This window comes from Coenobita brevimanus, chromosome 6, assembly GCF_032717465.1.
Source record: "Coenobita brevimanus isolate Jiangsu-jjx chromosome 6, ASM3271746v2, whole genome shotgun sequence".
Classification (NCBI taxonomy): domain Eukaryota; kingdom Metazoa; phylum Arthropoda; class Malacostraca; order Decapoda; family Coenobitidae; genus Coenobita; species Coenobita brevimanus.
The window spans coordinates 46727933-46800021 of NC_136959.1; positions in this window are offsets into that span (position 1 = coordinate 46727933).

The window sequence follows — 72089 nt, forward strand, 5'->3', positions numbered from 1 at the left end:
CTGGCAGAGTTTGCAGACACTGTAAAAAAAATAATCATTAAAGGAGACTGCAAACTTTTCCAACTCGTTAAAAGATTACTGGTCAAGTTTTGCCAAATCTCATTATGTTTTGACACAGATTAGATACAGTATAACAGAAGCAACAAGAAGCGGTGCCAGGGCACAGCAAACTCCTCCCCTACAGGCATTATAGTGCTGACGTATAAACACATGATATCTAGTCAAAGATATCCCATACCAAATTTGGAGTAAATCGGGTGAAAATTAACTAATTTATGCCCATTTGAAATTTTAAGCCCGACCCTCCTACGGCTAACTCGGGGAGTGACCCCCTTGATGTAATGAGGCATGTTAGAGGATGCAGATTTGAAAGATGCACTCTTAGGTTTTGGTGTCATGTCGATATGACGAATTTTAAAGGAGTTATAGCGATAAAACGATTTTTTTTTTTTTTTTTACATTTTTGGGCCTACAGGCTGGGCCTTGGCCCAATTTGGCCCCAGATTTAATCAGGTGATCAGAAGGTCATGGCCCATCATCCCTGTAATTTTAGTCAAACTCGGAACAGTAGTTTTCGCGTTTAAGCTGTTAAAAGACAGAGACACAGACCAACAGACAGAGAAACAGAGTGAAAAGAGTACCCGTCCCCAAGCTCTTCCAGGGCGGGGACGAGTAATGAAGAGACACTTCAAAGCCTTCCAAACCGAGACAGTGTAAAAGAATTATTGACCATAACATTTTGTGAGGGATATTTTAGAAAAAGGCTACGGACGGTGGCGATAACAATAGTGTAGATTACTGCTGGTGTGTTTCTGTAGGGACCACTAAATATCGATACAGCGTGTGTGTGCGTGTGTGTCAGAGGGAGGGGTGGTAATGAGTGTGTGGGGATTGGAGAGCGGGGTGTAGTGTATGTGTGTGTATGCAGAAGGCTATAATACTGTGTGCGTGCAAATGACAGCATGTGTTTGCCTGAATGTATGTGCCTTTGTATCAATGTGTGTGTGTGTGTGTGTGTGTGTGTGTGTGTGTGTGTGTGTGTGTGTGTGTGTGTGTGTGTGTGTGTGTGTGTGTGTGTGTGTGTGTGTGTGTGAATATATCAACATTTGTGAGCCCATCTGGCATTCAGAGGGAGCCGTCAAGTCTTAATATAGGTTTGTGCAGATAAAGTGGACGTACACGATTACATATGTACACGTAACGAGGTTTCTTTATACACTCCCACCCTTGTCGTTCTTGTTTGGGTGTTGTGGCATTGGCTGTGTTTGTGTTGGCTGTTTGTGGTGTTCTTTTGCTGTGATTGTTATTGTCCTGGTTGTGGCTGTGGTTGTTGATGTGTTGTGGTTGCTGATACTACGGTTGTGATTGTTACTGTTGCTGACCTTTCGTTGTTGTGGTTGCTGGAAATGTGTGTGTTGTTGCTGGTGCGGCTGATGATGTTGCTATGTTTGTTGATGTTATTGTTTATTGTATGTATGTTATTTCATTACTGCTAATCGTGGTGGTGATAGAATTGTTGTTACTATCGTTGTCTTTGAAGCTGTTTATGAAGCTATCCTTATGACTGCCATTTATGACATTATTGTGGCTGTGATAGTTGTTAATATTCTTGTTACGACGAGTCTTTTGTCTCTGATACTGTTCTTATTGTAGATCACTTTTGTTATTTTTTACGTTCCTGATGTTGTGATAGTATTAGCGTTACTGAATCTATTTGTTTTTTCAGTGTGTGTTTTTGTGCTCGTGTTTCTAGCGTAAAGTGCTGGTGTTGGTGAGTTACTGATATTGCTTGTTATCGCTGCCCCACTCACTCGGTTTTGTTGTTGCATGTTGCTATGGGTACTGTTATGATCTGTGTTGCTGTCACTGTGTTGTTATGGCTGCTGCTGCTGTTGTCTCTTTGTTGTTGTTGTTGTTGTTGTTTTGTTTCGATAACACTGTAATTTTGTTTCTCTGTGTTTGTGTCGGCATATTCTGTTCTTAGTAGTTATTGCTATCGCTGTAATTATTTTGTCGTCTTTGTTGCTCTTTTATAAATTGCTTCGATAAATTTGCTTACTTTTACGATTGCAAATTGTCTGATGTTACTTTGCTACTGTTCCTTTGCTGTCCTTCTTTTTTATTCAAATTATCAAATTTCCTGTTACTGTTTTTTTCTTTTTTTTTTTTTTTACTCCACAGCTTGCGTAATGAGTAGGTGAGCGAGGTATACCTTTTTCCCAGGTGAATGATGATGATGATGATGATGATGATGATGATGATGATGATGTTGATGATAAGGGAGGAGGTGGAGGACGAGATCTAACCGAAAGCGTTGCCCAGCAATCATTAGCGTTACAAAAAACTGCTTAAGGCTAATTATGATAGGGCCACGGACATCATTTTAGGGCCAACTATGGCATTATGTGGGTTTGCCGTGAGCCTCAAGGTTTCACAGAATCCCCTGCTGTGGAGCAGGGATGCACAATTTGCTGTGCTTTTGTCGTGATTATAGCCATACTTTTGTTGTTGTCTTATTTCTTACACTAGTAAACTTTATCATCATTACTGTTGCTACTGTTAGTCATGTAATTACTAGTACTGTAACTGCTGTTTTTATTCTTGTTATCTTTATTACTATTGTTACTATTGTTTAGTTTATAAACAATTGTCACCGCTGTGTTATTTTCTTTGTACTTTTTATTATTATTGTTATCATTACTATTATTGCTGATATTTCAGTGATAAGTATAAAGCTACTGTCACCATTTTTGTTATTATGCTTATATTTTTGCCTCTACTCTTCTTATCTGGAGCCATTCATTGTGATGCCATTGTTATTGTCAACGCTCTAATGGCAGTGTTATTGTTCCTATTCTTAACTGACTCCGGGCTCGTGTTATTGCCTCTGTTGCATCATCTGCGTTACGTGCTGGGGAGACACCGTAACCCTCCTCCTGCAACTGGCAAACTTAAATGTATTCAGTGCTCGGGATAACGCCAGGCACCTTTATTCAGTTATCTACGGACACTGAGACAAGTTCAATCTGTCTTTCACACACGCAAGCACACAAGCACGTACGCAAGCACACACACACACACACACACACACACACACACACACACACACACACACACACACACACACACACGCACACGCACACACACCATCTTCGTACCAGGGGCGAAGAACAATCTGATAAAGTGAATTTCGTTAACAAAGACTTCACTAAGCCTCCACAAGACCCAGCGTCGAGTCATAAAAACATACCCGCCAATATCACCACACTGCTCCTGAATGTGACACCCCAGCATGTACTGAATATGGACGGTGAGTACTGGCATCGAAGTGGTGACGTGTGAAGATGGGTGACACGCAAGAATCGAGCAAGAAACAAAAGCCTCAACCCCATCCTCACATGACTCCAAACAACTTCCGCCTCACCGTCACCCCCCTCCCCTCGACACAAATCTCTTCCTCCCCCCTACCCTGACCTCATCCAGCTCCTGTTTTTTTTTTTTTTTTTTTTCACTCACTGATATGAAGCTGGTTTGGAGGAGAGTATGGACGAATTTGCGTCCTGACATCATTTTTGTTTTCATATTTCCCTTCCCCCACTCATTTCCCCTCATCCCACTCGTCCCCTCTTACTTCTCCTACTTACACTCCCCTCCTCTCTCCTCCCCTCTCCGTCTTTCCCCTGTTCGTCCCCCTTCATCCAACAAGCCAGCACCCATCCCCCCCCAACACACGGCTCTTCCCATCATATCTTTTTGGGCTTGCGTGAGGGACAAGCCCCCCCTCACGCTAACACTGCTATGGCATGACATGGGGGGTACTGGGGTGATGGGGGCTGGTAGGGGAGTGATGGGGGAGTGGATGTGGCAGTCGTAGGGCGGGGAGGGGAGAGGAGGGGGGGAAGGGAGTACAGAAGGCATAGAGCAGTGAAAGGGAGATGGGCCAGAGGAGGGAAGGGGAGAGCCGGTAAGGGATAGAATGGGAGACAGGATAGGGGACGCAAGAGGAAAAGGAATAGGGGTGGATAGGGGGAGGGAGGGACAGTAATGGGAGGTGCTGAGGGTTTGAAGGGAAGGATGAGAAAAGAGGAAGTAAAAATTGAGAAATAGTGAGTAAACCTGGAGGGAGGGGAGGGATGGAGAGAGAGGAGAGGGGGAAAGGGCATAGAAAGAAGAAAGGATGGACGGAGAAAGGGAACAGAGAAGAAAGGACTGAGAAAAGGGGAAGAGTGAAGTAGGAGTAGGAGAAGTTGGAGGAAGAGGAGGAGAGGGAGGGCTAGGGATGAGCATGGGAGGGGAGGGGAGCGGAAGGTCGTGTCGGAAGGTCATTATTACGAACGACGCTAATTTGCATAATGAAAATCGAAAGCGGTGTTGTTTGGAGAGTGTGATTTACCAGCCAGCCCTTTCTGATTGCTGGCTCTGTTGATTGCTGCCCTGTATCACTGACCAGGATACTGACTGGTGGCCGCTGTGTGTGGGATTTGGTCCGAGTTCAAACTTTTCGAGCAGCAGATGTACTTCCTTCCAAAGAAGATAGACGAAATCAACTTCCATACAAGATGCCTGGATACAATGCGTTTACAATACTGGAGGTCGCAGGCAGAGAGAAAGACAGAATGAGGAAGACAGTTCCAGAGCTGACCAGTTGTATACGTGAATGACAGAACGTAGCGAATAATTTCTGTATTAGGGAGATAGACAGAAAGGAGTGAATGTCAAGCTGGACGGCAGCTGCCTAACCGGCCATAATGGGAGAAGAGTGGAAAATAATCTGAAGCATAGTGACCAGAATGGTAGTCTTAGAAGAGGGAAAGATGAAGCAAATTTGAGAAGGGTGATAAGGTCTTAATGGAGTCAGTGAGAAAAGGAACGATGATGAAACGAAAAGTTTTACTTCCACTCAATTGAAAAATGACATATAGTGAGCCCCATTCGCACATGTGGGTTCTACTCCACAGGGGTAAATATGGCTTCTGTACAAAATCACCAACCGAGTGCGGTCATAGAGTGCATGGAGTCGGTTCAGCAGTGAGTCGGGTGGTGGTTAGTATCTGTCTGTTCGTGTCTGTCCCTTTCTTCTTCCTCATCATCATCAACAGCAGCAGTAGCCTATGACAGCTGACTACCGTCTCTTACTTTCCTCCACTCGAATCTTCTGGTTGTTAGTTTGTTCCATTCAAACCTTGCAAAATTATTGAATTTTGTCTGGCTAGTTCTCTTGTTGCCACTTCCTCATTCCACCTCTTGGTTTCCGCTGTCACTCTGATTATCAGTCCGTTAAAATTATCCATCCTTGTTATCTGTTCTGCGACATACGCAAACTGCCCATGTCCGTTTCGGCTTTTATCTCAGTGTTAATGTAGGCCAGGTTTTAGTTCACCTAATTACCTCCCTACTTACCTCCAACCTATTTCCCTACTTTTCCATCTACTTTATACTTATATACTTACCCATCAACCTGCCTGATTTACCTCCCTAACCACCTATCTCCCAGCTTTTCCATCTCTGAAGGTAGCTGGAAGTGACGCGTTTGCTGAATCTGCGACTGGCGACGTAACTGTGAGGTAAATAACGTCTGTTGTAACCTAATAAACATCCCTAACACCTTTCAGCCAAGTTGATGGCTGAGTGTGGTTGGACTGGAGGGTCGATTTAACTAATAACTAAGGAGTCTCATTCCTACCTCATAACTAAAGTTCATCAAATTTAATGGAACCACGAGTCTGTATTCAAACTGTGGAAGAAGCACAGTTCTGTCAAGTGAAAACAAACTTACTATAGTCAGTGCTGAAGGGAGGAGTTCAGTGTGGGTCCTGGTGATGTGGCGCGAGGATGGGGAAATGGCTCGGGGAGGAAGGGTTGCAGCATTTCTCTGTCTGCCTGTCTTATAAGGTGGGTCTGCCTCCTGCTGTTTGTTCACCTATACATATATGAGACTTCAAAATCCATCTGCTTATATTTGTGTGTCTAATGATTGTGTTACCTGTCTGTCTACCTACCTGCCAATCAATCTGTTTTTCATCTGTATCTGTTTACATTAACATTAAGCTGTCTGTAAATGTATCCATCTACCTTCTTTACATACATCCACTTCCTGACATAAGTTAGGCAGCCCGTTCCTATGGATTAGTTGATTACCTACGACACCTCAACTGATGGCTGATCCTCTGCAGCCCTCACACGCCTGACATTTTCGGCACTAATACCCAACATCTCTTGTGAGATATGCAAAGGATATCCAAATCTGGTATTCTAGAATCAGTAAGAGAGTTTTTAGGACGTGTGGGTGAAGCCACACGGAGTAACAGTGAAGACGGTGATATACGAGAATTCAAATTAAATGTGCTTTCTTCAAAGGAAGGGATCGAACGTAAGACCCCACAGTCTCAGACAAACTGCTCTGTCCACTCCAACACCACCTCCTCCAGTCATACCCAACCGTCGAACTATTCATTTTTTTCATTCATCTACCTTTGACGAATCTTCTACATGCCTGCATATCTGTCAACCAATACGCTTTTTGTCTCCCCGAATCAATTACTGAACATACAGTGATGAGTGTTCCAGCAAGTGGTCATCCAGTAATGCTCGCAGACTCATCAATAATTCGTCCTCGCTAATGGCAATACACCAGCACAGCATCAACTGACTGACTCATTCTTAGAACACATGGTGGACATTATTGCTCAGTAAGTGATATGAAACTGTGCGTTGTACTGTGCTGTGTGTGTGTGTGTGTGTGTGTGTGTGTGTGTGAGAGAGAGAGAGACAGACAGAGATTGGGGGGGACACACTAGCCACACAAAAAAATATGACTTAAGAAGAAAGTAACACCTCAGGTGAAAGTCATTACGTGTAAAGATACGCGTACATCCTAGCCATCAGGAGTGAGTGTGTGTGTGTGTGTGTGTGTGTGTGTGTGTGTGTGTGTGTGTGTGTGTACCCGCAATAGTAATTCTGAAGGTGTGTATGTGCGTCAGTGTACACAAAGGTACAGGGTAGCGCTTACATGACTACCTTCAGTAATAAATCCTGAGTTTTATTATACTCGTATTTTCAGTTTATCTTTTTTGGGACATGAATTAGGAAACATATTACCAATATCTAGCTTATTTCAACGCTCCCGTATTTTCTCTCTCTTTCTCTCTTTCCCCCCCCCTCTCTCTCTCTCTCTCTCACCCACACACACCCACACACACCCACACACACATTCTCTAATCTATGCCCAGACTGCCCAGTACCTCCACCCACACATCCAGGAATCCTCAACTTTCCTCGTCCATCAAAATTCCCCTCTATATATCCTCTAGCCAACTTTTTTCTCTTTGCATCACCTTCCCTTTCATCTACCTGTCTTTTTTTGTTCTGTCTCTCATTCGCCCTCCAACACCCCTTTCCTTCCGCACCAAAACTGCCGCTTTCTTATCTACTGTATTTCCTACCCAGCCTTCAATGCATCCCTTCCCACACTTTGTTCCTGTCTTTGTCTCATCTCATTCAGCCACCTTACCTCCCTCGCCCTCTCTCTCTTCCACTAGAGCCACATATCACCATCTCACCTCATCTCCAGTACACAATCTCAATTGCCCACGTACTCTTCCATCCTTTTGCTCCAACAAACCGTATACCGTTCCATTTTTACTCTCTCCTCTCTCCCTGTCCATCCACCTCCCCCATTTCTTTTCCCTTCTTTTACACCTTCACACTTTCTTTCTCTCCCGTCATCTGCCTTTTCCCAAATCCTTCCCATCTACCTACATCACTTTTTTCCCATTCCCCCCATGTCTCCAAACTATATCTTCCCCTGCATCAGTCTTCTCCAAAACTCTCCCTGTCTACTCCACTCTTCGCCCACATTTTTCCACTATTTTTTTTTTTCACTTTCTCTTGCTCCTTCCATCCATCTCCTTCCCAACTCCTCCTCCAGCTCCCCTCCCCCACCCCACACATCTTCATCACCATAACCCGAGGCCCACAAATTACCCATCGGCAAACTAATGCATCCCGTCCTTAATCACACACACACCACAGCCAACAATGACCCAATGGCCCAATTACCCCGGGCTTATTACGCCGAACAGAACGAGGACCGAGGCTGACCAATCACAGGGGCTCTGGGCGAACTGCATTTTAGGGCCTCCTCGTGATTGGGGTTGCTTGTGGCTGGAATAACGACGCAAAGGCAATGTTGTTGTGGTGGTTATTGCTGTGAGGTGATGGTGATTGAGGTGGTGATGACTGAGAGATGAGTTGGTGTTGCGGTGGTGGCTGTGAAATGATGATTGTTGTAAGGTGATGGCTGTTGTTGGGTGTGGTTGTTGAGAGATGATGGCTGCTGGGAGATGAAGGTTGTTGTGATGGTGGCTGTGAAATGATGGTTGTTGATGGGTGAGGTTGTTGGGTAATGATGCCTGCTGGGAGATGAGATGGATTGTTTTGTGGTGGTGAGATGAGATGGATTGTTTTGTGGTGGTGAGATGATGGTTGTTGTTGTGGTGGTGGTGGTAGTGAGATAATGGTTTTTGTTGTGGCGGTAGTGAGATGATGGCTGCTGTAATAGGATGGCTGTTGTTGTGATGGTGGTGGTGGTGAGATGGTAGCAGTTCGTGCTGGCAAGTCTGATCTAGTTGATGAACTCTGCTATGACTTTTATTTTATTTTATTTTATTCTTGCTCCCACCAGATTGCATGTGGATGAAGTAACCAGGGCAATGCTGCTGCTGTGGTTGTTGTGAGACGGTGATGGTCTGTGGTGCCACGCTCGGTCTTGCTGATTGACTCCTTCACTACGATGACGTCTTGCAAAGTTCGTTCTTGGTTTTAGCAGACGACTATGTGTGGCTGGAATAACAACATGGCGGCAGTGTTGATGTGGTGGTAGTTGGTGGTTGTGAGGGGTGATAGTTTGTGTTGGAATGTCTGGCCAGGTTGATTAACTCTACTATGATGACTCTTTTATTCTTTTTCTTACCTGACGGTTCCGTGTGAGGGGAATGAACGAAGCAAAGGCAATGTGCTGGCTGTGGTTGTTGTTCTTTTTTTTTTTTCTTTTTTTTTCTTTTTTAAGAATGGTGGTCTGCGTTGGCAAGTAGGTCTGGTTAACCGAGTACATACCTACGATAACGTCCCCATAAACTGTCTCTTTCTGCATGAGACGACTGTGTGTGGTTGGGCTAATGACTCAAGGGTAACACTGGTTGTTGTGAGTTTAGCAATGATTTCCAGGTTGATTAACTCCTTCCCTACCATGTCGTCCCATTTTTGTTCAAAGCTTGTTAATCTCCAGATGATTTTATTCACCTCTGGAGAGTTTCTTTTGAACTGGAAGAGTTAGATATAGTCCTGCTTAACCCTTCACCACTGCTTTCTAAAATGCCATACCCAGATGATCGTCATTCGCCTCACCATCGTTAGCGCAGTCATCACAGTCACCATTATTGTCATCACAATCTTTCTGTCCATCACAGCCATCATCATTATCATCGTCTTTCCCCTAACCTCTATTAACGTAGACGTCATAATTATCACCGCCACCACCACCATCATCACAACTCTTCATCGCCATCCTCATCATTGTCTCTTGCTTTTCACCAATATCACAATCATCACAGTTACAACCGCCACCACCATCATCATCATCTTTATCACACCTCCTTTCAGTATATTAACCCAACCCTGACTCATTACCAGATTCGTTTCTAGCTGTCGCCAGATGATTTTAATCAGCCTGAACGAAACTTGCGAACTGACAGGGGGTTACACAGAACTCTTCATCCCTGTCATTACTAGAGGTCTTTCACCAGCTGAGCGAAATCGTCTGGAGGTGGATCTAATGAAAAAATATAAAGTCATTGGAATGAAGTAATCACTATTTCTATCACCACCACCTCCACCACCACCGTCATCATCAACATCGTCATCACCATCACCACTGCTATCATCATCGCCACCATCACTACTATCATCATCATCGTCATCGTCACCATCACTATCCCCACCACCACCACCATCATCATCATCACTACTACTACTACTATCATCATCATCATCACCATCACAGTCTAAACCAACATGGCGAAGCACAACGATATCTCTGCATCAATCACCAACTCTAAATAGTTTCCTTTGTTGTCTTTGTTACTGTGCCTGTCAATTCCAGTCTCTCATTCCTTTACATTATTCATGGCCTGCCAAGTCCCTTACTCCATCACCGCTGCTGCTGCTCTGCTTTATCTATAATATTATCACTCGGGTTCCTATGACGCACTTCCAGCTGAATAAAATCCTCTGGCGTTAGCTGCAGTAAACTCGGTGAGAAAAAGTAGCCTTGAGACAACGGTGATGTTACTATTTAGCGAATTAAAGGATAAGTGATTATATTACCTAAATAACACAACAACCTAACAGCCGATTCTTCTATCAGCATGAAACTGGTACTTAGACTCTAAGTGTATTCAAGTTATTATTGCATGAAACTTACACATGTTAAGTATATTCAAATTAGCATGAAATAGTGCTTAAAGCAACACTTATTCGTCTAACTTATCAAATTAATTTTCTTGCATCACATATCCCCTAACTGAACACAAATGCAAATTCATCCCTTCTCAGTTTCTTAAAAGTTTCATCAGCCACAATAAAGACGATTATGTGAAGCTGGAATATCTTGAACAATTTATTCCCCAACTAAAAAACAATCATTTCCCATCGCATTACCATCCAATCAGCCAAAATCAAAACATTAACACAAACCCATTAAAAACAAAGCCACCAAAATCCCTCAGTTCCATAACAATTTCATATACGGTTCTTGGTGTCTCCAGACGATCTTACTGACCTTAGGATAGACAGAGAATTGGAGAGGCTAGACACAGTATAGCAGTCATTATCCTCTTCACAGTTATAAAAGCCCTCCTGATCTTAATAAAATGGCCAAGACACAGCAAAAATAAACTAGAACACTGTAATATTTTCCAAGGACAAGTTAAAAAAAAAAAAAAAATCCCACAGCCATTAGAAGCCGAGCTATAAAGGAACCATGAGGTCAAGGTCACAAATCCTGTGCAAGTCACTTTAGGTCAACAGAGTCTGTAAGTCCACCAAGCTTGGTGGCTCTAGCTGTAATCCTTCATGGAAAGTTTGGTGACATTTTGAATATTCGGAAAAATCATTTTTATTTATTTATTCATTTACTTATTATTATTATTTATTTATTTTTTTTACTGCAGGCGATATCAGAGAATAATCAACCAACTGGAATCATACTCCTTTCCGCACGGCGTCCGGTTAGGCTATAATGGTACGAGCGAGCAAGCGCAACGAGCGAAGCGATGTTTACGTCTAGCTGAGAAATGAGCAGCCTGACATGACCCAGCCCGGCCCGACACGACACGGCCCGATCGCGATGGTTTTCAAAGGCTAATAACTTTTCTATTATGTGAGAGAAGAGATGCTGTCAGCAGGTACTAGATACATTCAATAAATTTTGTTTTTAGCTATTTATTTACTCATAAGACCAAAGAAACCCTTTGGAATCCCAGCTTTCCAAGGGAATGTACTGAGGGCGTCACTGTACCGGGGGCTCCAGTTGACATGCTCCACTATGAAATCGAATTAAAAAATATTTCCTGTTGTAACGCTATGTTTTCTTGCATAAATTCTAATAATTAAATATTGGATATTTACGCTCATAATTTTATATGAACTTTTTTTTCTATGTTTAGGGGGTGAAATCAGCAAGGGTTATTGCCCCACTTCTAGGTTCGACACGGCAAGTCGGCGGCAGAGAACTGAACACTGCACGTGTGATAAAAGCTACGGCGCCTTTCTATATGCACATCCAGAGAGAAAACGTGAGAGAAAACGTGAGAAAGTAAATATTTTAGCTCAATAATTCTTCTGTTATTGTTCAACTACCTCATCAGGAATGCTGAAAGTTTACACCGAGATGAAATTATGATGAGAGGCGTATGTATGCTCGTCACACGCTCACAAAGGGCACTTTACTGGTAGTAATATTTCAACTTCCTTGCTTAAGTTGTTCTTGAGACAGCGTGACTCGCTCACACATCTGTGTTATGAATAATATCCAGAGATCCAGTTGACGAATTGCCACCATATTTGGCCCAAAGAAGTTAGCACTTGTCCGAATAAGTTGACCAACTTTGAAGGCTCTAGGTCAAATATCCATTGAAATATCAATTTTAAAATAAGTAAGAATAATAATGATGTTGACAAGAATAATAAAATTTTCCACGGTGATGTAAGAAGTTAGGAAAAACAAAACAAAAAACACAGAGACGTAACTGAAGGGGATAAATGAGGACGCGAGACAAAGGCCCCGCCTGAACTGAATGCACAGATCTGATACAGCGACTGGCTTCATATAAGATTCCCTTTGTCGCAAAGTGAGGTCTAACACAAACCGACTACCAAATTAAGTCTTCTAAAAGCTTCTACCCCCGCGCAAGGTCTTTATACAAGCTAAATTTCACTACGAGAGGTGCTTCAAGGATTTGTATTTTAAGTGGCATTGGAGGCCTTGTAGCAAGCCTTCGTTAGTTATTTATTTCACAAAATGCATCTTAAGATCCTCTTTTATGGTTTGTATATCATTACAGTAACGATGCAATACCAAAATCGAACAAAAGGATACTGAGGTGTACTGTCCTGAATACATCGCTATGGAAGACGTGTTACGAAATCTCCAAAGCCACATACTATGCGGTCCTACACCGTACCTGATCGTCTGGCAGTGGCTGGAACAACATTGCAGGTATTGTCGCACCCGTTCAACAAGGGAAAATAGGCACTTTCTAAGAAAGGGAGGCTCTTCCCAATTTGCAATTGTATATGCATATCTATCTCTCTATCTATTAGATATCTATATATATATATATATACATATATATATATATATATATATATATATATATATATATATATATATATATATATATATATATATATATATATATAATGTGTGTGTGTGTGGTAGGTGGTAGGTGGGGGCGCTCACCATCCACTCACTCGATGTATTGCTGCTCTCAGGTGCCTGCCCTTTCCTCTCCTCCATCCATCTTTCCTTCCATCCTCTTCTTTCTCTTACTTCTGCCTGTGGGTGACTACACTAACTGACAAGCTACGCTGGGTGGTAACCATATAACCAAATTTTGGCGCCTGGTGGATTAATGGGTAATTTCGGTTCTCCAATAGGATTGAGCCGGTGAAGGTTTATATCCAAAGGGTGGCTGGGGTTGATTGCTCACGTAATGCCACTTAGGGATGAGTGAGGCTGGTCACTCTCATCTTAAATGTCAGGACTAACTTCCCTAGCCCCGGGCTCCTACGCTCCTCATGGGGCAACGCAGGATTGAATGATGAATGGATAGATGGATGGATGGATGGATATTCTATATATATATATATATATATATATATATATATATATATATATATATATATATGTCAAGGCGTGTAAATGTTGCGCTTGGTTGCAGGAGGCTAAGCCACTTCACTTCGAGACGCATTATCTATTCTATTTTTGTTCCTTACAAGTATTACTCAGTGTAAGAATAACTTTCAGAATTGAAAGGGTTAAATATAAAGTTAATTAGCCTTTTCACTACCAGAAATCTCCTCCTGTACTCTGAATAAAAGCCACTGGAGCTACCAAGACTACTATAACGAAATACGTCGTCAGACTGAAGGGGTTAATGAAGACCCTGTTGGAAACTAACGTCCTTTCCAAATTTAAAAAAAAAAAAAAAGCAAAATCATCTGGGTGTGGCTGTGATTAATGTGGCCATCACGGTGAAACGGTTACTAGAGGCTATTTCAAACCCATTCAACAGAAGATCATTCCAATGCTGCAAAAAAATCGTCTGATGGTGACCGGGATAACACAAAAATGTCGTACTGGCTTTAAGAATTGATAGATTCTCTTTTTCACTACAACAGGTTGAGTGTAAACATTTAAAATCGTCTGTGAGTGGCTTGAATACAACGGAAATGTCGCACTCAGAATGGGAAAATACCGATCGTTTCCATCCCATTCATTCCAGCAGGTTCATTCTGTACTGTAAGAACATCCTCTCTGGGTGCTTGAGATAAAACTGAAATGTCCCACTCTGTGTCACTGAATCAATGGAGTCGGTTTCTCACCCTTTCCGAGGCAGCAAAAATATCGTGTGATGCTGGCCGCAAGACAGACGGAACGTCATCGTAAGAAAAAGAATAACGTTAGAGGGAGACGGCTGAGGGAAATGCCACAGACTGGGAAACCGGGAGGGGTATGGCGTGACCCCTTCAACACGATGACGCATTTTTCCTTGTATTCTTGCAGTCTCCAGGCAATTTCGTTCAACTCCGGACACTTTTCTACCTGCAAGAATTAGATACAGCCTACAATGACGCCTTCTGAGGTCCTTCCTGAACTCAATAAAATAGCTAACCACTTCAGTCCCATGACGTACTGTATATTTTATATCCGCTGCTGCTGCTGCCAGATGGTTTGGTTCAACTGCACGGACACTTTTCAGACTTAAGAGCTTATATATATATACAGCCTTCCTTTATGCCTTCATAACCAGGCGTCTGTCCTAAGATGAGTCAAATTGTCCGGAAAAAGGAAGCATAAAAAACACACGTCGCCGGAATCAAAGGGCTAAGAGAAAGCAAGATAAAATACTGTAAAATACTGAAGAAGCTGAGTGACTGAAGAGGGTAAGGGGAGGATAGGGGATTATGTGTAAAAGATGTGCGGAATGTGCGCTGGATAGTATGCGTGTGAGTGTGACTGCGTGTGTGTGTGTGTGTGTGTGTGAGAGAGAGAGAGAGAGAGAGAGAGAGAGAGAGAGAGAGAGAGAATGCTTTTACTCTTCCTTTTTGGTCTAGCTTCTTATTCTTCCTCCGCTTGTCATCCCTCTGCTTTTTCTCCCCTCATATTTCTGCTCCCGCCGCTGTCTGCTTTTCACACCTCTGCTGTGCACCTCATATCCTTGCTTACTTATGCTCGTTCTTCTGTTCCTTCTCTTTCCTCTTCTGCTTCTTCCCTTCATACCATCGTTTTGTTTGATATCTGCCTCTACTGATAATAATCCTGCTCCTACACTGCTTTCCTCAGTATTTTAAGTTTTCGTTACATGTCGTTAGTGTGGTCCATAATATAACAGTTTCCCTTACTATTGGCACTGCATATTGGTGAAACAGGCAGATTAGCTTCGCTGGTATCAAGGCAATTTTGACAGGCAGTACTTCTTTATATTACTTTGAAAAAAAAAAAAAAAGGATTTACAGCAAATAATTTCTGTATGCTGCCCCTCTTCCCCGCATTTCCGCAATTATACTCTACCAACCTCGTGGTTCTTGTACAGACTCACCAAAAAGTATTCCATTGTTATCATCATCATTCAATTTAAAATAAACTCGGACGACCGAAGAATCTGATAATTTTCCTCGTGTGTACCTCTCAGTGATGGCATTACTGCACCATGCACCAGTGCACCATACACCAGTGTGATAGTTTTGGAGTAAGGCATTTCATAATCGGGCATACCAACCATTCCGGGTTAACAAGGTACATTCTGCTCATTATCATATCCATTGTCTGCAGGTGTTTGGGTAGTTTTTGGTGAGAGTGTACGTCATAATACTTACTGATTATTTATTCTGGCTTGACAGTACTAAGCCATGAACCTCAACTTGAATTCTAAGTCGCGACTAGGGGATATGAGGTGATGAGTAATACAAAAGGCCAAATATAATGACATGAAATCACCACGAATTATAACATTGTCTCACCTGCAGTAGCATCAACACCAGGTAACTTTAAACAGGCTTAGTTTTTTTTTTTTTTTTTGGTCTCTACTTTTCCTCCTCTCTCCTATCTTTCGTTCCTGTCACTTTTTCCTCTGCTAACTTATTTTTATCTCATCTATTACTTTCTTTGCATTCACCTCCCTCCTCGTACTCCTACTCCTACTACCTGTGCACCTATAGGACTACATAATAGATAGATAGATAAATAGATAGATAGAGAGACAGATAGAAGCAGGAAGTCAAATGATGAGAAGGTGTTGTGTTTGCGAGAAGCGAGCAGCGCTAAACGCTTACACGGGGGAAAGCTGACGACAGCGGCCAGTAAGGAGATGATTCATAGCTGTCAGCAGTCCTCTCGTGAGAAGGTTCTGTTGCCATGAGGAAGGTGCGGGACACACACACCCTACTACACGAGATTTTAGGAAAGAGAGTTTAGAAGGAGACAAGCGACCCTATAGAGAGGTCGAGACGGAGATTAGCTTGAGAACAGAGAGAGAGAGAGAGATAGCGAGACAGGGAGGTAGCTACCCAGGACTTATACTATTATACCTGTTTAATATTTCCAAGACAAATAAAGATAGTCCCATACTATTCTTTACCTCTCCCGTCACTACATGACATCTGGTGGGGAAACTACTACAAGATATAAAAGCCGCTCGACCACAAGTCTAACATATACTTCTCTACAATTAACTACAAAGTCTTTATGACATGTGGTAGCAGCGAACGTATACGAACCTCGTCTACGAATCAACATTAAATTCCTACAAAATATCAAGATTGACAACAACCAACAATATCAGCTCCTGCCCCCTCCGTCTCCCAGATCATTACGCTGATGCAGAGGTCAAGAGATCACTCGACGCCTTGCAAGTAGCTTAACGACAAACCAGCAAATCTGCGGACATCGTCTCCGAATTAAAAGCAAATTTCTACAAAAGCAACCGAGACTACAAGGTTAGCTTCAGTTCTACAAAGTCTACAGCCATCTACAATCAACTACAGCCATCTACAATCAACTACAATTAACAACTCTACGAATAAATCACTAGAGAAAAGGACAGAGAAAACTTCCACATAGAATAAAGGGAACAAACAAACGAAGAGTGAGACACGATTTACAACTCATCTTACTCACTCGTCTTCACTCAAGTTACTCATCGCTACTCATTCACTCACCACAGCTACCAGTGTGGGAAGCCGACGTCACCATGTGCTGAGATGACATCACAACGCGAGTCTGCCATGCCAAGCAACGTGTGACGGACACCAGGCACTTCTCACCCACTACTCATTACTCATTATTCACATAGCTCCTACTCATATTCACTTATTTTCACAGTTAAGTTGGAAATTCGACGTTCTATGTTGAGGTTTGCCTGGGACAGCCGTTAACCACTACAAATACCAGGCCATGGAGTTTCCTGAGTAATATCGTCCATCAACACACCACTAGAATTATCAAGAGATCTTCAATCAAACCTGTATTTTCTTCCGAGATCGACTTTGGTATCGACACACCTCTACGATCTGTATCAAGTGGGTAAAATTATACTTGCTCATTTCTTCTCAGTGCTAAAATTAGCTATATTCAACTTATTTAATCATCTAGTTTGCTAGGACATAAATAAACAAGAGGCGTATTTCATAACATCATATCTTAATGACAGGAATATTTTCGCAACCACCCACGTTAATACCAGATGACACACAAATTGCCACAACATCAGACTCACAATTAAGAGACAGCCCACCCATTGTACAACCCACACCACACGTTATAGATAAGGAAACAAATACGGGAGTTTCGGATGATGAGTGGGAAACCCCTTCAGATGTAGAGAGTATCGACTTCGCAGCTGCCTTAAATACATATGCCAATATACTTAACAGGGTTCACCGGTCCGGTCATACATATTCTACCATTCCCTCACATAACGATAAACTCGTACAAGTTGAATTAACAGGGCAATCATTAAAGATGAATCAAGAAACAAATACTGCTGATCTAAAAACCACACCTCACGTTTTTGTGTATCACGAGGATAAGACTGCCCCAAAATTCTCTGGCACAGACAAGGATCGCATTGATGTCATTTCATTAATCAGTCAGTGCGAACAAATGTTCATCAAGCGCCATATACTAGATGAACAAGAGAAAATTGCTATTTTTTCATCTTGCATAAGCCAGGAAAGATGTCCAGCAAGCAATTTATTGCGCTCCGATAAGCTACATCGTGCTAGGACATATGATGAATTTAAAACTGAATTTCTGAAGAAATTTTCTGGAGGTATGAACTTCTTGCCAGGTATAATTCCAGAATTACATAAAATTGTAGATCTTGTAAGGGAGCACACTACAAACCATGTGCTCAGTGAAATAACTGCTGATGTCTCCACAATCAAGAGAACCCTATTAGCTACTCTGGAGAATTCTAAGTGGATAACAGATGATGGAAAGATGTCCCCAGACCTCGTCGTGGACATCATTGGTTATGTAGCTGCCTTGTGTAAATTACCTGATAGAACCCTTAAGATCGCCAAAACAATCGCGTACATCCCTGGAATGTGCTTACTAGACTTAATGAACGAGGTAGAGATGCAGTGCAGTAAAGCAGGTGTGGTCGACACACATGCACATTCTGGTAGAATCAGGGTACCTGAGACAGTATCAGCTGTGAAAACATCAACACCGACCCCAAACAGAGAACAAAATCGATCGCGACCTGAAATGAGGCAGTCCAAACAAGCAAAGACGCCTAGACCTCGTTCCCACACGCCTTCCTACAGGCAGTTTCATAAGTTTTCGCGCAGCCCGAGTAGGTCTCGCGCTATAAACAACACTTTTTATGGGAAATCACCTCGTAGGTCACAGTCAAGGGATAGGTCCATTCTGTGTCATTACTGTGCAAAACCAGGACACACAAGGTATGAATGCTTTATCAAGGCAAAAGAGGATAATCAAAAGACACAAGGGTTTGGTCCTTACTGTAGGCATCATAGATACCAAGGGCACTGGACTAGTGATTGCAAAACAGTAGAAAAAATTGTGTCTATGTTCAAATCGGGGGAAGACCAAGTCATGACAAAAAACGAACAAACATAAAAAAGAACAAGGTTAAACTTCACATAGGAGGCATGTTGGGAAATGAGTGTATCTTGATACCAGCTGTATGTGAGGATCAAAACGTTTCCTTATTTTTAGATACAGGCTCTCCAGTGAACTTAATAACACATGAAGAACTCAATAGAATTCTTAAAAATAAAAAGAAAGTAACTTTTCTGGATGAAGCTGATTTAGAATTAAACACAGTAGATGGTCAAGAGATTACAGTAAAAGGTATGATAAGATTAAATCTCAGTTTCACAGAAACTACAAGACCATTCTCTGCATTGTTCTATATCGTTGAAAACTTAGCAATTAAAGCTCATATGTTACTGGGCTTAAGATCCATGAGAACTGAGAACATAACTATACTCCCACAAATGAATGGAATAGACTTTGATAATGAATTTATAGAGGAAATACTTTCAGAGCCCTCACCGATTGGTAGAAGAGAGCCAAAAAAGAATTGGTAATATTAAAGGCTTAAACAAACATACACAAACAGATGAGTGTATAGATCCACTTACACCAGCAACCCCATCCTCCAGAATTAGTGACCCAGCTAACAGTACTGATTTATCAATTTTTCCAGCCCATCTCACTAATGATTTGGTTATACCACCTAATTCATACATGAAGGTTACCATAAAGAGCAAATTACGGAATAGTACTGTTCTTGTCTTAGAAGAATTATGTAAAGTAAAAGGATTGTCAGTAGAAAACGCATTATGTCATACGAACGACGAAGGGCTAACTCAGATATTCATTATTAATCACATGAATGGGGAAGTTCAGTTGAAGAAGGGAACTTGCATAGTTAATATTGAAAAATGTTTCGCCCCTGTGAAGGAAATAAATATTGGTGGAGTAACAAGTGAGATAAAATCTACGGATAGAGAAAGAATATAAGAGAATTTAATTCACTCAGGTGAATTTGACGAAGAAAATGATTTGTTAACCCTGCTGGAAACACACAGGGACACCGTAGCCTTGCCCGGAGAACGATTAGGGTGTACTAACTTGATTAATCACATGATTAATGTGCACCCAGAAACACCACCAATTTTCGTACCAGCTTATCGCATACCACACTCCCAACGTACACTTGCTAATCAGTATGTCGATGAAATGTTAAAGCTTGGAATTATTGAGCCTTCAGTTTCTCCGTGGAACGCTCCCTTTTCTTTGTGCCCAAGAGAAATGGAGAAATGCGTGCGGTAGTAGATTACCGTAAACTAAATAATCACACCATCCCAGACAGATTTCCCATGCCATTGCTAAGTGATGTGCTACAGAATATTGGTCCTGAGAATAATATATTCTCGACCATCGATCTCCTAAACGGATACTATCAGATTCCGGTATCTCAGGAGTCACGTAAATACACTGCCTTTTCAACAAACAGAGGCCATTATCAATATACAAGAATGCCAATGGGACTGAGGACAGCCCCTGGTACGTTCCAGCGTCTTATGAATTACGTATTGTCCGGAATTTTAGGACAAGGAATATTTGTTTATCTTGACGATATTATTATCGCAACGAAGAATATTAAGGATCATCTCAGGAAATTAGACTTACTCTTACAAAAGCTTAGTGATGCTGGATTAAAAATTAAACTTTCTAAATGCAAATTTTGCTTTAAGGAAATAAATTTCTTAGGCCACAAATTAAGCTCTGATGGTATTCACACCACTGATGACAAAATACAGGCAGTGAGAGATTTTCCTGAACCCACTACGACTGACGAAGTTAGACAATTTTTAGGTCTGGCTGGGTACTATAGGTCCTTCGTACCACAGTTCTCTCATATAGCCTTCCCTCTATTCCAACTACTCAAAAAAGATGCTGTATTCCAATGGAAAGAAGAACAAAAAAGGGCATTTAACAATCTAAAAATTAAACTAACGAATGCACCTTGTTTAGCATATCCAGATTACACGAAATCATTTCTTATTTGTACAGACGCATCAGTTAAAGGATTAGGGGCTGTACTGATGCAGGAAGATAAAAGAGGAAAGAATCAACCAATTGCATTTGCCAGCAGACAAACAAGAGGTGCAGAAAAAAATTATAGCACTACAGACTTAGAGGCACTTGCAGTGATTTTTGCATTACAAAAGTTTCGAGATTTGGTATATGGTTACGAAATCCACTTATTCACCGACCATAAACCACTGGTGGGTATGTTTAAAGAAAACTCCTTTCTGGGAGGAGAGCAAGATGGAAATGTACAGTTGAAAACTACAATGTACAAATACATTATATACAAGGTAAAATGAATATAGTAGCTGACGCATTATCTAGGAACCCGAACACAATTCAAGTCGCGGCGTTAGATCTCAAAGGAAATATCCCAAACCACGAGGATATCGCAAAGGCACAAAGACTTGACCCAGTATGGTCAAAAGTAATATACAAGTTAGAAAGTGGAGATGACATACAATTACCCAAACTGCATGTCCCACTTGAACAATTCACAATGGTCAATAATACATTATACAAAATTAACTCTAAACAACCAAAACGCCAAAGAAATACTAACCAGTTGGTAGTACCTAATGACATGATACCCCAAGTATTACGAATGATACACGACAGCCCACATGCAGGACACCCTGGAAAGGATAAGACATTCAACCAAGCCCAGCTATTATATTACTGGCCTTCATTACGAAGAGATATACACAATCATATAGACAGATGCGAATCATGTGCGAAACACAAAGGATACCCAATCACACCTGCACCGATGGGTAATTACCCAGTACCACATCAGCCATGGGACGTTGTCGCTGTTGATTTACTCAAGATGCCATTATCATACAATAATAACCTATACTTATTCGTAGCAACGGATCATTTTTCCCGTTATGTCATTTTAGCTCCAATTAAAGATAAGACAGCAGAGACAGTAGCAAAGGCAATAACAGATAATGTAATATGTCGCTTTACTACCCCAAAGGTATTAATAAGTGATAATGGAGGAGAATTTAATTCTGAGATCTTACAAGAAATATGTAAACAATACAACATTAAAAAGGTTAACGTTTTGGCCTATCACCCAGCATCGAATGGGTTGGTAGAGAGACAAAATAAAAGGTATTAGATGTGCTACGACACATTCTCAGTGAAAATTATGCAAGCTGGGATGATTGGATTCCCAGAGTAGAGGCCTCCATTAATGGGTCTATAAATAAATCCATTGGTGACACACCACATTTCATTATATATGGCACGGATAAAAAATTACCATATGAGCTCCTAGAAGGTGACAGCATGCCTATATACAATTACGATGATTACTCTAAACTCCGTTTACGTGAATTCCAGGACATACACAAAAGAGTGCAAAAACAATTAACGATGTCCAAGGAAGAAATGACGGAGGCATTTAACAAAAAGGCAAAAGATTCACCTATCAGCTTAGGAGACATTGTTTACGGAGTCATTCATACGAGAGACAATAAATTATCCCCTAAATTTGAGGGCCCATACAGAGTAATTAACATAAAGGCAAACAAAGTTTTAATTAAGTCACTTTCAAGTGGCGAGGAAAAACAAGTTCATATTGACCATTTAAAACGAGTTTCAAGGGAATTATCACATAATTATTCAGCCTCGGATACAACCGAACAGGTGAACGTACCTCAAGAAACCAAGCAAGAACACAACAATGATTACAAAAAGAAATTAAGGTCATATACCAAACAATCGAACATAGGTGCAACTATTCCAATGAAATCTACAGTACATCATTTACGAGAATTAAATATCGATTTAAACTCCTTCTATAAATGAAATAACAGCCAACCGTAACGCACATCATCACTATCATCAACCACAGCTTTATAGGAAATTAATAGATTTTTTTTTTTCGGTAGGTTACGATGAAGGGACTTATGCTATGGATTCTCCTATACATAGTAAGAGTATATGCGCACCTAGACCCCAAGCATATAGTACGACAAGGATGCCTCATAGCTCCAACGGCCACGACTACAATCGTCAAGGATGTCATGAGTACTGAAATAAGTCTAGATTACTTGTATGACTTACCTACTTATATAGAAAGACTTGCGACGCCGATGCGAACTCTGGACTTCAAGATAGGGAATTATGTTTCACAATCACATATCACCAAGGAGGTGGATGAAATGGTGAAGTTAGCGAAATGGAAACTAGAACAGGCGAAGTCAACTATGCTCGTCATGATCCAAGATCTCCCATCTTCTGGAACAGAGGTGCTGAGCGACAGGAACAACATCACACGTACTCGCCAAAAGCGCGGTTTGTTCGATCTGGGCGGCGCAATTCTTGGGAACATCTTTGGATTGGCTACAGAGGATGACCTTAAAGAAATAAACAAAAAATTTAATAAGATAGCTCAGGTACTAACATACCAAGATAAATTCATCACAGGACAGAACTCAGCAATGAAAACAATTGTGAAAAATCTGAAACAAGCAGAAAACGTAGCTCTCGAGAGTATAGATAAAATAAATAACTTGGAGGGTAACGTTACCCTTTTCCAGCACTTCTCCATCATCACAGAACATATTGACACGATTCTACTACAATTAGAGAACACTAGAGATCATTTCAGGGCACTTATGCAAGGAATTTCGAATGCTGGTGATGGCAAGATCACAAATGACTTACTCCCAGTTCATGAGCTACGTCAGATAGTTAGTCAAGGCATACATACACATAAATTGAAGCCATTGTTCCGCAATAGGGAATTTATGCAATATTACCCGTACTTGGAAGCAACACTAACACCAACATCAGTGATAGTTCATGTACCATTCATCACGGAAGACCTGTTCACAGTATACCAAATACACCCCTTCCCCTATAGAAACAACAACACTTTAGTCATCATCAACATCAACACAGACACCGAACTCATCATGGTCTCCAAGAGACGAGACACTGTCACTTTCGCAAGTGAGTCAACGATTGAGCGAAAGTGCCGCACATCCTTACATGCTGTTCATCTTTGTCCTGCGTACATTTTCACGTTTCAGCCTACTGATACGGTCCCTTGTGAAATGGCTATCATCAGCAATAACAATATTCATCATCATTGCAACTTCACTTTTGCTCCAGATAAACTTGTACACCATCAACGCATTGGACACTCGCAGTTTTTTTATTTCCCTCATAACACATCAGTTTACATAGTCTGTCCAGATATACCACCATCTCATACATCAGCCTCAGGATTATACATAGCACCAGACTACTGTGCGGTATTTACACCAGCCATGTCTACTTTTTCCACCATCAATCACTACGCCATCCTCAATCATACACACAAACATTTCCACCCACTGCCTGATATGGACTTAAACATGAGCACAAGTATTAAGCTGACTTCACCTAAGTTTGAAACTATGCAGCTGATCAATGAAACAATGAAGCCCTGGGAAGATTTGAGTTTGAGTATGTTCAACCCATATTATGTGTATAGCCAAGCACCTTCTGTCTTCATAATTATCTGCATTGTTGTTGCAGTATTGCTGTTGGCCATGCACAGAATGCATGCAAGAATTGCTAATTTGGAGTCATTGTTTAGTGGGGGGAGAGTTAACATCACAGTTAACCACCCTGAATGAAGTGTATATATTTTGTATATAGTATTAATTATATATATATAAAAAAAAATAATAATAATAATAATAATAATAACACAAAGAAGAATGACCCATATATGGCAGACCAGTACCATTATCTTTAAATGAAATATTAGTAACTCTTACAATATTCTTAATTTTAAACTATTTTTATTCTTGCATGTATGCAATTCACTATAATAACCCAAGTACATACTGTATTACAGTTAAATAATTTACTTTAATGCATTTATTCCAATATGTATTCAACTTATTTAAAATGTAATATTACTGAATAATCACTATTTACTATGCATAATATATGTATACAATATTCATACAATTATGTTACTTTACAATATTATGTATTTCACTTAATTAGCTTATAAGTTCATTATAATGTGTATGTAGTATGTATTAATATATTATAACTATTAAATGTCGATGGTACGTCATTTTCGCGCGGCCGAGCAAATATAGGACTACATAATAGATAGATAGATAAATAGATAGATAGAGAGACAGATAGAAGCAGGAAGTCAAATGATGAGAAGGTGTTGTGTTTGCGAGAAGCGAGCAGCGCTAAACGCTTACACGGGGGAAAGCTGACGACAGCGGCCAGTAAGGAGATGATTCATAGCTGTCAGCAGTCCTCTCGTGAGAAGGTTCTGTTGCCATGAGGAAGGTGCGGGACACACACACCCTACTACACGAGATTTTAGGAAAGAGAGTTTAGAAGGAGACAAGCGACCCTATAGAGAGGTCGAGACGGAGATTAGCTTGAGAACAGAGAGAGAGAGAGAGATAGCGAGACAGGGAGGTAGCTACCCAGGACTTATACTATTATACCTGTTTAATATTTCCAAGACAAATAAAGATAGTCCCATACTATTCTTTACCTCTCCCGTCACTACATGACATCTGGTGGGGAAACTACTACAAGATATAAAAGCCGCTCGACCACAAGTCTAACATATACTTCTCTACAATTAACTACAAAGTCTTTATGACACACCTTCTCTTTCTCTGCTCTTCCTCTTTCTACTCCTCCTCCTAAAGTGCTCCCCTTTCTCCTCCTCTTACATGTTCTCTTCTCTCTTCCTCCTCCTATATGTGCTCCTTTTTTCTTCTCCCCCTCCAATATGTGCTCCTCTCTCCTCCTCCTCCTCCAGCTGCTCGTGCTCTTCTTTCTTCTCCTACCTGTGCTCCTGCTGCTGTCAGCGGCCAGCCCACGACTCACCTGGGGAAGGAAACAACATATATAAAACCTGGACTCTGCAGGTGTGTGGGAAGGATGCACCCGTGACGTTATTAAGTCCTGCCCGACAACGATGTAGCCACGTACGGACGCTAGAATGCGCTAAGCTGGAGTATCGGGGTGGGATGTGATGGTGGCGTGTGATGTGGCGAGTGAGGTGAGGTGTGGTGAAGTGTGGAGGTTGGAGCAGTCAGACATGGTGAAGTGTGGTGCTGGAATGTAGTGGTAGGGACGTGAGATGTGGTCCTGAGGTGGTGGGCTGTGGGAGGATGCAGTGCAGGGAAGGTATGGTGGTTGGATGTGTTGAGGTGTGATGTGATGGAGTGTGGTGATATGTGAAGTGGGTGGTTTGGTGAGATGTGCTGTTGTGGTAGGCTGGTGGTCAGATGTGGTGAGGCTAAATGTGGTGGTGAAAAGTGTTGTAGTGGTGTGGCGTGGTGAGGATAGTTATGGTCATGCAGGGTGAAGTGGGATGTGGTGAAATGGTTAGTAAAATGTGATGGTAGGGCGGTAAGGTGAGATGTGGTAAGGTTAGGTGGTGAGGTGGGATGATATGTGGTGAAATAAAGTGAAGTTGAAGTGGTTGTATGTGGTGATGTGGCGGCGAGATGTGGTGGTGAAGAGGTACAATGTGGTGGTGGGGTGACGAGGCAAAATGGTGAGGATATTGTGAGAGGTGGTACGGTGAAAGTGTGGGTTATGATGATGTATATTGTGGTGACAGTTTGAGTGGTGAGATATGGTGTGGTGGTGACGTATGAGAGATGTGGGCAAGTGGGGAGAGATTCTGGAAGTGTGGTGATGTGAAAGGGTGTGCAGTAAGGTGGTGTACTGAGGTCATAAGGGTACAGTGGATAAGCGTATGATGAAATAAGGTGAGATGAATGTGTGAATGGTTATGATGAGTGTTGTGGTGACAGAGGTGAGGAGGTGTAAAAGCTTGGTGAAACAGGATGATGTGACAAACTATGCGGCGAGGTGCTGCATAAGAGAGACGATGTAAGTTGATGTGGTTAGAAGAGCAGCATGTGGTGAAGTGTGAAAGGATGTGAGAGAGGTGATGTGTATGAAAAGGGTGAGGTGAGGTAAGGACTTGTTAACCACATCGGGTGAGGGCGGATTATAAATATATATATATATATATATATATATATATATATATATATATATATATATATATATATATATATAGATATATATATATATATATATATATCAGGGCACCAGATGATAATATTCAACATATGGATCCTCAGCTGTGAGATGGCTAAAGAAAGCTATCTTGAATCTGTCCAACTGGAAAATTCTCACCTGAGCTAAATAAAATCGCTTGCAGATAACAAGAATAAAACATAAAAGACGATATCGGGCTGTAAAGGTTAATGAGGTAAAGTGTGAAATGATGGATGTGGTGACGTGCTGATGCATGGAGAGGTGTACAGAGTGATGATACAGTGTGGCGTGCAGAGTGTGACGAGGTGAGAAAAGACGAGTGTGTGACTAGGCGCCAAGGTGTGAGGTGTGGTGGGGTGAGGCGAGACTTGACGATGGGTTGAGGGGTGAAGGAAAGGGGAGGGGACGGGGAGGAAGGAGGGAGGAAGGAAAGAACAGGAGAGGGAAATGAGATTATCTGATAGACGAACAGCGAAAAATGAGTTAAAGTGAAGAGGAGGGACGAAAAGAAACGAAGATAAGCGAAAAGGAACAGGGGACAAACAGAGAAGAAAACTGAGAGAGGGAGACAGGAGAGGAAGAGGCAAGATGAAGAGAAGAGAGAAGAGAGGATGGAAGGTAGGAGGGGACAAAAGAAAGGTTGGTAAGTGTATGAAATGAAACTGAAATTAGAATGGAGAATAGCGAAGAAAGGAGAGGAGGAAATGAAGAGAGGACAATAGGAAAAAAGAGAGAAGGGGACAGGAAAGGAGCAACATAAAAAAAAAAAAAAGCTATAAGAAGAAAAAAGGGAACAGGAAAGGATGATAAAAGATGCCAAGGAGCGAGAGGTGTGAGAACGTGACGAGTGTGTAAGGGAGGGAAGATATGCCATGTGTGGAGAGGTGCGTACAGGGAAAGGGTGTGGCTATGAGGTGAGGTGTGTATAAGTGAGAGGAAGCACGAATGTACAGGAGGGACTGTGTGTGTGTGTGTGTGTGTGTGTGTGTGTGTGTGTGTGTGTGTGTGTGTGTGTGTGTGTGTGTGTGTGTGTCAAAAATGAAAATGGAGAGCCCTCAGATTAACTGGAAGTAACACCACCACCAACAACAACAAAATAACAAGAACAGCAGCAGCAGCAGCAGTAGTAGTAGTAGCAGTAGCAGTAGTAGTAGTAGTAATAGTAGTAGTATGTAGTATGTAGTAGCATCAGTAGCAGTAACAATAACAACACTGTTACTACTACTATTATTACTAGTACAACTGTTGCTACTTATCATCATCATCAGCATCACCCTCATTCAAACATCGGTGAATGACCAGTCGCCGTTCCCTAAGCTGTATTATGTGAGCAATACATTCCAACCATCTCTCATACTTAAACCCTAATTGACCACATCCAAATAAAGCTCCTTAATCCTTTAGACCACAAGGCATCCATAATAACACTGTAGTAATAAAAATAGTGATGATAGTAGTCGCAGTTGTAGTAGAAAGTTAGTATGACAAATTTCGTGGCTCTTGCTGTGAAAATGGTAAAAGATGGTTCAGTTAATATAATGGATATGGGAAGTAAAGAGTGTGGTGACGGCAGATACGAAATCATGGCGTGTGGCGGGGACAGATAAGGGACAGAAGTGGATGGGTGGGGAGAGGGAGGGAAAGGATGGGAGGGATGAGGAGTGAGGGAAGGAAGGAAGAAAACAGGAAGAAAAAATGGAGCAATAAAGGAGAAAACGTGAAAGGGAAAGAGATATGAGATGAGAAAAAGATAATGAGAATAAGGAAACAGTAATGATAGTAAGAGGAACAAAAAGAGAAAAGGGGATAAAGTGTGGAAAAAAAAATGAGGGAAGAAGAAATGGGGGACTCACAGGAGAGGAGAGAGAAACAAGAGGAGAGGACAGATGGAAAAAGGTGAGGGGAAGAGAGGAGAGAAGAAAGAAGAGGAGCGAAGAGAAAGATGAATGAAGAAAGAAGAGGGTGAGGAAGAAAGGTGAAGTGGTTGTAAGTATCGACTGGAGTATATAAGGAAGGGAAGGCCTCACCACACACGCTACCACTATTAATCACGCACCTACCACCACTACCACTGCCACAACTACCACTACCATAGCTACCACTACCACTATCCTTACTACTACCAATACCAACATCTATGCTACCATCACTACCACTATCCTCACTGCTACTACTAACACTATGCTTATCACACACAGCACCACTGCTGCTCACTCACCAACCATTATTACCACCATTCCCACTAACACCACTACCACTACCACCATTCCCACTAACACCACAGCCACTACCACCACTACCACTATCACCATTATCAGTGTTCTCACTACTACCACCACCAATATTCCTTACCACTACTCTCGCTCTTCTCACAACCACCACTACCACCATCTTCGCTACTCACGCAGTTACTATCAGTCACGCACCATCCTCCCTACCAGTACCACCAATACAACGATCCTCACTCCAGCCACTGCCATTTTTCTCCTCATCAGTGTCATCAGTATCATCACCATCAGTATGCACAAAACCATGAACTCCCCTCCCACTTACGGCACCATATCAGCACCACTCTGATCACCACTCCTTTCTGTCACCACCCTCCTCTGTCCACCACCTCTACCATCACCACCGTAATCATCACCAGTATCATTGTTTGAAAATCCATCACCAAGATTTCTTTCTGCAATTATTTATGGCCTTTATTACCAGTATCACTTTCCATAGCATTCCCATCAGCACTGTCTTTGCCACCACCATGATCACCATCACCATCACTGACAACTACCATTCACCACTAAAGGTACTATCACGACAACCACAACTACCAGCACCACCACCACCATCACAAGCAGCTATAATAATCTCACTGTCACAACCACCAATGCACCTTATGACTACTACAACCTTCATAACCACCATCACAACTACAGCCATCACTATCATCCCTACAGCTATAACCTCCATAACCATCATCCATCGCCCTGACTACAGCTATTTTTACTACCGTTTGCAGCCACACCCCAACCCTTTCACAAAAGCATGCGGGTAATTGGCACCACAAGCACAATCAAAGCTGTGGCCGACCCTCCAATAAATGGGTTGCCACTTACCACAAAGAACTGTCGGGGGAAATTCCATATTGTTTCAACCAAACCACGCTGGGGAAAATCCATGCAAGCACGCCAGTTGCAATAGCTATCCCCCTAGGAAATATCCCAGATTATAACTGCTGGCTAGCAATAATAACATCAGTAAGATTCCTTCACTTCGATGACGCATCCTATATCACATTCCTGCTCTCAACAGACGACTTTATTTTGCCTATAAAAGACGTCTTAACTGGGGGATTAGACAGAACCTTCATTTACAACTGCAGTAAGAGACGTCATCCTTGAGCTGAATAAAATTGAAAGTACCATGTACAAGTAAGGAAAAAAGAAATTGTTAATCCTTGGTGCGAATGATTTTTCACGTGTTCCGGTCGTGTCACAGAGAACAACTGAAAGTAGAGGGGAAAGAGGAGGATGAAAAATCCCCTCCTAACTGTACAACTCACCAAAACGCGGAAGTAGTGAAACCTGACTTCCGAACGCTACCCTGGCCAGCTAGAGGCCACAGCGAGCATACTAAAAACAAAATTCAGATTCTGCAACCACAGACGTAACTACCAAAATTGCGAGCCATGCAAATTTCAGTGCTTCAACTAGCATACCAACACCCTTACCTAATACACTGACTACTACATAACGGGTATAGAGCTGAACCTTCCACACACATCTGCACCACAAAAAGTAGCTATAAAACTTTCAGCCGTAAATACTCACAGCTCTTATTTTAACCACCATCCATCACAACCATCATCTATCACAATCACGATCACAATACCTGTCACAATCACACGTCCAGTGCATATACATCGACATAAAAAAAGTTGCTACTAAACTTCCTACCATGGATTCAACGATCTTTATTTTTATTATAACCACTAACCATTCACCACTGCCCCATACCACAGCTACCAATCCTATCACCACCACTATTCCTACCATAGTTACAGTAGTCACCATGTTACCATAACCACTATTGATCATGACCACCATCCACCACAAATACCTTTCATAGCTACTATTCCTACCACAGCCACTATTCCTACCACAGTCATTATTCTACCACAGCCACCACCAATCAGCCTAGCCTCACCACCACCATTATACAAGCGAGTCACCACAGTTAAGTCTGGCCCAACCACAATGGACGTCATTGCTCTAAATCCAACCTTGCGTGATGGGTCTTATGCAGCTAAAGAACCATGTCGTCTTTACTTCTGCCTTGTGTGCACGAGGAACTAGATAGTGTCCCTGTATGCACGAGACAGTGCTTGTGTGTGTGTGAGTGTGGCCGTATGCGTACAGTACAGTATATATTACCGACATGCATGGGTGAGAACACTTACCATTTAATAGCCGCTAGTATGAATGAACACGTACGACTAGAGGTGTGTATTATGATGGAGTTGTGTGTGTGTGTGTGTGTGTGTGTGTGTGTGTGTGTGTGTGTGTGTGTGTGTGTGTGTGTGTGTGTGTGTGTGTGTGTGTGTGAGTGTGAGTGTGTGTGTGTGTGTGTGTGTGTGTGTGTGTGTGTGTGTGTGTGTGTGTGTGTGTGTGTGTGTGTGTGTGTGTATTAGCAGACATCTTGGTACACACAACCGCAAGTCGGGTCACCTTGTTAGCATGGAAACAGTGACTAGAATTTCAAGGGCGTCCAGGGATGTAGACAGGGTAGAAGGCAAGCTGGGCACTGCGTTTGGACGTACGAGTAGGCAGGCAGGCAGGAATGAAGGTAGGAAGGCAGGAGAATGGACAGGCAGATGAGCAAGCAGGCAGACAGGCAGAAGAGCAAGCAGGCAGGCAGGCAGACGGCAGGAAAACAAGTTACCAGGCAGGCAGGCAAACAAGTAGGTAAGAAGGCAGGCAGAGAGGCAGAGACAAATAGGTAGGCAGGTGGGCAGGCAGGCAGGCAGGTAACTCGGGCTAAAACAGGTCCAGTCAGGGCGGCGTGGGTGAGCAGGGGAGTGGAGGTTAATGAACTGATGATGACACACGTAATCACCAGCACGGCACCAGTTGCATGTAATTACCCACAGCACGACAACAGATTCACAGCACCAGGCCAGACGACAGGGAGGAGAGGGACCAGAGGCTGGGGAGGAAACGGACGAGAGATGAGGGAGGAGATGGACGAGAGGTGAGGGAGGAGAGGGAAGAGAAGTGAGGGAGGAGAGAGACGACGTGAGGGAGGAGGGGGATGAGAGGTGAGGGAAGAGAGAAACGAAAGGCGAGGGAAGAGAGGTGAGGGAGGAGAGGGACGAGAGGCGAGGGAGAAGAGGGAAGAGAGGTGGATGAAATAAAATATGGCATGAAGGAGATGAATGAGTTGAGTCAAGACAGGGAGGAGCCAAGAGGACTGAGCTGAATGGTCCGGAGTGAGAGGGATGAGGGTGTGGAGGTGAGAGGGATGAGGGTGAGGAGGTGAGAGGGATGAGGGTGAGGAGGTGAGAGGGATGATGGCGAGGAGGTGAGAGGGATGAGGGTGAGGAGGTGAGAGGGATGATGGCGAGTAGGTGAGCGTTCAGGACGAGAAGGCTGAGATGATACACGGAAGGGACCAAATGGAGAGGGATCTGGAGGTCGTTATAATGTAAACCAATGATATACTGGGTAGAGGAAGATGTGGTATGGGCAGACGAATGTGAACTGACGTGACAGATTGTGAAAAGGATAAAACCCATGGACGTCGTTTTTGTTTTATTCATGCCCTCTCAAGACGATTTTTTTTTTTTTCAGATGATGTGAGACCTTCTGAACTGGGACGGTTGATACTGTCCGCGTCAACCCCATCACTACTAAGACGTTTTCCTGAGCTGAATGAATCGTCTAGTAATACTGAAAAAAAAAAAAATCCCAAAACACGTCATCCTACTGAAGGAGTTAAGGAGTACAAAACATATAAGCAGATATGTGGACACCCCTGGGGGTAGGGGGGTTTCAAGAATACTCCCCCAGTATCCCTGCTTGTCGTTCGAGGCGACTAAAAGGGTTGGTGGTGGGTTAGTGCCCCACCCCGTAAAAAGAACTAACTAAAAAAGCAAATAAAGCGCCTCGGACCCGGACGGACCATACGTTGACGACTAAGGAACGGACAAAGGACATTCTGAGGCTAGGAACGTGGAATGTGAGAGGAGTGAATGATGAAGTGAAAGAGAGAGAGATTGTCCAGGTGCTTGAGGAAGCAAAAGTGGATATATGTGGATTGACTGAAACTAAATGGAAAGGTGAAAGGATGAGAGAATGGGAATACGGTGTAGGTATATGTGTGAGAGTCAGTGAGAATGAGAGGGCAAGAGAGGGAGTATGTCTGATGATAAGCAAGAAGTGGAAGGAGAATATAAGAGAGTATGGAACAGTGGGTGCAAGGATTGTATGGGTGAGGATGAAAGTAGGTATACAAGCATGAGCGATTGTATGTGTGTATGCTCCAACAGAGGATCGAGTGGCAAGAGTGAAAGATGAGTTTTGGGCGAGAGTAGAAGCATGTATGGACAAGTTTGAGAGGAGCGAGAGAGTGCTGTTGATTGGAGACATGAATGGCAAAGTTGGGAATGTACGAGTGGATGGAGTGGTTGGTCAGTGGGGTGTGCCAGCTGAAGTAGATGGGAATGGTAGTGCTTTGGTGGACATCTGTGCTGGTAAGGGGTTGGCAATAGCCAACACCTACTTTCGTCATAAGATGATCCACCGGTATACATGGAGAGTAATGAGGAGGATGGATGGTGAACTTGTTGAACGAAAGGCAAAGATAGACTACGTGTGTGTGGATGAGCGAATGAGAAGACAAGTGTTGGATGCAAGGGTGTGGAGAGGGTGGGAGAATGGAGTCTCGGACCATCACTTAGTGATGGCCAAGGTAGAGCTGCAAAGAAAGTGGTTGAGGAGGCGAAGGGGAAGACAGGAGGAAGCAGCTCCTGTGAGAAGAGTGGAGAAATTGCAAGATAGTGAGAAAAGGACAGAGTATAAGAGCATAGTGGAAGAAAGATTGGGAAGGTATGAGCTAGAGCAGATGGAAGGGGTGGAAGACGTATGTAAGATATTCACGGAAGAGATAAGCGCAGAGTGTGAGGCGGTTTGTGGAGTGAGGAGGAGATGCAAGGGTGTGCAAGGGACAGCATGGTGGAATGATGAGGTGAAACGAGCTGTGGAACAAAAGAAGAAGGCATATGGTGAATGGTTGGCGAGTAGAGGTAGGGGAGAAGATGAGAGAGAGAAGAGAGAGGTATATGTGAGCAGGAGAAGGGAGGTTAAGAGACTGGTGAAGGAGAGTAAGAAGAAAGTGGATGAAGAGTTTGGGAGGAATCTGAGTGTGAAATGGAGGGAGAGTAAGAAATTGTTTTGGAAGGAGGTAAAGAAAGTAAGGCAGTGTGAAAGGGGAAATAGTAGGGGAGTGAAAGATAGGAATAATAGATTGTTGGTGGAGAAGAGAGAGAAATTGAGGAGATGGAAGGAGCACTTTGAGGATTTGTTGAATGTAGAGAGTGAGAGCAGTGTGAGTATAAGTGGTTGGGGAATGTCTGGGAGAAGAAGAGATGAGAGGAGGGAGGAAGAGATCAGTAGGTCGGAAGTAGTGGAAGCGATGAAGAAGATTAAGCTGGGAAAGGCCCCAGGAATTGATGGAGTGTGTGGTGAAATGCTTAGGTATGGGGGTGAGATTGTTGTGGAGTGGATATGGAAGTTGTGTAGATTGGCTTGGGAAGAGGGAAGGGTTCCAGAGGACTGGAAATCAGGTATAATTGTTCCTCTGTACAAAAGAAAAGGGGAGAGAGAAGTATGTGGTAACCATAGGGGTATTTGCCTTCTTAGTGTGACTGGTAAAATATATGGTAGAATACTCATTGATAGGGTTAGGCATATGACAGAGGAGCTAGTCGGAGAAGAACAAGGGGGCTTTAGGAAGGGAAAAGGGTGTGTAGATCAGATATTTGTTCTAAGATGTTTAGTGGAGAAGTATCTAGAGAAGGGAAGGAAAGTGTATGCTGCCTTCATGGACTTGGAAAAAGCTTATGACAGAATAGATAGGCAAGGTATGTGGAAGGTATTAAGAATATATGGAGTGGAGGGGAAATTGTTGAGTGCTGTGAAGAGTATGTACGAGGGAGCTAGGGCTACGGTGCGAGTGGATGGTGAGCTGAGTGAGTTCTTTGATCTCAATGTGGGACTGAAACAGGGGTGTGTAATGTCTCCATGGCTGTTTAATATATATATGGATGGGGTTGTAAAGGAAGTACAAGGTAGGGCAGTGGATGTGGGGGTGGCCCTAATGTATGAGGGTGAGATTTGGAAGCTTTCGGTGTTGCTGTTTGCTGATGATACAGTATTGTTGAGTGAAGATGAATGGGAGTTGCAAGGTTTGGTGAATGAATTTGGGACAGTGTGTAGGAGGAGGAAGCTGAAAGTTAATGTAAACAAAAGTAAAGTTATGGTGTTTGAGAGGAATGAAGTCACAGAGTGTGCAGTGAGGTTGGATGGTGAGGATATGGAGAATGTGAGTGCATTCAAGTACTTGGGTAGTGTGATGAGTAAGGATGGAACTTTGGGGGATGAAGTACATGAAAGGGTACAGCAGGGAAGAAAGGTTGTTGGTACACTGAAAGCAGTGATGAGAAATAGGGAGGTGAGTATGGAAGTTAAGAAGTCACTGCATGATGGTATTGTGATCCCTACCCTGACGTATGGAAGCGAGGCGTGGACATTGCAAGAGGGGAACAAGTCAAGAGTGAGAGCAGTGGAAATGAGTTACTTGAGAGGAGCATGTGGAGTGACGTGGAGGGACAGGTTGACGAATGAAGAAGTGAAGGAACGTTGTGGGGTAGATGTGGATGTGGTTGAAAAGATTAGGAGAAATACACTGAGGTGGTTTGGACATGTGGAGAGAATGGAGAATGAAAGACTGACTAAGAGGGTGTATGTAGGTGAGGTGGAGGGAGGGAGAGAGAGGGGTAGACCGAGGATGAGGTGGAGGGATGGAGTTGAGAGGTATATGAGGGAGGGGGGGGTGAGTTGGGGGGAGGGGAGTCAAATGGTGGGTGACAGAGTGACTTGGAGGCGTTTTGTCTGCGGCCACCCTTTGCGGGATTAGGGCGTCGGGCTATAGATAGAGATAGATAGATATGTGGACAAATGGGATGTGGAATGAGTGAAAAGGGAAGTGCAATGAGTTGCAAGAATGTATGCATTGTGTTGTAGCGGCCGGTTTGCACTCGTCTGACATGGGCAGGCAGCTCTGCTATACATGTTCAAGTAGTGTTTTAGGGGTTCTGAAGAGATATTGATCCGTAGGGCCGAGGAACACCACTTTGTCACTTAGGAAGTGACCCGCCCCACCAAGTGCACCACTCGCGGGTGTAAGTGTGCACAGCTTCTGAAGTCTGGAGTGAGAAGCGAATCTGAGAGTTGTGTTGGAGTGCCTGTGTTTAAAAGTGGGAGAGTTTGTATATCTGCAGTATTTCATCGATGGAACTTCGAGAGGTCGAAATAGTGAAAAAATATCGATCACACAAAGATGCAAAATTGGTTATATACAAGGCTCGTGGACTGAAAATACAATAATAGGGAATGGACAAAATGGGGAGATGAAGAGAACAGGCAAACGGGAATGTGAAATGAATAAATGGGATGTGTAGTGGTTATGTAAGGATGTGGAATGAATTACAAGGATATACAGTACAACGGGCAGACAAAGATATGAAACGGGCAGATAAAAATAAGGAATGGAAACACAAGATAATGGATTGGCAGAAAGATGAAGTGAATAATGAGGTGGCATTGCAGATCAAAGAAATGAGATCACTGGTGAAGGAACATGACAAACGGAGTACCAGCGCATCATCATCATCATCATTATCCATCCTCATCAACACCACCATTATAATCATCATCAACACCACCATCATTATCCATCCTCATCAACATCATCATCATTATCCATCTTTATCAACACCACCATCATTATCCATCATCATTAACACCACCATCATCACTCATCATCCTCATGCACGAGTACACCTGGGCTTAATGAGTGGCCAGCAGCTGTGTGTGTGTACAGGGATCCGCCCAGAAAGTGACCTGAACCTGAACCGACTCGTCTGGTTATGTAGATTAAAAACCAGGAAGATACGGACACGAGAGGGGGAAGGCAGGGTGGGGGAGGTGGGGAAAATGGACAGAGATGAGAGTGAGGGGGAGGGCAGCGGGAGGGGAGGGGGAGTGGTAGGAAAAGTAGTTCTCTGTAACGGAAAAAGGTGGGGAGGGGAGAGGAAGTGAGAGGAGAGAGGCTGAGAGAAAGAGGTGAGAGGTGAGGAAGAGGAGGTAAATGAAGAGAAAAGTGAGGAAGGGAAAGAGAAAGGGGGAGGGAAGATTGAAGGAACACACACACACACACACACACACACACACACATTGAGAGAGAGAGAGAGAGAGAGAGAGAGAGAGAGAGAGAGAGAGAGAGAGAGAGAGAGAGAGAGAGAGAAATGAGTGGTAAGGGAAAAGAATGGAAGAGAGGGGAGAGAAATGATAACGGCAGGAGCCTGATGAGAGGGAAGGGAAGGATACGAGATGAAAGGGAGGACAGAATAAGTGAAAGAATCCAAATGAAGGTACTGGAGAAGATGTGGCGGTAAATTAATGATGAATGTGTGTGTGAAGGAAGAGAAAGACAGAATACAGGTGGACACTGATGAGGGGGAAGAGAAAGAAAAGTGATGAAAGGGATACGGGAATGAGGGCAAGAAGTGAGTGAGACGAAGGGACTGGAGGAGAAATGGAGATAATAATGTGGAAAAAGAATCAGAAGGAAAGAGTGCCGTAAAGAATTATCAGAGAAAAGGGAAAGGGACGAGACGAAGGGAGGAGCAATAGGAGGTAGGAAAGGAGCGGAAGAACAAAGATGAAGGGACGTGGAGAGAAATGGATAATGAACAGATGAAGAATGTCAGCGTGAAAGAAAGAGTACAGATAGACAGCAAACAAAACGGGATGACAGAGGGGAAAAAATAAGGTGAATGATCGAGTAGTGAGGCAGGCCCGGTGGTCTACTTGTACATAACTGGATCCATCAACTAACCCCTCCACCAGAACAAGTACAGGCACCCAACATAATATCTTTCCAATTTAGTCCAACGATTACAAAATTCTTACAAAATATTCTTAAAAAAAAAAAAATGTTACTTTGGTTCCGGAGATCAAATCACTGGGTTTCCAAAGTCACTGATCACTGTCTCGTTATTTATCTGATTGATGTGGATCGATATTTATGTCCGCAACTGTGTATTATATTTGTGTTATTTTCAGACGATTTTATTCAGCTTTGGAGAGATTTTATGAGTTTCACGGGTCCGATAACCTTCATTAATCCCTGCATACTAAAGGACTTTCATAAAATAACACGGTCCAAAGGTAACAAGAATAAAGTTTTAATTCACGTCATCGAACTGAGGGGGCACAAAAAATAATGGCTGCTGAGAAAGGAACTTGTTATATATATATATATATATATATATATATATATATATATATATCATGAGAAAAATTCAGTGAAAATTAAAAGTGAGAACGATGGATTAGAATGATAAAGCAAGGGGAGAGATACAAATTAAAAGCACACAAGAAGCGAAATAAGAGTGAAAAAACACAAGAGAAATGAGTAAAAGTGGAGGAGCACAGAAGGATAAGAAAAAGAGATACAGGAAATAATGAGATAAAGGAAAGGGACTGGGCGAAGGGTGAGAGAAAATAGGAGGAGAATAAATAAATAATAAAAAATAAACTATAAACAAAAACCAAAAGCGAAAGTATTTAGAGGATCAAGGAAATAGGTTAAGGAAACAGATAAGATATAATGCTCAAGAGACAAACATGGGTACGAGAGATGAGGCAGGATGACCCTGCTAACTTATTGCAGAGAAATGAACAAAGACAAATATCACAAGTAAAATTCAGTTAGCCATTAGTGACTCCACAGTTCTGGCAGATAAGGAGAGATCAAAATCTCGTTGGCAATAATTCGTATGTTGCATTTTATCTGCTGTGCTTCATTATTTTCTTGTATGTTACCGTATTCATAACCTTCAAATATCGACTCAGATGGCATTAGTAACAAGCATGTGAAAACTGACACATTACTAGGACTAACTCTCAGCTGAACAGAAGCGTCTGTCGTTAGCAAAAATGGAATATTAAGTACCCCATACATATTCAAGCCGGCCTGTCCAACCACCTGTACAAACTGGCGTGCTCAGGCCACATTGAGCGTGTGTGGGTTGTTGAGATGATCTGTGCAGGCCGCATCACCCAACCTAATGTTGACAGGTTGCTCCATCCGGCCAGTATCCGGTGCAGGCCAGTCTGAGTGTACATGAGGCCAAGCATTTCAGTCAGGTGCAACGTTGTGTGTTGTCCCCATGGCGCGTTGTCTCCTGGGCTTTGTGTGCATGCCTGGAAACTGACAAACTTGGAGCCGTTGCCAAAGGTCCCTTTCCCATTTCTTTTCGATATTTTGGTTAGGTTTAGTCGGGCTGGATTAAGTTAGGTTAAGTTAGGCTGGGTTGGGTTGGGCTAGCTTTTGACCTGGGCTAGGTTAGGTTGGGCTAGGTTAGGGCAACTCACCACGGGGGGGGGGGGGACAAAGCACCACAGTTTATCGTTCATCAGATGTCCTCTCAATTTCCAAGCATGTGCACAACGCCCAGGAGACAACTCACCATGGGCGGACAACTCACCACGTGACACCGGCACTCGGCAGCGTCCAGTCAACAACCCAGCAGCAACATGGACAAGTGGAAACCACCCGAGGCTTTGGAGGAAGTTCATTGAATATTACTAAGAAAATCTATGCTTGTGGAACGCTGTGTTAGGTCTGGTTCGTGAAACATTCATGAATAAGGCTGTTAAACTCAGTTTAATCAATATTTGTTCTATTACTATCACAATTCCTGCTTCACTGAATTTATTTTATTGGTATGAGTATTTTATTTCTTTGGTGTGTCAAGGGTGCCCTGTTTATTCTTCCAGCACCTAACGAGAGACCTCTTGCATTGAAAGGATGAAGGAAGACTACATTTAACCTCTGCTATGTGACACACCTCTCCTAAGCTAATTAAAATCGCCCGGAGGTAGCAGTAGGTAACAAATTAGTCATCGCAATGGAGAGTTAACTGTACATTTCTGCCCCACCCACAGAGCCGGCCAAATGTGCACTGATCTCTAACTGTGTCACACACTTGAAGAATGGGGTTCAGGCCTAATGGAAGAAGTATTAGGGAAACGAAGTTTGCCAGTGGTAGACCCTCCCCCAAGGGGACAGCGGCCCCCGGGTATCCCCAAATCTGTTAGGTACGGCTATTTTTTCCCCCTCTGCACACGAATTTTTGCACTATGGTAAAACTTCACTTTCACCAGGTTTTAAGGATGATGGGATCCCCGTGGGTCACCATCCTCCCACCGGGGGGGGGGGGGTGAGCGGCCCCTGTTGGTATCGAGAGAACGTCGTTATGCATAGCCCAAATTTATAACCTAAGAAGAGAAGTTTTGCATACTGACAGATGTTCTCCGTGGTCACGTTTTGGAAAGGGTGGAACCACCTTTGGTCACCCCTCATATGGGAGAGGGTGGCTCCCGGGGGTCTCGGCAAAGCCATGATTCACGGCAATAATTTTAACCTAGGAACACGGAATTTTACATATTAGAAGGTGATCATGTCGGCCACGTTTTAGGCAGGGTGGGATTCCCAATGACCATCATCACTGGCGGGGTGCACCATCCAGGGGCAACAATGCCATACTTTCTTTACTTAAGAATAAGAAGTTTTGCACATTGGTAGGCCTTTACTGGGGTCACGTTTTAGGTGGGTGAAACCTCGAAGGTAATGCCCCAGAGGGAGGGTTGCCTCAGGGTGTCCTATATAGTCAATGTCTGTATGCACGGTCATGGTTTTTAACTTAGGAACACAAAATTTTGCATAGTGGTAGACGTTCCCCCCGGCCATGTTTTAGGCAGGATGAGACTTCCGATGTCCATACCCCACGGTTGAGACTGCCTCCAAGAGGGACAACTGCTCAGTCTTTACGTAAGCACACGAAATTCTGTACAAAAATAAACCTTTACTTGAATTGAATTTATAGAGAGTGGGACTCTCAAAGTCTGCCCCTCTGCCTCCCATATTAATAGTTAACTCTTCCCCTTAATTAATTGCAGGGGTGGGGGAGGCAACGAAAGTTTTTTATTTTGTTTGTTTGTTTCTTTGCTTTTTAAACTATTTCGTAGTGGAAACAACACAAGTCTTCTATTCCAGGTGATACCAGATTATATTAATCTAAGTATGATAATATGAGTCTAAGAGAGATGATACTAATACCATCAACCCTCCCATTGTTAGGAGAACTCTAGCACTTGCAACTGCAAAAACTGCAAGTGTAAATACATTGAGTTCCTAATTGTCACACAATCAGCCATAACCATCCTCACCCGACTATTTCGCTAGGACTTAAGTGTGACCTTCCAGCAGCACCCAATGTGTGTGTGGCCAACATCAGGCCGACTGAATGCATCCTGTGCAGGCAGCAGGAGAGGCTGGTCTGAATGTGTACGGACCCCTCAGAGGCACCCCTAGCATGAGTGTATTAATGATGACACTATCAGTATTCTCAAGCTACTGCAACTTCCTCTTAGCTGAATAAAATCGTCTGACGTTGGCTGTATCACACTACTAAAGAAGGGGCAACCATGAGATAAAATCATCTGACGTTGGCTGTATCAAACTACTAAAGAAGGGGCAACCATGAGAGGGTTAAGCTGTAACAGGCAAAGTAAATCGCTGAAGAAGTGTTATGAAAGCCCCAACATCAGTGAGAACACGGTCCAAAGGAAACACCGCTGCATACTGTAAAGCTGTCAGGTGTATTATATATGATGGTGGTGGTAGTGCCTACAGCATCAGTTATGGGCGTGTAAAGAAAGTAAACTGACATGTGCATTATCTAACACACTGGCTGCAACATCAGCAGCAACAGTTATAAACCTGTGGTGAATGAAGGAGTAAAGGAACCAGATCTGTTGTAAATAGTGTCCAGGGCATTTTCCAAGACGCTGGTTGCAACATCGAAGGGAGCATTCATTACCTGTAAGGAGTGCAAGAGTAACGGGCCTGCAAATGCAAGCTGTAAGGTGGCACGTGTATGTAAGACGAAGATTGTAATACATTAAACAACATTAACCCTTCGAAAACAAGACATCCTGTTTAGATTGTTCGTGCCACCCCCACATTTTTTTTTAAATTTATGGGAAACTTCTTGCACGAATGAAGACTCTGTGTAATGCCTACTGCTAGAAAAGCCTCTCCTAAGTTGAATAAATCGTCTACAGGCAGGGAATACAAAATACATCCTAAAACTGAATGGGTTAGTGTACGTGTTAAGAAATGAGAGTAACGGGGTTGTATCTGCAAAATATAAGCAGATAGCTATATTAGAAGACGGAAGTTGCATTACATAACAAACATTTATTTAAAATTTAATTATCAGAAGTTAACGGAGCTACCTCTAAATACAACAGGCTAACATTATCACTGTCCAAGATGGCATTTCCATAATCTGAAGTAAAATATATATGCAATTTCCATGGAAGATAATTGGTTTATAACTGCATATTGTTAGCCAATGCTTATAACATTATCAAAGACGGTACTTGGGATATCGAAGGTAATTCTTATGTACACTTAACAGGAAAAAAAAGTTATCTTACAGTTCGGCGTTTACTTCGCACTTGGGTATATCCGTCATCCCCCCCACCCCTGACACATCAAACAATTATCTTTGGGTTGCAAAACATATCAGGTCTTTCTCAGCTTTTGCACTATTAGCCAGGAGAGGAAAGTGAGAAGAGGGGTGAGGTTCGGTATTAAGCCTCAGGCAGTAACGGTATCGCATCTGCAAACTATAAACTGACATCCACAAATTCTAAGACGGAATTTGCATGGCCTAAACTTGATTTTGAAGCAACGTTTGGTGCGCTTAGTACATCAGAAGGTACCAGAGTGCATATTTATTTTATGACATTCGTAAAACTTGGAAAGAATGTCCAAGCTTAACTTTTAACCTTCTGCTGCAATCACTGATTCTAATATTTACTTGCTGAATTCCCAACCTTGATATGATTATAGAGAATATTTTATGCCCATGCTCTGTTGACTCTATAACATCCCTACCTGTCTAAATTTGCTTGGATTGTATTAGAAGTTACTTTTGCATCCCTCCCACCCCATGTAGTAGTGAGAAAGAGGATAAGTAATACTGACAAGGGTAATAATTTGCTGCGACATTAACAAAGCTGACATACAGGATTCTTGGTAGTAAAAGGAAGAGAGAAATGTGACAACCAGGAGTATAAAGATTAAGAAATTCCTTGCATAAGACACCTGCATAATACAAAGCTAAGTTTATACACAAATATTGACAATATATATAAAGGTGACCTCTTGCTTCTGGGACTATTTGCATATTGAATGTGAAATATAAAATGCTAATACAAAGTACAACGTTGGTGAATACTGTACCGTTTTCTCTGTGATGAACCATGCCGGGCAAAAAAAAAAAAAAAAATGTGTGTGGATTAAAATACTATGAGAGGGAAATTTGTGAGGGAGAAACAAAACGAGGTGAAGTGGCAGGGAGGGATTACAAGAACAGATGGATGAGCAGAAAAGCATACATATTGTATATAGTTATTTAGACAGACAGAAATGCAGCTAGAGGCCGATAGGTAGACTGATAGACTGAGTGACAAGAAGGTAGCTAGAGAGAGAGAGAGAGAGAGAGAGAGAGAGAGAGAGGATGAGTCAAGTTTAGAGAAGGAAGTGAGCGAAGATGTAATCAGTGAGACAGGGAAGGGGAGGCAGAAGTACAGGGGGGCAGAGGATGGGGCAGGGAGAACGAAGTAGAAAGGGAGAAGGAAGGAGAAGGAAAAAGGAAGGGAGCATGAGAGAGAGGAGAGGGAGAGAAGGAAAATTTCGTAGGTAAAAAACTGCAAAGGAGGAAAAGGAGGGAAAAAGAGAAGATTTCCATTAAAAGAGAGGGAGAAAGAGTGGAGACATGAGAGAAGAAGGATGGAGAGAAAAGTAAAGACGAAAAGAGAGGGAAAGGAAAAGAGAAAGAGTAATAAAGATAGAGAGAAGTAACGTTAGGGATGGAGGAGATACTGTGAGGGAGGGAGGGAGGGAGGGAGGGGGAAAGGAAAGAAGGGAGGGGGTGGGAGGGAGATGAGTCAGAACAGAAGAAGGAAGTTGTATCCAATGAATATATAATCAGAGAGAGAGAGAGAGAGATGTATCCAGGGAATATATAATCAGAGAGAGAGAGAGAGAGAGAGAGAGAGAGAGAGAGAGTGATCACCCATTCCTCCACTAAAATCTTCAGATGGAAAAACTTTAAATGACCCTCGTGGAAAACCATACATCCTTGCCAGTACGTTTCCCAGAAATTCTACCTTAGAAGAAGTCGGTGAAAGTCCCTTCACTAGGAGCTGACTCTCCCGAAATTACTCCACTTAAGATAAAGACTAGATACGTTAAATCTATCCTAGACAATTTACAAACCAACAAAGCTCCAGGTCCAGATCGAATTCCTCGCATCGTTTGGAAAAACCTTCCCCGGAGTTTGCTCCTGTTTTATTACTCAGACTATGCACACGTACTTCTTCATTCCCTAATCCTTGGAAAGAAGTCAGTGTCCACCCAATTCCAAAGAAAGGGAGTTCCTCTGACCCATCTGATTACAAACCAGTAGCTGTCACATCTTCTCTTGGTAAAGTATTTGAAATTGTAATTAATAAGCACATTGTTAAACGCCTTGAATCCAGCAACTTAATTAGTGATAGACAATATGGTTTTCGCCACGAAAGATCCACCATTGACATAATCTCCTAACTCATACCATCCACCAGTCAATTGACCAAAATGGAGAAATTCATGCAGTAGCCCTTGATATTTCTAAAGCTTTCGATAAAGTGTGGCACCGTTCCCTGCTGTCCAAACTCCCTTGCTATGGACTAACGTCTTTTATTCTTCTGCTTTCCTTATATCTCAGCGACAGAGAAATGAGAGTAAAAGTAGATGATGTACATTCCTATTTCCACTCAATTAACGCCAGTGTGCCATAAGGATCAGTTCTGGAGCCAATCCTATTCCTAGTTCATATTAATGATTTCCTCTCTGTCACCCACAATCCCATCCATTCATATGCTGATGACTCAACACTTCTCCGTTCATTCATACTCAAACATCCATTCATAAAGTTTAATATCTCTAACTCTCAACTCAATGCAGCCATCTCCATAAATCAAGACCTATCTAAGATCAGTGAATGGGGACAAAATAACCTTCTCTCATTTAATGCTAGTAAAACCAAATATACACAATTTCCTAACAGACAGATACTGCCAGATTCGTATATAACCTTCAGTGCTACTAATATTCCCATCTTCACTTAACAATGCCCTCAGCTGGACATCTCATGTTAGATCACTCGCTAAAACCGCTTAAAGGAAACTTGGATTACTGTACAAAGTCCGTAACTTCTTCACCGACGAGTAGTTAGCTATAATTTCTAAGAGTCATGTGTGCTTTCAGCTAGAATATTGCTCACCCTTGTGGAATGAATGTGCAGAGGTTGCACTAAAACAACTAGACAAAATTCAGAACAAAGCTTTTGGAATTATTAATAACTCTGCTATTATAAATAAACTACCTCCCCTGCAAGTAAGAGGGAATGTTGCCTCCCAGGCATTATTTTACAGATACTTTTACGGCAAATAGTCAGACGAAGTTGCGTCCATTGTGTCACCTCTCTATGCCTTCCCTCACATTACACGGGCATCTGATAGAGCTCATGACTGAATTGTCACACAGCCATATTGCAGAACTTCTACCTATCAAAACTATTTTATTCCCCAAACTGCATCTCTTTGGAACTCGCTTCCCTGGAGTTGTTTCCCCCCAGACTTCAACCTACAGCTGTTCAAGTCCAACTGTTACACATTATTTATGAATGGAGGACGTCAGTAATCTGGTTTATGGATTATTTTTTCTTATTCATTTCTTTTCCCTTCCTGTGTTCTGTTATTTAAAAATAATTGCAACTTAGTACAGCAATCCCGATAAATCAAGACTTATCTAAGATCACTGAATGGGGGCAAAATAACATCATCTCATTTAATGCTGAGAAAGCCAAATATATACAGTTTACGGACAGATATTGCATGATTCCTATTTTACCTTCGGTTCTCCTAATATTCCGGTTTTTACAAGTATTGAAATTCTCGGTGTTTCATTGAACAATAGCCTCGGCTGTGCCTCTCATGTTAGATCACTTGCTAAAACCGCTTCAAAGAAACTAAGAGTATTCTATGGAACCCATAACTTCTTCACTGAGGAGCAGTTAGCTGTAATTTACAAGTCACGTGAACTGTACTCTCAGTTGGAATATTGCTCACCCTCGTGGAATGGATGTGGATAAGCTGCACTAAAACAACTGAACGAAATCTAGAACAAAGTTACAAGAATTATTAATAACCTTGTAGTTACAAATGAACTACCTGCCTTTGCCTGCCTTGCATTATTTTACAGACACTTTTATGGCAAATGTTCAGGCGAAGTTGCATCCACTGTGCCACCCCTCCATGCCTTCCCCCGTGCTGCATGGGCATCTGGTAGCGCTCATGACTGGTCAGTCACACTGCCATATTGCAGAATTGCAGGAATGCCTATTAGAATCCTTTTATTCCCCGAACTGCATCTCTTTGGAACTCGCTTCCCCAGAATAGTTTCCCCCAAACTTGAACCTACAGCACTTCAGGTCCAACTGTTGCAGATTTTTTACGAATGGTGGACACCTGTAATCTGCTGTATGGATTATTTTTGTATTTAATTTGTTTTTTTCTTCCTCTGTTCATCTTCAGCAAAAAAAAAAAAAAAAAAGACTGGTGTAGACAGATAAACACAGACACACACACACACACACACACACACACACACACACATACATTATATATATATATATATATATATATATATATATATATATATATATTTATATATATATATATATATATATATATATAGAGAGAGAGAGAGAGAGAGAGAGAGAGAGAGAGAGAGAGAGAGAGAGAGAGAGGAAAATAAATGAAGGTACAAAAACAAGCTCTACTCCCTGTCTGTGGTTCAAGGAAAGAACAGTAGTCTTTGACCTCGCGTCTGCGTCGTACGAGGGTGGGTGAGGGCAGGGTGGGATGAGGAGTAAATGGTGTGTGTGTATGGGGGGAGAGGGGGAGGGTATGTCGGGTTGGACTGGGTGTATGAGAGGGGGACCAGTAGATTCAGGAACTTGTGAAAAATGAAGAGATGAAAAATTTGACAACCTGGATCACTTCCTGCCCTTATGTTGAAGTCTCCATAAATTATAGAAGATGGAGGTGGTGGACAGAATGAGAGGTGCAGAAGGGGGTGGAACATAATTTAATGAGAAGGCAGAAACGAAAGTGAGGGTAGAGAAAGGGATAAAAGACAATAAATTATAGATAAAGGCAGAAAAAAAAAGAAAAGGCACAGAAGGGGGGTGGAAAAGAAATTAGGTGAAGCAAAAAGGAAAAGGGATGGAAGACATATTAAGCTGACATTAAAAAAGAAACAAAAGACAGAAAGTGAGTGTGAAGCAGAAAATGTGGAGGCGGAGAGGAGGCAGAAAAAGGTTGATCTGGGCGAACAGAAGTGGGCAGGACTGACCGATAAGATGGAGGGTGATGGGATATACTGAAGAGGATTATACCCTGTGAAGACCAGCGCTGTAGGTCGGTATGTACTGTGAAAGTATAAATAACACTACTTCCCCCTCCCCCCTAAAACACACACACACACACACACACACACACACACACACACACACACACACACACACACACACACACACACACACACACACAGAAAGTAATGAGATAAAAGAGAGTTAACATGAGCTGATCTCGTATTCCTTATGTCTTGTGGCGAAGGAAAAAAAGGCAAGGAGGGAAAAATGAAAGTGGCTGAGAGAGAGAGAGAGAGAGAGAGAGAGAGAGAGAGAGAGAGAGAGGTAAAAATGAAGAAGGCGGGAACAATGGAAAAAAAAAAGAACGAAGAAAAGGATGAAGGAGGAAAAAAAGAGCAAACAAAATGAAAGTTAAGTGGCCTGAACAAGGAATGAAAGAAAGAGAAAAAGAAAGAAAAAGGGAGAAAGTGAGAAACATGAAAGAAAGAGAGATCTGAGGAAGAAAGAAATTGTACAGTTAAAAAGAAGGAAGGAAGAGATTAAAATGAATTACGGAAGAAAGCAAAGAAGGAAGGCAAGAAGCAAGGGAAGAAAGTTGTTTATTTCTCTCTCTCTCTCTCTCTCTCTCTCTCTCTCTCTCTCTCTCTCTCTCTCTCTACCTCCTACTTTTTCATCCTTACTCGTCCTTCCTCTTCACGTTCACTATTATCACTGACCTTTCTTCCTCCTTGGTAATTTTCTTTATTTTCTTTTTCTTCCTCCAACTCCCTCTCTCTCTCTCTCTCTCTTTCTTTCTTTCTTTCTCTCTCTCTCTCTCTCTCTCTCTCTCTCTCTCTCTCTCTCTCTCTTTATACCCCATTTTCTTGTCATCTTTCTTCCACTCCCCCCCTTCTCCTGAACACTTTTTATCTTTCTTCTACCTCTTCCTCTTCTATTCTTCTTCCTCTTTCTCCTCTTCCTCGTTCTGTGTGTGTGTGTGTGTGTGTGTGTGTGTGTGTGTGTGTGTGTGTGTGTGTGTGTGTGTGTGTATGAAGTCAGAGAGAGAGAGAGAGAGAGAGAGAGAGGAGGGGGGGTGACGACAAAGAAAAGAAACAAGCTCCGAGGCTGAATCGGTAAGTTGAAGTAGACAGAAAGAGGGAGACGGAACGGAAGAGGAGGAAGAAAGAAAGGTGAAAGGGAAGAGGAGAGGAAGAAACTGCGAAGAGGAAGAGAAAGAAAACATGGAGGAGAGGAAGGAAGAAAGAGAAAGAGAATAGGAAGGGAGGAAACAGAAAGGAGATAGAAAAGGAAAGGGAAGAGACGATAACAGAGGTCTAAAAAGAAAAGAATAAACGAAGAGAAAGGGAGAAAGGAAGAGATCAAACCAGTATGAGGGGGAGGGGTGGGGAGAGAGGCAGGGAGGGAGAGGGAGTTGAAGGGAGGGGAGGGGAAGGGGAGTTGAAGGGAGGGAAGAGGGAGTTGAAGAGAGAGGAGGGAGAACTGAATGGAGGGAGGGGGAGCTGAAGAGAGGGGAGGGGCAGTTGAGAGGAGGGGAAGGGAGAGTTGAAAGGAGGGGAAGGGGAGTTGAGGGGAGGGGAGGAAAGTTGAGGGGAGGGGAGGAGAGTTGAGGGGAGGGGGAGTTGTGGGAAGGGGAGGGGGAGTTGAAGGGAGGGGGAGTTGTGGGAAAGGGAGGGGGAGTTGTGGGAAGGGGAGGGGGAGTGGAGGGGAGGGGAAGGGGAGTTGATGGGTGGGGAGGGGGAATTAAAGTAAGAGAGGGGGAGTTGAAGGGAGAAAGGAGTTGAAACGAGGGTAAGAGGAGAGGAAAGGGGAAAGAAGGGAGAGAGAGAGAGAGAGAGAGAGAGAGAGAGAGAGAGAGAGAGAGAGGCATGAAGGGAGAGAGAGAAGGAGGGAGGAGAGAGGCATGAAGGGAGAGAGAGAAGGAGGGAGGAGAGAGGGATGAAGGGTGAGAGAGGAGGAAGGAGAGAGGTATGAAGGGAGAGAGAGAAGGAGGGAGGAGAGAGGGATGAAGGGTGAGAGAGGAGGAAGGAGAGAGGCATGAAGGGAGAGAGTGAAGGAGGGAGGAGAGAGGCATGAAAGGAGGGAGGGAGGCGAGACATGGAGGGGGAGGGAGGGAGTGAAGGTGAGGGTACCGTTGCCAGGATCGACTGTGCCCGTATCAAACAACCCTCCCCCACCCTCACCCCTCCCTCCCTCTCCCTCATATCCCCCTCCCCTCCCTATCACTCCCCTCCCCTTTCCTCACACCAGTCTTGCCTTTATCTTATTTCTTTTTCACCTCTCCTTCCCTCTTCTTCATTTCCCCATTCTCTCTCTCTCTCTCTCTCTCTCTCTCTCTCTCTCTCTCTCTCTCTCTCTTTTACCTCCTGCCTCTCCCTCTCACTCCTCCACACCCCCTTTCACTTCAACTCTCTCTCACTTTCAGGTAGATAGTGTAGGTAGTATAGAGTAAAATATTCCTTCCCTTTTTCCAGTGATATTCCCATGACAGTTTTTCTATGCTGCATGGTGGTCCTTCTCACTATTTCCTGTCGGCTTCGGCAAGAGGGTTCGGTGGGTGGGGCGGAGCCTTCCTGCTTTTCTATCCCTTGTCTCTAGCTGATAGACTGGTTACCTCCGCCAGCAAAGTTGGAGGAGGTTATGTATTCACCTGTTTGTAAGTTTGTCCACATGATATCTCCAAAAGTCCTCAATGAATTTCAGTGAAATTTGTGGAAGGGTCGGCCATGCGCCAAAAAAAAATTGATTAAATTTTGGGGCAGATCCTGATCCTATGTATTCCACACAATATGTCCGGATCCTTTTTAATGGCAATGGCATTGGTAGAGGTATGCGCTTGCTGAGTGCTTTCTAGTTTGGTTAGTTATAACCTTCCCTACACCACAAAACCGCGAAAGGACCAACAGGGCTGTTGCTGTTTGCCTTCCTTTGCACTCTTTTGTACTTCCATCCTGTCCCTCCCACTTCCCTTCTTTCTGTCACTCCCTCTCCCCCACCCTCTCACCGCCCTCTTCTCTGCTTACACCACCTCTTTTCCTCCCTCTCCATAATTCACCTCAATTCCCTTTATTCTCTCCACACCCTCCCTCCTAGTACCTGTCTTCTCTTTCTCTCACTTCCGTCTCAGTTTCCCTTCCCTTCTCATTATTCTCACACCTTACCTCCCTCTTCCACCTACCCTGTTTGGTCTGTTCTTTTGTTAATACTTTAGTGACTGGGGAATAAGTACATTTTTTTATCGCTCACTCCACATCACCTGACTGGGACATGTGTAGATCCTGGGTTTGTGTATCTGTGTATCTCACTTTATTTCCCCTTCTTTCCTATCCCTCTCATCTCTCTACTCACAACGTACCCGCCCATCTCTCCGTTACCTCCCCTTCACTCCCTCCCAGTCCTTTTCGCTTCTCTCCTACATACCTCTCCCCTCCTTTCCTAAATCTCTCACACACGCCGGCCTCCCACTGACCCCCTCCTCAACACAGGACCCACCTATACCTACACTTCCCCTCCATCTTACCCTCCCACCCCTACTCTCACCGCCCCACTTGTAAGCACCACCACAACCACCATCACACTTTTTCACATACTCTCCTCCTCTATCACTTCATCATCATCACCGCTTCGCCTTCATTACTTTACTACTCACTCTTGCATCTACCTTACTTGTCACACCTCTTCTTTTACTTCCCCTGATTCTTACACTTGTTTTTCCACTTCACTTTTCTTTTGGACACACACTTCCACCTTCCTTCTTCTACTTCCTCTACCTGTCACACATCCTTTCCGACTTCCCCTGCTATTTCCACTTCCTTCACCATTTACCCTTCCTCTTCCACGTCATTAGCCTTTTCCCTTCCTCTTCTACTTCCCTCGCCTCTTCTTCATCCCCTTCCCCTTGGCCTGCCTCTTGTCCCACTTTATTTACCTCTTACACAACCACTTACACCCTGCAGCGCCACTCTTACACAACTACACCTGCCCTTTAGGCGGACCCTCACTCATGTTGCTCCACTTAGCCTACCTTGCCCTCTTATCCCCCTAAACTATCTCATATCGCCTCATACCAGCTTATACCACCTCATACCACCATATGCCACCTCACATCCCACACTATTTCATACTAGTGCTCTCATTCCCCTTTATATCAACTTGCCAGAACTTCATCCACACCATTTCAAATCATGATCTGCACATCATAAGTATATAATTTAACAATACAGCACAGTGCATCTTACCAACTAACAGTACTCCATACCAACTCACAGGAGCCTACTCCATACCAACTCACAGTACATCATACCAACTCACAGTACATCACAACTCATCACACCCCATGACCTGCACAATATACCACAACGCCATCTTTCCGCATAGCATCACATCACACCATCAGTCTCCCTCAACACTCCTCTCCTTATATCTGTTACCTTCATACCACACAGTTTCTTCATACTACACATTACTCTTTTCATAAATTAAATTCTTCGTCTTATTCGTAGTTTCGTGTCTCCTTTTCTTCCACTCTCCTCATTTGTCATTCTAAGTAATTCTCATTATTAAGTAAAGTGGACTGGTACTGAATGTCATATCTTGATTGCTTTTTATGGTACACTGTCTGCTTTTACTTTATGACTTTCACATTGTAAAATCTCTGTTATTCTTCATCATGTTGACTTTTGTATTTCCTCTTTCATTCTTCATCGTGTTATTCTGTCATCTGCCATCGTGTTTGTCACCTGAAAATATCTTGTCACTGTGTTTATTATAGGGTATATTTTAACTGTATTTGCTATTTTCATCATAAGCGTTGTCTTCATAAACAGTTGCATGTCATTTCACACATCTGTTCTTGCTATCATTTTCCACTATAACCCATTCCAACACCACACCCTTCTAGCACCATCCCTTCCATCACCACACCCTCCTAGCACCACACCCTCCCAGCATCATCCCTTCCAGCACCACAGCCTCTCATCACCACACTTTCCCTGCACCATCCAGCACCCCCCCCCCCAGCACTACACCCTCCCAGTAAAACACCATTCCAGCCTTTCTTTCATCTTACTACTCACTCATTAACAAGCAATGCCTCCATGTTACATATCAAATTTCTCAACATATTCCTCATCCACACTAAATGCTACATCTTCCCTCTTCATTACTCTTAGTTACCCTCTGTCTCAGCCACATCCTCCATCGTATCTCTACTTCATCCCACATCACACAACCCCGCCTTATCCCTCCCGTTCTCTTAACATAACAGACTACATATTGTCATTCCTCCCTTCGACTAATGTTACATGTTCCCTCTTTAATTTGTCAATCTGATGACGTGGTCTTTAAGTTTTGCTTCTTGAAACAAATTTTGTTAATTTTCTGATAGACTTTCTGAACTACGGGGTGAGACAGTACTTTCACCACAAATGGTTTTCCTTAAGATGAGTAATACCGTCTAGAGACAACAAGAATAAAATCAAGAAAACGTTCTCTGGGTGAGATTAACCAGCTTCACAAACCTGTTACCTACACACCAGAGTCCCGTTAAATCACATTCATAAAACTTTCTGATCCCTCACATCTCATTCCTACTACATTTTTACGATAAAGTGTTCCCGTACCATCACATTCCGAACCACGGTACCACCATACCACAGCCTCACTAACCTGCATTCCCACCAAAACCCCCTCCCAACACATCCAATTCCCACCCAACTCCACTCTTATAACAACGCCCACAATAACTTTTTTCTTTCTCTTTCCGAATCCTCAGATCCCACACATCCATCACAGCACACACAAAACACAGACATCATACCACCACTCCTTCCTTCCCACTCGTACTCCATCACCCCTTCCTATCTCTCCCCCATCTTTATCCTCTCCCCTACTCAACTCCATTTCTATCCTCATTCACCTCGTTCTATCTCTATTTTTCCCTCCATATCTCCACATCCCTCCCCTCACGTCTCCAACACAGTCCCTCTTTCCTATTCGACACTGCCCCATCCCGAAACCATACCCCTCCCTCTCCCTATTCTATCCCATTCCTATCTTCACTCCCCATTCCCTAACCATACTTTTCCCTTTCAATCTTCACACCTCTCGAACGTCCCCAACACATCTCGCCCTCCCTACCTCGCACCCCTCTTTCCTTCCCAGTCCTCCCGTGCCTCATTCTCCCCTCCTCCTCAATCCCCTGTCTCACCCCATCCCCTCCCTACCCTTACTCTTTCGTCACTATCCCAAGTTATTCCTCCCCATTTCTACTTCCCTCTTCATCTCCCCAGTAACCCCTACCTCCCAACCCTCCTTTCCCTACACCCCTCTGATTCCCCCTCCCCCTCCTGTACCCAGTACAGGTTTGAGCAAGGTCAGGGGTCAGCGATAGGTCACACTTATGTCTGAGGTCACTTCCACACGCATGACCACCACCAGGACCCCACCAGATCAAACTAACGAGACTGTGGAGGTAGGCAGGCAGGAAGCGGTGTGTGTGTGTGTGTGTGTGTGTGTGTGTGTGTGTGTTTTATGTGTCCGACTTCTGGGCATAGGCTTCACAGCCTGCTCTCAAGGCCCAGTAGTCCTCCTACATACCATACACCTCTCAACATGTCACCATTTCGGCGCTAACACCCACCGTCCATATTGAATACATGCTAGGGCTGTCTCATACAGGACTTGTGTATTGGTATTAGCGGGGGTACTTTTATGACATGTCGGCGGGTTATCTGGTAGATTAGGAAAGTCTGCTTTTATGAAATTCAAATCCTTAAACTGTTCCCTGCCCCAGCCGGGATTCGAACCTGGGTCCATCAGGACTGCAGGCCGCCTCTCTACCGATTCAGCCACCGCTGTGTGTGTGTGTGTGTGTGTGTGTGTGTGTGTGTGTAAAGCGTGTCAGTCACAGAGAACTATTGTACCCTATGTTCTACTTCCAAGACTCACTTTTCCCAATGCCAACAAGGGAAGTTACGGCAAGCTCTTTTTGTATGCTTATGTTGTCAATCACTTTGTCTGTTTATCTCGTCAGACGTCTTACTCTCGGAGGGGATGGACACACAGATCGCCTCCACGTCACTATCTTCCGTTATCAGGCTACCCTTTCTCATACTCACACAATGTACATCTCTACCCCACCTCTCCACCTCATCCTCAGTCCTCTTTCCCCCTGTGCCCCTCTACCTCACTCACATCCACTCTTACTCTGGCTGTGCTCTCTAATACAGACTTCCTTAAATGACGAGGAAGAATTTTATAGTGGCATTTTCAACTGCTTTCGAAGTCCAGATAGGGCGGGTTACGTAACATGAGCTGCCAAATGTGGGTGGGGGACATTTCCACCAGTGTCGGTGTTGGCACGGAAACCTTTCTATACACAGTCTTGAATGTCGAAGGGAAAGTTGCACCTTAACCTCTTCAGTCAACCGACATCTTTATATTTGCTGCCACCGCACGATTTTATGCACTATAGAAAGAAGTTGGTGCTGGAGTTAATAAAGAGTATCTCCAATCCCTCCCATTTCCAAACCTCTATCCTAAGCTGAATATAACCGTCTGGTTGCAAGAAAAAAATTTAAAGCGCATTATCGGACTGAAAAAGTACACACTCTTGAATTGAAATGTCGAAGGGAAAAGTTACACCTGATGTTCTTTCTGCATAAAGCTAAACAGATACCATTATATCATCATTTTGTGATATACCCACTTGTACTTTTTCTTGCCGATTCAGCGATGTGGGAGGGCCAGTTAGGCAAACTGTAAGCTGCATTTCAAGTTTTAATATGGAGAACAGGAGTTACCAGTCCAGTTCTGATATGATGCAGAAAATACTGATTAGGTGACGGTGAAAACAGTGTGAATAACAGTTAGCTATTCTGCATACGGTACTATGTAAGCCTAAAATCACGTTAACATTGCCTCATAAAATTGCGTATTAAATTACGTCAGGTCTCACAGCTGGAAATCAACCATTTCAATCCGATGAAGACATTTCCCTGAATTCATGCTATCTGCAGACGATTTTATTCACCTACGGACAGACTTTCTGTCTAGATGGGTTTGCTAACAACCTTCACTAACTTCGAGGTTGCTCTTTTGAAGTGAAAATAATCCTCTGGTTACTACAAAAATAAAATACAATATGACGTCACATAGGATACAAAGATATCCTTCACGAAGCTCATAATTATTATTACTGGTATCTTTTTTTTTGCACACACACACACACACACACACACACACACACACACACACACACACACACACACACACACACACACACACACTTTTATACAGTATATATATGTATCTGTCTATATATATCTATATAGATATATATATATATATATATATATATATATATATATATATGCACAAACTAAAAGCTTCACATTTTCCAGGCTTAATCGCACCTAGTATGGTATCTGGCCAACATTTCACCAGGTACACTGGATTCAAAAGGCTGGTCATTGTTTCGCTGTAACTGCTCTTACTCTTTTCTCTCCTATTTCAGAGAAAGTGCTGAGGAATAGAGAATAGGTGGGAGACGAGGTGATGTGGGTGTACACAGAGTAGTGGGAGGGAGGGAGGGATATAAGAGTGGAGGGACAGCGGGAGGGAGGGGGGGAGAAGAATAAGTAGGTGGAAGGAGAAAGGAGTGACGGATGGATAAGAGGGGAAAGGGGTGGATATGTGGGTGTACGATGAGTAGCGAAGGAGGAGGGGGGGGTGGAAGGGGATTTGTGAAGGTATGGAAACGGGTGGAGAGTGTGGGTGGAGGAGGGGTGGAAAATGCGGGTAGGATAGGGAAGAAAAGGGTGCAGGTGGAGGAGGGTGGGGAGGGAGGTGAATATGAGAGTAGGGGGACCTGGGGTAGTGGTGGGGATGGGGAGAGGCGCCAGCAGACTAGGGTAACACTACAACAGCAGTCATTGTAGCAGCGGTCAGGCCTTGTTTACTTTGGCGGAGTGGTCACAACAACAGCACTAACGGGTAGGGTTATCATCTCGGCACCATGTCACTCCATTTACCCCATGTCCACCCATATCACGACTAGGATGAGCTATAAATCGGGACCTGGGGGAGGGAGGGGGATTATGGATACGTCTACTGGTTGGACTTACTTCTACTATATGTATGAAAGTATATTGTACTTATATGTACTGTATGTATCAATGTATATTCAAAAGTATGTAAAGTTTTATATATCGGGGACTGACAACTAGTCTGTTAAATCTAAAGGCCATGCTGCACATTATATTTTAACCTTTTCAGGACGAGGACTATATTTTATGCTTGCTCCCTCCCAGCGATGTTATTTAGTTTTAAAAAGCGGTCTCGTACTGACAGGGTTAATGACAGCTACCGGTGCATGTAACCTGTCCAGTTTGGAAAGTCTTGGCTGACATCAGTAAAAGCTTCAAAAGATAGCAAGACTAACCAGTATTCTCTCTCTCTCTCTCTCTCTCTCTCTCTCTCTCTCTCAGGACCGGGAGTACGGTACAACAAAAACCCGCCCCATCCCCCACCCCATACAGCCAGCCCCCACCCCCCCTCCTCCATCAAGCCTCAACACTTCACCTTCATTCAGTGGCGAAAAAGAAAGTCTGAGGGAAGGGAAGGGAAAGTGAGGAAGGGAAGGGAAAGTGAGGAAGGGTAATGGAAGAGGGATGGTGACAGGGGTGATCAGGGATAGTGAGGGAGGGGGAAGGAGAGTGAAGGAAGATGATGGAGGAAGGAGAGAGAATAAAGGTAGAGGAGTGAGAGAGCCTGAGTGAGAAGGGGTAAGGGAGAGGGGTAAGTGAGGAGGGGTTAGCTTGAGGGGGTGAGTGGGGGAACATAAATGATAAAGGTGGTGAGAGGGGGTGAGTGAGTGAAAGTGAGTGAGTGGGATGTTAGCGAGAGGCAGTGACGGGAGGGAGTAAGTGTGGGAGGCTGAGGGATGGTGAGGTTAAGGTTCGTGAGGTGAGGGAAGTGCTTGTGTGAAAGGTGGTAAGGGACTGATGAGTGAGTATATTAATGAGGGAAAGTTTGTGTTTGGGCAGGAAAGACAGTGGTGGGGGTCATGGAGGAAGGGAGGGATGGTTGGGGAGGGGAGTGGAGTGCATGACTGGGAAGAGGGAGGAGTGGATGATGGTGGAAGGAAAAGAGTGGATGATTGGGAAGGGGAAGAGTGGATGATTGGGAAAGGGGAGGGGTGGGGGAATAGGATGATACAGAGGGTGATGGAAAGGAAATTGCAAAAATAACAGAAAAGAACAGGTGTTTAAAAATGTGAATAACTGCAAAGACAAATGACAAGGCTGATAAAAAGCACTGAAAATTAACAAGTGAAAGTATGTAACAGTAATGGCTAGGCAGGGCAAAGAAAGGGTCAAGGAAAATACTACAAGAAAGAAACTTAATCGTGATATTATAATGTCAAGCTGGACGGATTTAGGTGGAAATGGTGTACAAGAATGTGGAGGGACAGGTGGGCCTGTGGTGTGATCCTTGACGAGTGGAGTCCTCCTTGACCTGCCTTGCTCTGGGGTCATGCTGGCCACAGTGGTCACGTCAAGCAGGCAATCGCAAGAAAAGTAATGCAGTTCGTTTTGGACGGCTGAAGGACAAGCCACATCATTTATAACAATATACTCCCTCGTGCTCCTGATAGCTGTCCTAAGAAACTATCTCGATTTAACCCCCACACCTCGGCACACGGCTTATCTGTTTTCCTCAGGGTAACGCCAGACGAATTTACTCGCCACTGAGACACATCCAGAGGTCTGAGGGTTGGCTTTTTTTTTTAATTTTTTTTTATTTATTTATTTATTTTTTTGCTTATCAGCAGGTTCCGCTTTATTTATTCACTTATTTTTCTGGTTCACTGAAATAAGTCGTTACCGGTATCGGTTTAATACGTTTTATTAAGTTAATTTTACTTCATTCTTAAGTACTGTTCTGTTATTTTCAGCTAAGTTTATTATAAGATAATGTCCTTACCTGACGTGCTGCGTTTCATATGACAGACAGAAATATTTGTATTGAAAAGACCCAAAGTACTGGTTCTGGAATGAAAAATCGAGCTCAGGCACCTTTAAAATGAGATGGTGGGAAGGTCGCTGTGACCTTTCTAAAGGAACAGGAAAATCATAAATATTTTTGAGGAGAAATTTTAAATATTAAACCCGTATTTATGATGACTGTAAACAGAGAGGCTAAACAAGGCGCGATACAAACAATAACAATACCGTGGCCTGAGACGAGGCTTTATTTTCTCTAACTCTGGATGCACACTAAGAACTCTGATTGATGGCCGGCCTCATAAACCCTAAACATCACCACTTAATCAATAAAGCTCACCCTTCTTTATATGACGTGCTAAGGCTATCGCATTCAGCACCGTGTGGTGGTATTATAGTCGGTTTGCTTTAACTCACGGAACTGTGTCACCCCCACAACTTAGATACTAAGACGTGTCTATATGAAATTTAATTAACATCAGCTATGATGTATGAATGAGTCTCCTTTCGAGATATATGTCACTATGTCAGGTTAGAAAAACCGTGCAGTAGTGGGGGTATTTTTATAATATATAGGAAAAGATAAATGGGATGGCAGGAGACTACGTATAACTAAACTGAATCCACAAACTGTTCCCTTCAACAGTCGAAGTAGAAACTGCATCCTCACAATCCCCAGCCCCCATCTGCTGACACCCGACTAACGCCTCCCACCCACCTCGGGACGGTCACACTCCTTGTCCCTGTTCACCCAGCAATACAAATGTCATATACAGCATCGACTACCGCGGGTTGCATTTTGAGGGCAGATTACGACTAACCAAAGATCGATCGTCCGCCATAATGATCCCCATGTAGTTGATAAGCATTCATCTAAGCTTTCTTCCCACCAGTAATTTGATAACTACAGCGATAATGACGGTGAAGGCGTTACGGTACCGTGCTGGGATTTCAAAGGTACAGTTCCGCTCCAGATATAGTAAGAAAAATGTTAAGAGTAATGCCTACCGACTGCAGGAGGGTCTTCAAGGGACTTTTTGCCGCCTCAGTCTTACCCTAGAATACCGACATCCAGATCCCCAAATGTACCTCTGGGGCAACACTGGCAAAGGGGAAACAAACTTGCGTCCACCAGTCTGACCAGCCCGAGAATCGAGCTCGGGTTCTTTCAGTCGTGAGTTGGATGTGCTAACCAACAATACCCCCCAATCAGGTCTGGAAACTTTGCTGTGATAAATGTGGGTGAGGACGCGGCACAATAATCTCTCAAGGGCATCAGTTACCATCAGGTATCATTAGATGGGCTCCAGCTATTTTTGTGATTATCGGTTGAGAGGATAATGATGGGGAAGACTGGCTCAATGGGTGACACAGCAGGAAGGGGAAAAACGGAAAGAAATAACGAACGGAAAAGAAATAGAAACTGGAAGGGAAAGATTCCATTGTATATATACATATATTTATGTTCCTAACCGTAAATATACACATATACATGTGTATATACATTAGAGAGAGAGAGAGAGAGAGAGAGAGAGAGTGTGTGTGTGTGTGTGCGTGTGCATGTGCATGTTTGTGTGTGTGTGTGTGTGTGTGTGTGTGTGTGTGTGTGTGTGTGTGTGTGTGTGTGTGTGTGTGTGTGTGTGTGTGTGTGTGTGTGTGTGTGTGTGTGTGTGTGTGTGTGTGTGTGTGTGTGTGTGTGTGTGTGTGTGTGTGTGTGTGTGTGTGTGTGTGTGTACAGGACTTTGGGCTAATCAGCTTGAAACACCAAGAGGTGTTAATAACCTATCGACATTGACTCTGCTTCACAGTCGGGGACAAAATTCGACAAACATGTCTCTTCTGCTTCACGTTGTTTAGTCCCAAACTGAGGGAGGCTTAGTCTGTTGCTTTTCCTATACATGATTCTATTTGATAAGATCCGTCAGAGAAGAAAGTGACAGCTATGCCTTACGTGTGAAGTGGACTCAGTGGAATGCCATACTCTTTTCACTTTAATTTGCCCTGAGAGTGACTGAAGAATCTCAGCGTCATGAAGTCGTATTTCCACTGAAGAGCACTGACAGTAGTTGCCAAAACTTTGGAATAATATTTTCGTCTGCCACTATGGGATTCTCTATCCCTAAGGTGCCACTTCTCTGTCTTAAATGCCAGGTTGTAACAATAGATCAGCGTTAGAATATGATGCTAGTCACAAACAAGTGCCGTGGAATGGATATACAGCCGCAGCATTATCTTACTGAGGTATGTGAAATAAGCCGTGAAAGGAAAAGTATCTGGGTCAAGTTAAAGTGAAAGAAATCCAGGGAAACCTTTGTCCCCAGTGCACCTTACCGTGGTGTGTGTTTTTTTTTTTTTTTTTTTTTTTAATGCGAGGAAGAAGGAACCAAAGGCCATGAGCCCGCAGTAACAGTTCCCTCCAAGAGAAAAACAAAATACAATATAGAGCCAAATTCAAGATCCAATCATTTTGAGATGCCTGGACACACTGCGTTTGAAAGACTGGAGATCATAGGCAGCAGGAAATACAGACAGAGGGAGACAGTTCCAGAGCTGACCTGTTGCATAAATGAAAGACTGGGAGTAACGGTTAACTCTTGCATTAGAGAGTTGGACAGAAAAAGGATGAGAGTTTGCTGCCAGACGGGTGCTACGCGCCCGTCGTAGAGGTGGAGGAATGCAAGCAGACAGTTCAGAGGAGCAGTGATCATTAAAGTAGCGATAGAAAAGAGATAAAGATGCAACAGTGCGGCGAAGAGACAGAGGTTGAAGGGAGTCAGTAAGAGGAGGAGAGTTAATGAGACGAAAAGCCTTTGACTCCACCCTATTGAGAAGAGCTGTATGTGGGGAGCCTCCCCACACATGAGAGTTGTACTCCACACAGGGGCGGATAAAACCCTGTATAGAGAGTCAACAATTGTGCAGGGGTAAAGAAAGAGCGGAGTCGGCTTAGCACACCCAATCTCTTGGAAGCAGATTTTACAAGAGATGTAATATGATCTTTCCAAGATAAGTCCCGAGTAAATGAAACCCCAAGCATGTTCAAGGATGATGCAGGATTAAGCTGAATATTATTAAACATTAGTGGGTATACCTGTGGAAGATTTCGTCGGGTTGATAGGTGTAAGAACTGAGTCTTAGATGCATTAAAGACAACCATATTATTTTTACCCCAGTCAGAGATACGAGCCAAATCAGACATTAGGTGTGCCACAGCCTCATCCCTTGCTTGTTGAAGTAACTGTTGAGATGGGCGTTGCGGGAACCGAATGGAAAGGTGAAGGTGGAGTCGTCAAAGCGTATGAGTGGATAGGTTAGATGTACAGCTTAGAAGATCATTGATGAATAAAAGGAAGAGAGTTGGTGATAGGACAGAGCCCTGAGGAACACCACTGTTGATAGATCTAGGAGAAGAACGATGGCCGTCTACAACAGCGGCTATAGAACGACCAGAAAGGAAGCTAGCGATGAAGGCACAGATAGAAGGATAGAGACCGTAGGAGGGCAGTTTGGAAATTAAAGATTTATGCCAGACTCGATCGAAAGCCTTTGAGATGTCAAGTGCAATGGCAAAGCTTTCGCCAAAGTCCCGAAAGGAGGATGACCAGGAGTCTGAAAGGTAGGTGAGAAGCTCGCCAGTGGAGCGTCCCTGACGGAACCCATACTGACGATCGGAAAGAAGGTTGTGATAGGAAAGATGCCTTAAAATTTTTCTATTAAGAATTGATTCGAAAACTTTTGAAATACAGGACGTTAAAGCAATTGGACGATAGTTGGAGGGTTGGGAGTGGTCACCCTTCTTTGGGACTGGCTGAATGAGAGCAAACTTCCAGCAAGAAGGAAAGGTACAAGTTGACAGACAAAGGCGAAAGAGTTTGCCTAGGCAGGGTGTAAGCACAGAAGCACAGTTCTTGAGAACAACAGAAGGGACCCCATCAGGCCCATATGCCTTGTTAGTACTGAGGCCAGTGATGGCAGAAAATACATCAACTGAAGAAATTTTAATGTCAGCCATGAGGAAGTCAGAGGGGGGAAGTGATGCAGGAACAGCACCGGAATCGTCTAAGGTAGAATTGGAGGAGAAAGTCTTGCGAAGAGATCTGCTTTATCAGTAGAAGAAATAGCTACAGAACCATCAGAGTAGAAAAGAGGAGGGAAGGATGATGAGGTAAAGTTGTTAGAAAGATTTTTGGCAAGATGCCAGAAGGAGCGGGAAGAATTCGAGTCGGAGAGTTGAGAGCATTTAGTATGGATGAAATTATTTTTGGTAGAGCGAAGAACAGACTTAGCACGATTCCGGGCAGAAACGTAAAGATGATGTGATTCGGGGGTGGGTTGGCTCCGGTACCTTTTGTAGGCCCTCTCCTTGTTGCGGACAGCATTAGAACAAGCGTGATTAAACCAAGGCTTTCTTGCATTAGTCAAAGGATATGAGAAAGGAATGTATGCTTCCATGCCCGAGAGAGAATAACCTCCGTAATGCGCAAGGCACACCTGCAGATGGCTCCCAGCCACGGAAGCAATAATCATTCCAGGGAAAATCAAAGAGGTACTGCCTGAGGGCCTCCCAGTCCGCGGCTCCAAAATGCCACAGACGACGTTTCACTGGAGGGTCCACAGGCCGTACCGGAGTGATAGGACAGGTTAAGGTAATAAGGTTGTGATCGGAGGAGCCCAACGGAGAGAAAAGATTAACAGAGTAAGCAGAAGGATTAGTTGTGAGGAAGAGGTCAAGTATGTTGGAGCTCTCTCCAAGGCGGTCAGGGATACGGGTAGGGTGCTGTACAAGCTGCTCTAGGTCATTAAGGATAGAAAAGATGTAGGCTTGTTCACCAGGTGGATCCGTGAAAGAAGAGGAGAGCCAAAGGTGATGGTGAGGCACGAGGAACGGCTCACGATACTCACCTGGAAAGAGAAATACATTGTTTGGGATAACAACAACAGCTATTGGTCAGTGCAATGAATGGATAAGTAGGGGGAATGATATACAAGCCTGATAACTTTACTACAATGCTGATGGTGGGGAGAGAGAGAGAGAGAGAGAGAGAGAGAGAGAGAGAGAGAGAGAATCAGCCATTCTCTCCAGCACTCCCTAGTGAATTGTTATAGTGCTCGTTGTTCTTGTTCTGCCTGTTACTGTCGCGGCTGTTATTGTTATGCTACTGTAGGTCATGTTTCTGCTTCTGTTTGTTCCTGTTCTTCCTGTGGTTGTTAATGTGCTTGTTGCCGCTGCTGGTTCTGGCGTGCTTGTGTTTCTTGTAACTTTTGTCGCTCCATTGTGCTTGTGGCTGTATCCTGATCCTCATCAGCCACAGCAGCAACATATCGCTCTCATTTTATTACTATCAGTCATTGTCATTCTTAATCTTTACAGCAGCAACAACAACAATAATAACAACAACTACTACTACCACTACTGTCTGCTCGGTCACACAGACTGGGGTAGTGCAACAACAATAACAACAACAACTACTACTACTATCACTACTACTACTATTGCTGCTGCTACTACTATTATTACTATTACTTGTACAGTATATACTTCAGCTTCGTATTTTCAGTTTTCTCAAGTGGCATTCCTTGCAGAGTGAAGGTTGAGTGTGAGAAGTGTGTGTGTAGTGTGCAGGGTGAGGGAAATTGACTCAATAAGGGGGATGGGGAGGGGGGGGAGTGGTGTTGCCCGAAAGCTCTCACATTTGGGATAATGGTGTGGGGGAGGGGAGAGGATCGGGACAGGGGGTGAGGGAAGAATGAGGTGAATCAGGGCGTGGGAGGGAGGCGTGGGTGCTGGGGTGAGGGAAGAAAGGGAAAGGTCAGAGTGTGTTAAGGGTGTAGGGGTGAGGGAGGCTGGGGTGTAGATAAAGGTGAGAAGGCATAGGTTAGGGAGGTAGGGTGAAAGAGACAGGGGTGAGGAAGGCAGGCAGGGGAGAGGAGGGCATGGCCAAGGAGGGCAGGGGTGAGGGAAACAAGGAATATGGCTCTGGAGGGTAGGAGTGGTAGGGTGTGGTAGGGTGAGGGTAGTATGTGGCAGGGTGGAGAAATTAGTAATGATGTACCAAGCTGTAGCAAGGATGTGTATGTGTGAGAGGCAGGGATGGGTGAGGGTGAGGGGTGAATTAGGTTAGCAGGCGGCAAGGGTAGGATATGCAAAGGGTTAGGGTGTGGAAGAAGCCAGGGTTGCAAGGGTGAAGGTTAAGGTGAGGGAGATAAAGTTAGGTGAGGGTGTGGCAAGAGTAAGGGTGGGGAAGGTATGAAGTGGGGGTGAAAGTGCCTAGGGTAGATGAGGGTGTGGCAGGAGTAAGGGTGAGGTAGGGGTGAAGTGAGGGTGAGGGTGACGAGGGTAGGTGAGGGTGTGGCAAGAGTAAGGGTGAGGAAGGTATGAAGTAGGGGTGAAAGTGCCTAGGGTAAGTGAGGGTGTGGCAGGAGTTTGGGTGAGGTAGGGGCGATATGGAGGTGAGGATGACGAGGGTAGGTGAGTAAGGCTGAGGTAGGGGTGATAGGGGGGTTAGGATGACGAGGGTAGGTGAGTAAGGCTGAGGTAGGGGTGATAGGGGGGTGAGGATGACGAGGGTAGGTGAGTAAGGGTGAGGTAGGGGTGATAGGGGGTGACTATGACGAGGGTAGGTGAGTAAGGCTGAGGTAGGGGTGATAGGGGGGTGAGGATGACGAGGGTAGGTGAGTAAGGGTGAGGTAGGGGTGATAGGGGGTGACTATGACGAGGGTAGGTGAGTAAGGCTGAGGTAGGGGTGATAGGGGGGTGAGGATGACGAGGGTAGGTGAGTAAGGGTAAGGTAGGGGATGAAGGAGGGAGAGAAGGGACACAGGTGGGTGAGGGTGTGGCACTGGCATGTGGGGTGAGGCAGGGGTGAGTAAGGGTGAAGGTGGGGGTACAGGAGACAAGGGCAGGTGAGGGTGAGGCAGTACTGAAGGTGGGGGAGTAAGGGAGTCAAGGGTAGGTGAGGGTGTGGCACTGGTATGATGAGGTGAGGTAGGGGTGAAGGTGTGGGTGAGGGTGACAAGGGTATGTGAGGGAGTGGCAGGGGTAAGGAGGCAGGCTGGGTGAAGGTGAGGGGTGAGGGTGAAGGTGAGGGGTGAGGGTGCAGGATGAGTGTGTGGGGGTGAGGGTGGGAGGTGGGGGAGGTAGAGGGGTAACCTTTGTGTGCGTGAGGTCGCTTGTCACACCAGAAACAAGCAACCTGGAAGGAAGTGGGGCACGGAAGGACAAGAGGAAAGGAAAGGAGTGGCAGGGAGGCAGAGGGAAGGGGAAGATAAGAGAGAGAGGAGGGAGAGGAGTAGGAAAAAGAGAACGATAAAAGGAGGAAATAAAGACAGAGTGGAAAAAGAAGAGGGACAGGAAATAAACTTGATGAAAGGGAATGTAAGTTAAAAACAAGAGAGAGAGAGAGAGAGAGAGAGACGTAATTATTTCACGTCGAGTGTATCAAGTTTTGAAGGTCATCGTACCACGACTAGTACGTACACACACACACACACACACACACACACACACACACACAAAGCACAGATAGGAAGGGTTGGTGTGAGAAAGGGTGAAGGAGAGGGGATGGAGGAGAGAGGGTGGAGGAGACAGGGGAGAGAGAGAAGTGAAGAAAGTTGGAGAGAAGCGGAAACGGAAGAGGGGAAAGGAAAAGGGAAAGGAAGTGAGGAAGTGGAAGGGGAGGGTGAGGGGTATATGGCAAAGGTGGGAGGAAAGGAATGAGGAAAGAGGGGAGAAGGAAGGATAAGTGAAAGCTGGGAGAAGAAGGAAGGAGAGGGAGGAAGAAGAACAGAATGAGGGATGAAGAATAGATGAAGAATAGACGAACGTACAAATCAAACATGGTAAGAGGGAGAATGGGAGAGACTGAGAAAGTGAAGTTGATTAAGGTGAAGAGGAAAGGAAGAGGAGGAGGGAAGAGGAGAGGAGAGAAGGGTGGAAATGAAGGGTAGGTAAATAGAAATGGATGGGTATAAAGAGGAAAAGGGAAGGGAAGAAAGGGATGGGGAAGCGAACGAGGAGTAGAGGGGAGGAGCAAGGGAGAGGAAAAGAAGGGGTGGTGAAGATAAAGGAAGGAGAAGAGGTGGAGAGGGATTGAGACGGGGGGGGGGGTTAAGAGAAGGGGAGAGAAACTGGAAGGCCTTGGAAGAGAGGAGGAGAGAAAGAGTAGCGGAAAGAATAAGACGAGGAGAGAAAGAGGAGTGGAGACAGAGGCGAGGAGGCAGAGAAGAGGAGTGACAGACAGGGAGATGAAGAAGGCAAGAGAAAGAGAAGCGCAGAAGAGAAGGAGCGAGAAAAAATAAGAAGGGAAAGAGAAAGGGAGAAAAAGAGAAGGAGATGGAAATCATGAATGCAGTGGTGCTGATAAACGCCCAAGAATAACAACGCGGTATAAGAAAGTGTGTGTGTGTGTGTGTGTGTGTGTGTGTGTGTGTGTGTGTGTGTGTGTGTGTGTGTGTGTGTGTGTGTGTGTGTGTGTGTGTGTGTGTGTGTGTGTGTGTGTGTGTGTGTGTGTGTGTGTGTGTGTGTGTGTGTGTGTGTGTGTGTGTGTGTGTGTGTGTGTGTGTGTGTGTGGGTGGGTGTGGGTGTGGGTGTGGGTGTGGGTGGGTGTGTGGAATAAGTAGAAGGTAGGGAGGGAGAGGGGAAGAGGAGAGGGGGGAGGGGAAAGGATAGGAAGAGAGAAGGGATGAGAGAGGGGGATGGATAAGGACATAGGTGGGAAAGGGTAAGTATAGAGAGGAAGGAAGAAGAAAGGGGGGAACAGAGAGAATGGACGAAGAAAGAGGGAGGCAAACGGAATGAGGAACTGAGACAAACAGGACAGAGAGGGATGATACGGGAAGAAAAAAGGAACGAGAAGAAAGGAAGACGGAGGAACGGAACAGATCTGGGTGCAGGGGAGAGGAACGGAACAGATGAGTGAAGGGGAGAGGAACGGAACAGATGAGTGAAGGGGAGGGGGAAGGATAAGAATGCAGTACAGACGCACAAATAAAGAACAAATCTATTGATCCTTACGAGGCTGTTTGCTGTACCTTATGTGTTGTGTAAGAAGAGTACGGGAGAAACAGGGAGGGAAGGGGTGAGTGTCTAGGAGGGAAAGCATGGGTTAGGGAAGAGAGAGGAAGGGGACGCAAGCGGAGACGGGGGAAATAGGGGAAGGGAAGGGGAAGAAAGAGAGGGAGGGGAAAGTGAGAGAAGTAGAGTGACGGGAGGAGGGGATGAGAGGGAAGGAGGGGATGAGAGGGAAGGAGGGGATGAGAGTGAAGGAGGGGAAGACAGAGAGGGAAGAGGGGAAAGAGAAGGGTGAGAACGAAACAAAAAGCAGAAGGTAAGAGTAACATCGGAAAGAATGCGGAATGAAGAAAGAGAAATGGAGGATGAAGAGGAGTAAACATAAAGAGGGAAAAAGAAAGGAAAAAAGAACGAAAGTGAGAGGGTGGGGAGAAAAGGGGGGAATAACAGAGGTAAGTGAAATAGAGGAAAGGAAAGGCAACAGAGAAGATGAGAGGGAGGGAGGGAGGTAGGGAGAAGACATTTATGGAACGTGAAGTAATTATATGGGGAAGGATATGGCTGTGTAGATAAAAGAGACAGAGGAGGCACGGAAGGAGGAAGGAAGAAGCAAGAAACACGAAAGAAGACAGGAGAGAAAAGGAACCATAGAAAAGGAGGAGAAGAAGGAGAAGGAAGGAAGGAAAGGGAAAGTACTCGTATTTACTGAACACACAGATGATAACAAAAAGGATGTTGTATGAAGTCAGTAAAAATAAGCCAAAATAATGAAAGAGAAACGGGTAGGAAGGAGAGGAGGGGTGGAGGGAGAATGCGCGGAAAGGGAGAATATGAGGAGACAGGGAGAAAAAGGGGAATAAGGAAGCGAAAGACAAAGAAACAAAGGAATGATAAATTGAGAAGGAAAGGAAGTGAAGAGAGAGAATACGTACAGAGGAAAAATAAAAAAGAGAGAAGGAGACTAAGTAAAATAATGGGAAGAACAGAGGAAAGTGAGGAAAACAGGGGAGGGCGGATGAGGGGATGGGACAAAAAAGGAGGGCTGGAGAAAATATGGAAAGGAGAAGAACAGGGAAGACAGAAAGACAAGGACGTGGAAAAGGAAGCGAAAAAAAAAAAGACAGGAAAACGGAGAAGGGGAAACAGGGATGAGGGAAAACAGGGATGAGGGGAAAACAGGGATGAGGGGAAAACAGGGATGAGGGGAAAACAGGGATGAGGGGAAAACAGGGATGAGGGGAAAACAGGGATGAGGGGAAAACAGGGATGAGGGGAAAACAGGGATGAAGGGAAAACAGGGATGAGAGGAAAACAGGGATAAGGGGAAAACAGGGATGAGGGGAAACAGGGAGGAGGGGAAAACAGGGATGAGAGAAAACAGGGATGAGAGAAAACAGGGATAAGGGGAAAGCAGGGATAAGGGGAAAACAGGGATGAGGGGGAAACAAGGATGGGGGAGAAACAGGGATGAGGGGGAAACAGGGATGAGGGGGAAACAGGGATGAAGGGGAAACAGAGAAGAGGGGAAAACAAGAGAGGGAAAACAGGATATGGGAGAAAAACAGGGATGAAGGGGAAACAGAGAAGAGGGGAAAACAAGAGGGGAAAGACAGGATATGGGAGAAAAACAGGGAAGGGGGGAAAACGCGGAAAACCAGGAGGGAAAATAAAAGGTTAAATAAAAGCAAAAGAATATATAGTAAAAAGAAGGAAGGAGGAAGGAGTGAAACAAGACTAAGGAAGGGAGAAAGAAGATGGATAAAAATGGGATGAGGGGAAGGATAACGAGGGAAAGAATAAGAGACGTAATGATGGCAGGGCAAGGGGAAATGGAGGAGGGAAGGTGAGGGGAAGGAAGGGGACAAGGAAGTGGGGATGAATGAGAGAAGAAATGAGCGAACAGAGAAGAACAAGAACAGAAAGGCAATGAATAACAAAGGATAATTAAAACGACAGAAAAAAGAAAAAGATTTACATGAAAGGAGGGGAAAAGAACAAGATGCAGACTTAGATTAATGGCACCTGACTACAAGAAAGTCATTAAAGCAGACAGTCACTTTTTCCTTGATTCCTGTCATTTCTTACATCAAGGTCCACATGTATATACTGAGTGAACATGAACTATAGGGAAACCAAACTGATTCCACCAGTCTGACCGGCCCGAGAACCGAACTCTGGCTCTTACAATTGAGAGTTGAACGAGCTAACCAGTGCAGTCCCGTCTCTCCTTGGAAATGGAAGGGAGAGGCGGAGTGGAATGGCAGGCCGGGAGAGGACAAGGGGAGGTGGGAAGGGAGGGGCAAGGGGAAAAGGGGCTGGAGGATGAAAGCCAACTGGTTCTGGAGGGGTCAGGTGGAATTGGGTGGAGTAAGGGAGGGGTGCACGATAAGGGGAAGGGAAGGACGATACAGAAGGGAGAGGGCGAGACGGGGAGAGACTGGGGGAAGTAAAGATGGAAGGTAAGGATGTGGAAGGAGTGGGGGAAGAGAAAGAGATGGGGAGGGGACAATAAAAGAAACAAAGGTAAAAAAATAGGGAAAGGCATGAGGGAAAGGAATGGGATATTTTGGAGGAGGGGAGGAGGGAAGGGAAAAACGGAAAAAGGAACATAAGAGGAAGGGGGAAGAAAAAGAGGGAATGAGAAGAAAATGGGGAAGGAGATGAGAGTGAGAAGGGAAAGAAAGGGATGGTCAGGGAAAAAAGAAAGAGGACGATTAGAAAGAGGAATATTAGGGGCTGGTGAAGATAAGGAGAAGGGAAACAGCAATGGGACAGAGGGAAAGAAAAGTAGATAGGGAAGGGAGGGGGAACTGGGGTTTGTGGAAGGGGGAAAGGGAATGTAAGTGGAGGAAAAGAGATGGGATGAGAAGGGATGTGACGAGAAGAGGAGGGGGAAATGGATTGAAAGAAAAGGGGAAGGGAGGAAAGAAGAGGAAAAAGGAAAGGAAATGGATGAAAGAAGGTAAAGGGAAAATGAAAGGACAGGAAGAGAATGCAAGGAAATAGCAAAGGCAATAGGAATTATTATGTGTTAGAACGGGGAAAGAAAAGGAAGGAGGGTAGAGGATGGAATGGGGAGGAAAGATAAGAGAAGGGACGGGAATAAAAAGGAAAAGGTACCGGTGATGGGAATGGAAGGGAAAGGTAGGTGATGAAGGGTGGGAGGGAAAGTTGAGGGTAGGATAGGGGAGTGAAACGGAGTGAAGGGAAGGGGAGGGATGGGAAGAGATGGGAAAGGAAGAACACGTAGGGAAGGGAAGAGAAGGGAAGGTGATGGAAAGAAGAACTGGTGAAGCAAGGAAAGGAAGGAGAAGGAATGGGAGGAGAAAAGAAGGGAAGGGAAGAGATGGGATGGGAGAGGAAGGGAAGGAAAAGGAAGGGAAGGGAAGGAAAAGGAAGGGAAGGGAAGGAGAAGGAAAGGAGGGGAAGGAAGAGGAAGGGTAGATGATGGAGGGGAAGGGTAGGTGAATGGAGGCAAGGTAAGAAGAAAAAGAAGGGAAGAAACGTGAAGAGAGGGAAGGATAGATGAAGGGAGGGAAGGGTAGGTGCTGGGAGGGAAGACAGGTAAAGGGAGGGAAAGATAGGTGGGGGGAGGGAAGGGCACGGTTGGGGAAGGACGGACAGGGAAGGGAATGAAAAGGAAAAGCGGGAGGGAAGGGAAAGGAAGGGAGACACAACGGAGGGGGAGGGACGGGTAAAGAAAGGAAAGGGAGGGAAAGGGAAAGCTAGAGACGAGATAAAAGAGTAGAGAAGGGGAAAAAAGAGTGAGAGCATATGAGAACAACATGAGGGTAAGGAGTGAAGCGAGAAATAAGAAAAAAAGGAAAAAGAAATGACAATAGGAGAATAATCAGGATGGGATGGATGAGGAAAATGAAATGAAAATAACGAAGAAAAAAATAAAAGAAAGGCAGTACAGTAAAAAAAAAAAAAAAGGAAAATGAAAGCAAACAGGAAAATGAACCATGAATGAATATTAAGTGGGAAATTCAGTGATGGAATATATACATTTGGATGATAATGAAAGATATGTAAATGAATACTGAAGGGAAAATGAAAATGAAAGAATACAACAGGCGAGACAAAGCAAATGGGATGAAGTGGGGGTAGGGGGTTGAGAGAGGGATGAGGGAGGGACAGCGACAGGAGGGAAGAGAGGAGAGGGACAGGAAGGAAGAGGGAGGAGGGAGAGAGAAGAGGGTA